General features: G+C 38.7%; 2 protein-coding genes across 5 annotated transcripts; both read left to right on the forward strand.

The window, feature by feature from the left end:
• The first annotated feature begins 11,475 nt into the window (after positions 1 to 11,475).
• Positions 11,476 to 45,854, forward strand: ASB15 (ankyrin repeat and SOCS box containing 15). Of its 4 annotated transcripts, XM_054564408.1 has the most exons (12): positions 11,476 to 11,563; positions 17,485 to 17,557; positions 20,331 to 20,407; positions 21,787 to 21,895; positions 23,478 to 23,530; positions 23,621 to 23,752; positions 24,842 to 25,000; positions 34,370 to 34,615; positions 36,324 to 36,495; positions 38,592 to 39,162; positions 39,696 to 39,849; positions 45,675 to 45,854. In XM_054564408.1, the coding sequence occupies exons 2-12, from the start codon at positions 17,496 to 17,498 to the stop codon at positions 45,845 to 45,847; spliced, it is 1,908 nt and encodes a 635-aa protein (XP_054420383.1). In that variant the 5' UTR covers positions 11,476 to 11,563; positions 17,485 to 17,495; the 3' UTR covers positions 45,848 to 45,854. The 4 variants fall into 4 exon arrangements, with proteins under 4 accessions (XP_054420383.1, XP_054420384.1, XP_054420385.1 ...); XM_054564409.1 differs by lacking the exons at positions 11,476 to 11,563; positions 20,331 to 20,407 and having other exon boundaries at positions 17,492 to 17,557; XM_054564411.1 differs by lacking the exons at positions 11,476 to 11,563; positions 23,478 to 23,530 and having other exon boundaries at positions 17,504 to 17,557; positions 20,372 to 20,407.
• A 14,858-nt stretch (positions 45,855 to 60,712) lies between these two features.
• LMOD2 (leiomodin 2) lies at positions 60,713 to 68,213 on the forward strand. The gene is made up of 3 exons (XM_054564052.1): positions 60,713 to 61,137; positions 66,142 to 67,491; positions 67,983 to 68,213. The coding sequence occupies exons 1-3, from the start codon at positions 60,865 to 60,867 to the stop codon at positions 68,007 to 68,009; spliced, it is 1,650 nt and encodes a 549-aa protein (XP_054420027.1). The 5' UTR covers positions 60,713 to 60,864; the 3' UTR covers positions 68,010 to 68,213.
• Positions 68,214 to 72,089: the final 3,876 nt, after the last annotated feature.

Below are 72,089 nucleotides of genomic sequence, written 5' to 3' on the forward strand. Positions count from 1 at the left end.
ATTGCTTTAGGTAGTATGGTCACTGTAAAGATGTTAGTTCTTCCTATCCATGAACACAGTATGTGCTTCCACATATATGTATCTTCTTTTATTTCTTTCTTCAGTGTCTTATAATTTTTCAAGAACAGGTCTTTTACATCCTTGATTTTATTTATTCCTAGGTAATTTATTCTTTTTGTAGCAATTGTGAATGGGATCATTTTCTTAATTTTCCTTTCTGTTAGTTCGTTATTGGCATATAAAAATGCAACTGATTTCTGGATATTAATTTTGTGTCCTGCTACTTAGCTGAATTCATTTTTCAGTTCCAGTAGTTTCTAATGGAATCTTTGGGATCCTCTATGTACAGTATCATGTCATCTACAAATAAAGACAGTTTTACTTCTTCCTTTCTGCTTTGGATGCCTTTTATTTCTTCTTTTTGTCTGATTGCTGTGAAAACAGACATCTGTGTCTTGTCCCTGATCTTAAGGGGGATGCTATGGTTTTTGCCCATTGAGCATGATGCTGGCCATGGGTTTGTTATACGTGGCCTTTGGGTATGTTCCCTCTTCCCACTTCGCTGAGAGTTTTTATCATAAATGCATGCTGGATTTTATCAAATGCTTTTTTGCATCTATTCATATGATCATGTGGTTTTTATTTTTCTTATTGTTTATATGGTGAATCACATTTATTGACTGGCAAATGTTGCACCAACCTTACATTCCTGGCATAAATTCCACTTGATCATGGTGTGTGATCTTTTTGATGCATTGCTGTATTTGGTTTGCTAATATTTTGTTGAGGACTTCAGCATCTATGTTCCTTAGGGATATTGGCCTATAATTTCCTTTTTTGTAGTGTCTTTGTCTTGTTTTGAAATTAGGATAATGCTGACCTCACAGAATGAGCTTAGGAGTCTTCCCTCCTCCTGAATTTTTTGAAATAGTTTCAGAAGGAGAGGTTTTAGTTCTTCTCAGAATCTTTGGTAAAATTCACCTGTGAAGTCATCTGGTCCAGGGTGTATTGGGAGTGTTTTGTGTGTTGGGAGTTGTTTGATTACTGCTTCAGTTTCACTAGGCATAATCCGTCTATTCAGATTATCTGATTCTTCCTGATTTAGTTTTGGAAGACTGTTTCTAGGAATTTTCCTATTTCATCCAGGTTGTTCAGTTGTTGGCATATAGTTGTTCATAATATTTTCTTACAATCCTTTGTATTTCTTTGGTGTCAGTTGTTATTTCTCCTCTTTATTTCTGATTTTATTTATTTGGGTTCTCTCTCTTTTTTTCTTGATGAGTTTGGTTAAAGGTTTGTCCATTTTATCTTTTCAAAGAACCAGTTAATTAATCTTTTATATTATCCTTTTAGACTCTATTTCATTTATCTGCTCTGATCTTTATTATTTCCTCTCTTCTACTCACATTGGACTTTGTTTCTTGTTCTTTTTTAAATTCCTTTAAGTGTGAAGTTAGAGTGTTTATTTGAACTTTTTCTTGTTTTGACATATAGGTCTGTAATGCTATAAATTTCCTTCTTAGGATTTTTCCCAGCCAGTTCTCTCATGCCTGTTCCACACTCTCTACCAGTCACATTGTGGTAAAGGGGCACCTTCCTTCTGTCCGTGCTAATAAGGCTTCTAGTGTTCAGTTGGTTGTTCAGGAAGATTTTTCTATAAATCAGTTGTAATTCCAACTTGGTCCTGGGAGGAGGTTAGTGTAGTTTCTACTTACTCCTCCACCATCCTGGGGCTCCCTTAGAATAAGAACTGCCTTGTTTAGTATTATCATTATACCTGGCACATAGTATCTAATCAATTCATTCCTGGCCAATAAATGAATAGAGTTCTATTCAAAGGGGAATACATCTCATTTGTGTTGGTCAGAAATGACTGAGGACTGTAAAGAATACTGTTGTGAATCTTATTTTAAAATTAATGTATTAGCCCTGACCATATGACTCCATTTGTTGTAGACCAAAAGGTCATGGGTTCTATTCCCAGTCAGGACACATAACCAAGTTGTGAGTTTGATCCCCAGTCAGGGCACATAAGAGAAGCTAACTGATCCATGTTTCTCTCTCATATCAATGTTTCTCTCTCTTTCTCTTGTGAAGATTAAAAAAAAAATTAATCTATTAGCCTCTTCTAAACATTAAGATATAAGGCAAAGAGATGGCAAGCATCAACAACAGAAATAGTTTAGCAGAATCTGAAACTTTAAAAGCCAGGGATTTTTAAACCATAACACATAAAATGCTAGCACTATAGATTCTTAAAATTGAAAGAGAAATCAGAGCTCATCTAATCCAGGCCTCATTTTGATATTTTATCTGAGAAACGAAGGATCCAAAGACCTTAGAGACTGTTTCTTGGTACTTTCTGTTGATCTTATGTCATATGAGGAGATAGCATGGGAAAGCGATCCTCCCCTAAGGAGAGGCTGGGATTGAGGACCATGGGGTGCAGGACAATTCTAAGCTGCTCCCTCAGTCCTTTCTGACAGTGATCATCATGCCACGGTCCTGCCCTCCACCTACGCCACTTGCTGTGGTTGTGTGTAATGATATCCTAAGAAATTATAGAACAAATTTAAATTCTACTTAAGGTTTTGTTATATGATATTCTTTTAATTCTAGAACAATTGTTAATATAAACTTGAAAATAACTGATTTTTACAAATCATTGACTGTTATTCATACAATGAGACAAAACAAATGAGCTAAGAGAGACTTCAAAGAGAAAAGGCATAGGAAAAGGAAGTAACATTTCAAGACTTAGGGAAGTTGTGTGTGGGTGGGTTTTACTATCCCCTAAACCAGCAGTCCCCAACCTTTTTAGCAACAGGACCAGTTTTGTGGAAGACAATTTTCTCAGGGCCTGATTTGGGGGGCGGGGGTGGGGACGGTGAGACAGGAGGTGGAGCTCAGACAGTAATTGGAAAGATGCTTTGCTCACTCGCCAGCTGCTCAGCTCCTGCTGTGTGGCGGGGTTCCTAACTGGCCACTGACTGATAGCTGACCTCGGCCTGGGGGTTTGGGACCCCGCCCCTAAACCCAGGAACGTTGTATCTCTCTCTTCCTCATATTGAGAAGCAGGACAGAGTGGAAAAAGAGACCAGAAACCACTAAAAGGAAACCTGGCATTTAGCAAGATGATTCTGGAATAGAAAACAAACCTACATGTTGCTAAATCCAATGGTTAGTTCTTAGTCCTTGTCTTCCTTGAGCTAGCAGCAGAATTTGACACAGTTGATCACTCCTTCCTGGTGCAAGCACTTTTCTTCCCTTTATTTCTTTGCTTTGGTTAACCCTACCTAGGGCCCATCCCTTGAATGTCGTTATTTTTGTATCTCCACAGCCTCCTTTGAGCAGGTCTGCCTCAGGCCAGCCCAGAGTGTGTGCAATCTTGACTTCATGTAGGAAGATTTCACAATTCACGTCCAGGTAATTTTGAGGGTACCTTTATCAAAGCTGGGACTATGAAATAAAGGAAGGACTTAGGGTAGAAGAAGCTACAGCAGAGAGCCTAGGCAGTGATCTGCTTTGACTCACAAGGAACATTCCAGGAAAAAAGTGAGCCAAAGCAGGGCTGCTGTCAGCTCACTGGGAAGCGAAGGCCACTGTGACAGAAGTGAGCCAAGACTCACTGGGTAGTCAGAGGAAAAGCGGGCCTTGGAGACAGGTGTGGGGGGAAGCCTGGGTCAAGTGGCCGCTGCCTGCTGCTGCCCTGGCTGCAAGTCTCCTTAGGATGCTTAGGGTTTAGGGGGAAGTAAAACTCCATGCCTGAGCAGGGGCATGGGCTTGCTCTAGAGCGAGCCCACATTGGGTGTTTGTTTGGAGGGTTTTTGTTTGTTTGTTTGTTTGTTTGTTTGTTTTGCACATGAGAATCTTAGGGAAGGGTTTCAGCAGAATATTCATCAGCTTTCTAGGTGAATTTTTAATATGTTGATGCATCAGAACGAGCATTTAAGGGAGTTTGAGATTATTCTTTGGTCTGCGTCATTGTTTTACTTTCATCTTGGGTTGTCTGGCTCTAATGAGGTTTTTGTTATTTGTTCCCCTGACTTCATCTGTCCTTGAGTTTAGTGGCACAAATAACATTAATTGGTTCTCTGTTCTTTGTTTTCCCCACTAGGGTGATTTAAGTGATATCTCTGGTTAGGGAAGAGAAGTATAAACCATTTGCTCTCAAGGGTCCTTGTTTAGAGAGGATAAGTTCTTGTGATTCTCTAGCTGGCTGTAAGTTGTTTAAACTGTTTGGCTTTGTTTAATTTTCTTGTCTCAGTTTTCCTATTCCACTTGCCCAAGACTTCTCCTAACTATCCTGTCACCATCTGGCCTCATGGCCTTAACATCACTAATTTATTTCTTCAGGTCAGATGTCCCTTCTAAACTTGGAATCACATTCATCTGCCTATTTAACCTTTTCTTTTGGAGTTTAACAGGTTTGTTAAGTTTTACCTTTTGCTATCTCTGGGCCACAGTGGAAGAAGAATTGTCTTGGGCCACACATTAAATAGACAAACACTAATGAAAACCGATGAGTGAAAGAAAGGTTTTAAGTAAATTTCCGATTTTGTGTTGGGACGCATTCGTAGCCATCCCGGGTCACATGTGGCCCATGGGCTGCAGGTTGGACACCCCTGCTTTACATGACCCAAGTTAAGCTCCTAGCCCTCCTCTCAAATTGCTCCTCTAGAACCTTTTTCATCTTAGTTAATGCAGCTCCACCAGTGCGTGTGCTTAGGCTCCATTCTTCCCCTCTCATAGACACAATGTCCACCCCAAGACCAGTGCTGTAAGCTTTACCATCAAACAGAGAAACTCCTTACAGATTAGGTGGTAATATGTTGTATTCTTTGCTGCATCCTGAGTAGCCAGAACAGCACGTCTGGCATATAACACTGTTTAGAAAATACTTGTTGAGTAAGTAAAGGACTGATTTCTGACATTAAGAAAGAATGCATACGTGCTTAAAAATATTTTTTCTTTAAAAATCAAGAGTTAAAAAAAGTCAAAGAGCAAAGTTAACGATTGAGAATGAAAGGAACGGATTTTTCTATGATAGCAAAATTTTTATTTTAGGTCGCTCTATACACAAATGCGGTTTCCCAGCTTGGCAACACATTAGGATCACCTGCAGGACTTTCAATGCCCAGAGGCCCAAGAATTAGAGTGTCTGGGGAGGGGCACCAGGCATCTGCGTTTGCTACAGCTCTCCAGGTGCTTCCAATGAGAGCCAAACTTGAGAGCCATTTCTCTCTAGAAATTATACCTAGTGTTAGTGTTTACAGCATAATTATTTGTTCTAAATGTTTCATAGTACAATCTCTGTTTCCTCCCTCATAAGCTAGTATAGTATTTCTCATACGGTTTCCAACCACTCGGTATGCCAGCAGTGTGCACAGAAAGAGCGCAAAAAAACAAAAAACAAAAAAACAAAAACCCTCTAAAATCATTAGTACAATAAGAGTTCTGAAAAAGCAGCTGACTCAAAATAAATATACAAAGAGAGTTAGCTTTCAACGTGCCAGAAACAACCAACTGAAATATACTGAGGAAAAACAATTCTATTCACAAAAAATAAAAATCACAAAATACTGAAGAATAAAAAAGAAATCTTCAAGACAAATTAAAAAAATTATGATACTTTAAGCTCAAAATAAAAGTTTTGAATGAATTGAGATGTACCACATCCCTGGGTGGGGAAGTTAAATATTTTAGATATGTCAATTCTTCCCAATGGAATCTAGCCTTGATGTATTCCCAGTCACAACTTCATTTTGACTAGTTCAGTTTAAAAGTCATCTGAAAGAGATAATGTGTGAAATAAAAATATTTTTTAAAAAAAATTGTAAGGCAGGACTTGGCCTCCCAAATACTCCATCATTCTATGAAGCTGTAATAATTGAAAGAGTATGGTACTAGTGAAAGAAATAGATGGATATGTGAATGTGCTGACTGCATTTTTTAGTTATGGGATTTAATTCTCTGAACAAAACCCTCAAATAAATTTAAATTGTGTACCAATTCCCCTTCTTAGAGGTTCACTTTTACAGGATAAATAGTCTGAAAAATAAATTGTTTAATTTTGTTAAATGGTTACAGAAACAAATTTATTCAAATAGGAATGGGAACTTCTCACTATTCCCTCCTAAATCTTATTTTAAGAAACACTGGGATAGAGTCCCTAAACTGACGCATCGCTCATGGAGATTCACACCTACGCAATACCGCTATTACCGACTATCGTCCTGCGTATTTTCTTCATAGAGTTTCCTCCAGTTTATTTTGTTATTTGCATTTATTTTACTAGTTTAAGTGTAAATTCCTCCAGGTGCTTGGTGCCTAGAGCAGCACTTGACACGGTACATGCTCAATAAATACTGTATGTGTCAAATATTGCCTTAGAAAGAATCCCATGTTCACCTACTTCTGTGGGTCCTATCATTCTTGACTTTGTAAGATGCTCTACAGCCAGTGATGGGGTTGACTATTATATCCCACCCAGAGCCCCCTTAAAAGTACTCACATTAAGAGCTGCAATATTGGATGATTACCCAGACATACCAAAGTGCATAAAAACACCTTCACAAAACCTCAAAACTCAGCTTGCTTTTGATATTTTTGATATTATAGTAAACATGAAGGGAATGTGAAAATCTGCCTTATTTTTATGGTGATTACATAATAGAACCAAACCAAGAAACAGCTAAGCCAAATATTCAATAGAAATACCATTCTGGGAAATCCAGGGTATTTTCTCCTAATATTGACACTATTTTTCAGAGGCAAATCTGAGTCCAGCAGGAGGAGAAACTAGAAGAAATCACATTTTTCTAGTTTACTGAAAAAATAACTAACCTTACTTTTTATACTGAAATTGTTTCAACATACACAAAATGGCAGATCAAATTAGAAATGTTAAAAATAATGATCTGAATGCAAGAGGGGCAGTAGCAGGACCTTTTAATGGTAGAAAAGTAGGATTTATACTGAAAATTTTCCTTTTTAACATGGTAAGTTTTCTTCATCAAATTTGTATAATTTTTTTCTATAACATTTAATGTTAAAATGCTATTTCAAAATCAAATATTAATTGACAGAATGTCATGCGTTAGCAAATTCTAAAAATTAAAACATAGCAGGTGTACATGAAAAGATCAATTCTTTTAAGAAAAAAATACTGAATTTTAAATAATTCAAATTTTACTTTGCTTGCTAATTCTAACACACAATCATGATTATGATTATGTTTAATTTATATTAAATAAGATATTAAAAATGTTAAAGTCTCCTTGCCTTCGCACTATCAGTTTGGGACATACAGCAGACCAGAATTACAAAAGACTAGAAGAAAAAGTTCTCAAAGTACTATAATGATCCATTAATGTAAAACCATTTTCTCTTTTTAAAACTCATGTATATGTGTATGTGTTTGTGTATTCTGTGACTCTTCTCCATAGCCTACTTATGTTTTTATCTGTCTTACCAAATTCTTGCCTCTTTTCTACTTACTTGTTCTGTACACAATGATAAACTTCTTAAGGACTAGAACTGCATGTCCACCCATCTTGGCACGTACTCCCTGAAATGGTCTAACATCACGTTCTGTATATACTAACATGTCTGCATGCATAAAATGGACAACGAAATAGGATAGTTTAGTATTCATTTTCTGTCTAAGAAGTATATTGTTATTAAGTCCTGTGTCTGTATAGTGATTAATTTTTCAAGGAACTTCCATAATTATGCTTCTTTTACTCTCACAGCAATATGAAATAAAGAGAGCAGCATCGTTACACAGGAGAAGCTGAGGCACAGATAAGTAAATGATTTGCTTTAATTCACAAAGACATGGACAGATCTGAGACTAAAATACAGATTCACTGCTTTCTTCTTTTGATTCGGGGTCTTTTTTCTTAGAGGCACTTGAATATCACTCACAGTAATGAAAATTAAAAGCTTTGTTCCAAAAAAAGGAATAAAGATTAACCTTTCTTAAGATTCACTATGACTCAGATTTAACTGAGTTCCCCTCTAATTAAATTAGATAGGAAACAACTGCTAACCAATAAGAACCAATGTTTAACAAAATATTTAGCACATATTTGATGTGTGCTTCCTATATGACAAGCACATTGTCAGACCCTGGGGGTAAAACCATTAATGTAAATGCCAGTATAGAATCCTCCTAGCCTCATGCTCAGGGCTGGTTTAGCGCGCTATCTAGGGTGCTATCTTACTAAAAACTACCCTCTCGTCACCTGCCTTTGTGCTGCTGCATGGAAACAAATGGCCAGAGTGATGTCAACAATGCAGGTTCTTCCAGGGGCCTGTGACTTCTGTGATCCTGATACGTTTGTGATCACAGTTCCAGTTGCTTGGTTTTCAGTTTAGAGAAAAAAAACAACTGAGTAGCACATCAAAAGTAAACAATTACCAAAGTACTGGGGAAGCGTACTAGAAATGAAGGATTTCTTTTCTTTACTCACATTTTTCTACTCTGTTTTATATACAACTGAAATAAAAGTGTGCAATTTTTATCATAATCCCAAACACCAACATAACAAACAAGTGCAAGAAAGGAAGAGTAGAAAACATGAGATATATTAAAGATAAAGCCAAGTGCGATGTACCTAGGTATTGCTTACTAAACAACAAATCACAGGACAGAAGTAGGATTCTTCAAGGTAAGAGAACAACAGCATTTTACCCAGAAGGCAAAGATAAGGCTTTGATAAAGAATGGCCTGGATCAGAGAGGAATGTGATAAATCATTTTGTGTGGGGGTGGATGTGATTGTATGACTAACCATGGCAAGAGCTGTATTTTTAATTTAGAGCCAAAGGCCTGCAAGCCCCACACACTTTCAGGAACAGAGTACCTGTGGGCAGGTCACATGTGCAGTAGCAGCACAGGCCTTAAAACACGCAGGCCAGGATGCCTCATTGCTCCTTGGAAGTTCATGTACAATGCTACCCAAATCGCTTGTTCGCAAAATCAAAATGAGTGGTTCCAGGACAGTGCTTCTAACACTGCCCTCCAACCATTTCAACCCAAGATTTCTCCTATCAGTTGCTATAATTATCACCTTGAAACAGGACATGCGTTTCTTGCTATATATAGACAGAAGCGACACCTATTTGGATGTCAGTGTCATTATATGTGCCTTCCTCAGAGCAAAAGTCACATTCAATAGTCCTTACTGCTTGGTCACACATCTCCCTGAAACTTACGCTCACAGAGGGCACCAAGCAAACCAGAGGCACAGGGTTAAAAAATCTGGTATACTTTGTTTTCATTTTGAGAAAACCAGCAGGAAAAGCCAACCTCCAAAATAAGCAAATATGGAAGTGATTATTAACATTATGAACTGATATTCTTTTATATTTTTGAATTACTCAAAGCATGCTTTATCATGTGTCTAGATGAGTAAACTACTTGAGGAATAGACTTCATAAAAATGGTGGGTGCCACGGTCATTGTATTACTGTTATTTTCTTTATTATGGTTATTATTATTACTGTTAATATCACTCAGAAAATTTCAATAACAAATCTCAAGTGACAGAGATAGTAAGTGGTAAGACAGTCTTGTTTATATGTCTATTCATCAGTAACATATTTTCATTTATTTACCACACAGCCTTTTTTGTCTTATTATTTTAAATATTTTATGATATAAGGATATGTATAAGAATTATTTTATAAGTGGACAAAACAGGTATAAATTGATTAATATAAGAGCACAAATGTCCCAAACCACATTTCAAAACATTGGGTATAGATTTTTCTCATAAATAGCATTATACTCAAAACCTTCATATGAATATTTAATATTGTAAATTTTAAAAAGTATAGTGTAAAAATTAAAGAATTTCACAATGCTGGTTGCTTTTGTATGAATTCTTTATTGAAAAATCCCAAATTAGATTAAAAATTATAAAATGTGCGCAATCTTCTAACCTTCGATCCTGACTTAATAGAGGTATAAATACAAAATATTTTAGTATGCTCCAAGGAGAACTGGAATACAACCTCTTTTATTACAAAGAAGAGTTAGGTCCTCTGATTAAGGATCTCTAATTTTTGAAATAAAACTGGTAAATTTACTGCAATCCATATATTTATTCATTAACACCAACTAAAAAGGGTGAGTCAGAAGGACAAGAAGAACAATAGTGTGGTGAGTGCTGAGGGGAGGAGGCATAAGGGGACTAAAAGGTAATGTTAAAAAAATACAATAAAGATAAAAACATGATTTAGCCCTGGCCGGTGTGGCTCAGTGGACTGAGTGCCAGCCTGGAAACCAAAAGGTCCCCGGTTCGATTCCCAGTCAGGGCACAGGCCTGGGTTGCGGGCCAGGTTCCCAGTAGGGAGCAATCAAGAGGCAACTGCACATTGATGTTTTTCTTCCTTTCTCTTTCTCTCTAAAAATAATTTTAAAAATAATCTTTAAAACAATATGATTTAACTTATATGTGGAAACTAAAGATAAAAAATTAATTAATTAATTAATTAATTATGTATCTCCCCCACCCCCAAAGGAAAAGAACAAGAAAAACAAAGCGTACAGTGCTCTTCTAAGCCTAGGGAGTAGAGAATTTCAAGAAAAAGAAAGGGCTCAATGGCGGCAAATCCAAGACAGGGCCTGATAAATAAGAAACGAAAAAGTGTTGGTCCACCTTAGACACTAGGAGGTCACTGAGACCCTTAAGAAGAGTTGTTTTAGTGGAGTGGTGGGGAGAGAAGCCGGATGGCTCTGTGAATGCCTGAGTTAACCTGAGAATTACCGTGTCAAAACATTTTTAAGAGATTATTTTTATTAGAAAATCAGTTAAGACACTGAACTTTACTGTTTTTTTAAAATAGTAAACAAACTATTCCCCCCAATTTAAATCCTGATTTTCTGCTTGCCTCACATCTGCTGCTCTCTGTTTATAGCCTATGTATGTTCTATAATGTGACCTATAAGATTCTCCATCAGATTGTCACTAACTGTCTTATCTATTTATCGGATCAGCAGCTATTATGTGCACATCAAAGGCAAGGACAGTGAATTTGTACAACAATAAGATTGTACCTAATGAACTTTGACATGAGTCTAAAAGATAAAGACTGAGAAATAGTGTATGTTAAAATTGATGGAGAATGGATTTGGATCTGCACATACACAAACTCATGGAATTAATGTTTCTTGAACAACAAATTTAAAAATATGGTTTAATTCCATTTATGTGGTCTTGCTTTGTTCCTTCAACAGGAAGCCTCATTGCAGCTGGGTTGGCAGATCATTTGTTTTCATGAGAGCTCTTTGAACCAATCAGAACACAGCTAATCTTATTATACCTCTGTGGGTTTGTGTTTCTTTTGATGAGAGTTTGGAGAAGTCATGGGTAATACTTTACCATGTGCCAGGAACCACTTATGTTTCAGTTGTACAAGGTCAGATCTTAATTTAACTACCAACTGGGTACTTAATTTTAGATACACAGAGGAACACATTGGCTCCTACGCACTTCCTCTGGTTTAGGAAGGCAAGGCCCTGAATAAGAATGATAAGACGATCATTCCAAAAGGTGAGATTATGAAATATTTGATCTGTACCTCACCAACGAGCTTATTAAGTAGTTTAGTATTAAGAATATTTTAAACAGATGGAAATACGTATTGCGTTAGCTTCTTTCTCATTACTATCTTTCCAATTGATCATCTGTGGGTTTGCCTCTTTAGGGCCTTTTAAATTACAAAATAAAGTGGAGGGGTGTTGTTTGTTTTTGTTTATAGAGTATTAACTCAATTACATAATTATTAATCATAATAAAAAATAGTATCATGAGAAAAACAGATCAAGAATAAATAGGCTTATAGGAAGTGTCAGTATACACAGTATGGAATCCCAGAAGGGTCTTATCTAGTTCTGGTTTTGGAAAAAAAAGTTAATGATTTTTGTCAATAATTAAAATAAATTTCTGTCAAGGCTTTTTCATCACTTATAGCAAAAGATAGCTGCTTATATTCAGATAAAAAAATGCCTTTAAATTTTTTTAAGTTAATAGAAGAAAAGGAACTCAATAGAATGGGAAATTTGCTTTTGCAAATTAAATCACAAAGTCTTGAGGCTGGAAAGTCCTTAGAATTTTTCTGATAACCACCATCCATCTTGTTCTTAAATGAACAGATAACTTCTAAGAAAAATTCAATATCTAAAATGAAATGATTTCTATGAAACAGCAATGATATGGACAGGGAAGTTCTAACCCTGCTTTGTGCTGAGAACATCATTATCATAAAGTATAATTTTTAACTTCTGTTGTTTTTATAGAAATACCTCAAATGAAAACTTACCTAAAATATTTATATTTCCACTGGGGTTGTTTGATAGGTTTGCTGGGTGTTTGCTCAAACCCTTTTAGAAAACTTTTTCTGAGGCTTATGAATATTAAGATTATAAAATGAGACCCTCTTTTCATTCATTCCATGAGAGCAGCTGAGTCATCAGAGTATACCGTAGCACTTAAACCTGCGTGGCTCTCATGTCAAATGACTGGGTTTACACAAATTACCTAACCACTCTGTGCTCACTCAGTTTTCTCATCTGTAAATTGGGGGGAAGTGGTTTTATAGAAATTAAATAACAATCTGTTTAATGTATTTAGCATTATGCATGTCACAGGTGAGCTCTCAATAGATGTTAGTTATAATAATTATTAAGGACCTGCTGTGTGCTTGATTCTGCAAAAACTTGGAGTGAAGGAGAAGAGAGAAATTAATGTTGTTTCTGGGAAAAGTCTAGGATGCATTATTTAAAGGCAAAAAACTCCCTGAGGACACAGATCCCATCGTCTTTTATGTAGCACGGTTACTGGAATGTAGCAGATACAGAATACCTATTTTTGCATGAGCAGGTACGATGTTCTGAAATCCTTAGGAAAAAAAATAATAGTAGAGAAAGGGAATATATATATACTGTGCATCTTTATATCAACAAGGTATTTGACTATCTCTTGATCATGGTCTTGTTATTGAAAAGGAGACAATACTAGATGCTCATGTTTTGGGGAGGATTTGAAGCTGGGTAAACTTTTTCTTGAAGGGTGTTAAATAATAGATTAATACCAATCTGAAGACCTCTGTCTTGTGCCAATTTCTGTTTTACATTTATCATTATTATTTTTTAAAGATTTTATTTATTTAGTTTTAGAGAGGGGGATGAGAGGGAGAAAGAGAGGAAGAGAAATATCAATGTGTGAGAGAATCATCAATTGGTTGTGAAGTGATTGGTTGCCTAGGCATGTGCCCTGATCAGGAATTGAACCTGCAACCTTTCTCTTTGTGTGACGACACCCAAACAACTGAGCCACACCGGTCAGGGCACAACATTTAGCATTATTAATTGACCAGATAGACACAGAGTAAACACCCAAATATATTTGCAGATAGAACTATACTTAGAGGGATACAAACATATTAGATCTTAGAAGACTGTAATAAAGGCCAAACCTACAAATAAATAAATAAATAGAGTAGAATTAAATAAAAAGTCCTGCACAGAATTGCATAGTTACAATGTGGGGGAAATATGACTTTTAGAATTTGGGGCAACAGGGAACTGAATGAAGTGTGTACCATGAGAGCCCCCCAATTCATCTGAGCTTGGGCTACATTAATATGAGGGGAGATCCTCCAAAATGGAATTATCTTCTGGAGGGGAGGCTCCTTGTAGTACAGGCTTCCCCCACTGGGTGAGTGTTCTAGGAACCCATCTGTATCAGTGTACCAGCTGGCATTGTTGTGAGAGGCTGCGCTTGATTTCAGTGAATTTTTTGGGAAGACTCTTTCAAAAGGTTGCCCATTTTTTGATAGATGATTTACGAGCACAACTGCCCACACTGCACTGAGTGTTCAGCTGTTTTGGGGCCAAATACGGCATCCCCCATGCTCCACGCTACATATTCACTCAGTCTCGCCAAGTGACCTTTTTTTGTGTCCCTGGATGAAAAATGTCCTCAAAGGGAAACGTTTTGCCAACGTGGAAGAGGTAAAACAAAAAACTGCAGAAGCCAAAAAGCATCAAAATCAACAAGTTCAAAAACGGTTTTGAGCAGTGGAGAAAATTTCTTGAAATGTGTATTGCACCAAATGGAAAGTACTTGGACGATGACTGAACTTGTGTAAGAATATATACCAAATTTTTAATAAATAAATTCCACTTTGTTTGTTTTAGTCCCCTCTTGTAGATCTATAGTGCCTGGGGAAAAGGAGATGGTCACACCAGCTTACTGTTGTGTTTACTGGGCTGCAGCGGCCCCCAGAGCCATGGTCCAGAGCCTCTCTTAGAAAGACATGGGTACTGAACAAGTGTGTTTACAGAAAAGCAGTCAGGATGGTGGAGGGAGGCAAACCATGTCATAGGAAGGGCAGTTGTCGCTCCTTGGGAGGAGAAGCCTCAGTGGAGACCTGACAGCCTTCTTGGGAGATATTTAAAGGGCACTCATGAAGCAGAGGAACATTTTTCTCAGGATGGCTCTGAGGAATACAACTAGAATCATAGAAAAGTGATGTGAGGAGATGAATTCAACTCAAATGTTTCTCCTGACTGTCAAAGTTGGCCCAAGAGAAAGGGCAGCGTGGAAGTCTAGAATCCTTCTTGTCACTTTGTGGTGTTCAGCCGGAGACTGGAAAATTACTTCTTGGGCATGTGTTTAGTGGAATTTGCTGGTGGGGCTACCTAATGGTCTTTAACTCTGGAGTCTGGTGATTCTAGATAACAGGAAAGAGAGGGAGATAGTGAGTGTGTCAGAGCAATTGCTCAAGGACGAGGACTGGAGCTAAAACTGCCCGATAATGTTTAAAATTCTACTTCTACATCCCATAGGAGTTCAGTCACAGAATATTAACTGGTAATGTTTGTTGACTAGTTGCAACACATGAGACACAGCTAATGAGGCAGCTAATCTAGGTTGCCAGGATTTGAATGAAGAATCTACTACCACAGACAGCTGTCTCCAGCAGAAAGAAATCAATGGCCTGTACATGAATTCAAAATAAATAAGAAGAAATGAAAAGGCTCATTATATTTTTAGTGAGTTTAAAACAGAAAAAGATTTGACTTGAGCTCCAGTCAGGACCTTCTGCCATGTCAAATAAAATATACCATGCCACGGAACAAATATTTAGAGAGAAAGAATATATATATGTAGATGAACATATGTATGTACATATACAAACACATATACATATATACATATAAAATACTTTTTATTAAAGTCTGGAGATAATTAATTTTTATTGTTATTATAGCTAATAAATGTAGTCAAAACATTTTTATTTACCCTACAACTACAACTCAGCTGTGCAAGCCAAATTTAGCTATTTCATTGTCTGTGCCTGGCCTCACCTTCCTCTGCAGCTGCCACTCGCTAATTAGTCGAAAATAAACTTTGGGCTTCATGCAGACACAATAACTTAGATAATGAAGCCATGGCTTGGATGGCTCAGGTAAATGGATTCGTCTTTCAGATTTCTGCTTTTCCCCAACCCAAGAAACTCCCTCCCCTGGGTTTCATCTGCTTGACTATAAATGTGGGAAATTTTTACTCTTCTCAAAGTCACCAAGGTCCCTGGCTTGTCCTGAAGTGACCTATCTTACCGCCTATGAGGCTCAGCCTGTGAGCCAGATGCCAGGCCAGTTTTCGGGAAGGTTTTTTAAGCTTCGGCTCCATGAAGTCAATCTTAGTTCCTTCAAAGTGGCTGGTCATGTCTGATACAGTGAACATCATTCTCATACCATGGTGTTAACTATTCTTCAAAGATATGAATTTTAGTAACTATTAGAGTTTTCCATTGTTTTGGTATACAATAATGTCTTATACAAATCCTCTCTTGTTGGACATTTTATATTGTTACTAATATGTTATCAGTTTAAATATGGCTGAGATGAATATTTTCACAAACAAATTTTTCCATATCTCTGATTATTTTATAAGATTCCTAGATTTAGAATTACAGACAAAAGATAAGGGTTTTTAAAAATCACATTATCATACTAGCTTGTGATAAGGGCACATTTATTAATACTTTGTCTCTTCATGGGCCATTCTGGCTTTATTCTTTTCTATTCTACATTTACATTACTTGAGAAATCCACATACTTATGAACCTAAAACTGATTTCCTTTCCATGTGTCATTTTCAAAAGATAGTATGCATCTTCCTACATCTCTGTCATAATTGAATTTGACTTGGAAATCAACAGCAGATACTATAGACATCTAATGTGGTAATATGAAACTAGATATAAGCAAAACTAGTAAGACAGTTTTTATCAGTGGCATATTTATATGAAAATTAATGCAGTCCCAAAATTGGAAGTGAGCTTGGCCAAAACATATATGTAATGTAGAAAGAAAACACGAGGTTAATCTGTTCTTTTGATTATTTTCACAGTAATATATATTTGATCATCCAATTATTCATTCATTCAGCAAATACTTAGTGAATGCCTATCATATACCAGGTATCATAGTTAGTGTCTGGAGACCAATATGTCCATTTTGCCTTTTTATCTTTTGTAAAATGTTGAGTTGTATTACTTTGAGGCAATATAAAAGGAACATTAATTTTCCAGACTAAGATTGTGTGTGTGTGTGTGTGTGTGTTAGCAGAGCAAGCGGTTCTGTTACAAATGCTGTTTGAACAGGTCTAGTTATCTGTTATCTACAGAACTTCTCTCTAATAGAAAAGGCAAATACAGTCAGTGTGTTCTCTGTGTCTACGAGTCTGTTTCAATTTTACATATTGGTTCATTTTGTTCTTTAGACTGATGTTTGCTAGAGGAGTGGCTGAAGGGCTGGGTGAAAAATGTGAAGGGATTAAGAAGTCTAGATTGGTAGCTACAAAACAGTCATGAGGATGTAAAGTACAGCATAGGGAATATAATCAATAATATTGCAATAACTATATATAATGCTAGGTGAGTACTTAAAATATCAGGCAGAGCACTTTGTAAAGTATGTGATTATCTAACCACTGTGCTGTGTACCTGAAACTAAGACAAAGTAGTATTGAATGTAAACTGTAATTGAAAAATACAAAAAAAATTTTTCACCTGGGAGAAAAAAAGAAAAAAAAAAGAGAAGGCAAATACCATGAAGAGGGAATTTCTATAACTTATGACTTGTAAATAAAAGCGACCTGTGCCTGTGGGCCCAGCCCAGCTCTGACAGAGCTTTGCTTCTCTCCCAAATCTCTTGGGGACTAGTTGACTCTGTTGCTGAAATCAGCCTAATGAAGTCATTTATCTGTTTCGCAACTTTTTGCTATACGATTTTGAGAAAATGAAAGTATGTAGCCACCAAACAAAAACCAAAGTTGTAAGGCCACACATAGGAAAGGTCAAAATGCAGAAAATGAGAACACATATTGTTTTGTATATAGCTGTTTCCTTAACAAAACCAAAAAATGAAAATGCCCTTTAATTGTTGCTGCTGCTTCGATAGGACAGATCCTGATGATTCTCTCTGGGGCCTCCAGCAAAGGAACGCATCATTCAAGAACCATAGCAGCTTCAAGGTAAAAGAAAATTTCCTCAGGGTTTGAATATGGGCTGGCCCTGTATAAAATCGAGAATAGAACCAAATGTTACTGTATTGCTCTTTCCTTATCCTTTCTTATCACCGCCTAAGAGACTCTGCCTTAGACCCTCTGCCACCATCCCAACTGCATGTAGCTATTCCAACAGATGCTGATTCTACACTGGGGGTCAGCCTGGTGCTATTGGCTTTTAAAAGGGACACGGGAAGATGGAACAATATGCGCTGAAGGACCAAATCTCTCACTGATGTAACAGGATTGCACTGATGGGACAGGTGCTGGGTGCAGGGTAATATTTATGGAACAAAGCCCTTCCTTGCAACATGGAAGCAACTGTCCCCTGCAGGACCTCTGAGGGCCAGTCCTGTTAAGGACCCACGGAGGTAGTTTCAGTTCTGTTTTTCCCAAGACAGAGTGTGAGGCTGAGTGGGCTGAACAGATTTGGATGTCACTGGAAGTCAGCCACCAATTCATAGTGAACAAAGTCATATTTGCCCTGGTCAAGGGACAAGGAGGACCTTGGTCCGTCCCATGCTGTGGGAGCTCCCATGTTTCAAGGGCAGCTCTGAGGGGCCTCGCAACAGTTTGGTTTTATCACGGGTCACGGATTGGAGGTAGTTTTTAGAGAGTCAATGCAGAGAAGTGACATGTACCCAGGTTCACTCCTGTATCATACTTTGCCACATCATCCCAACCTCCTGATCACTTTAATCAGGCACCAACTGGCATGTTGATCCTATTTTTTAGACAGTAATGTGAAGACTCCAAAACAAAAGTACAGAATGAAGGAAAGTTTAGGACACCTTAGAGCATCCTAAGCAACACAAAGCCTTATGTCCCTGGAAGCTATTTTTTATTTTTGGAAGTCATTGTCATCAAGAGCTGGCTGTTACGAGCAAGATCAGAGTGTTTTCTTTTAAAGGCAACAGACTGTGGGTTGTTTTTCTGCAGCTTAGGAAAGACTGTAGAAACAAAGGTACGCGTGTTCTCTCCAGACTCTAGTTATTAGCTCTGTGACACTGGGTGAGTTTTTTAACCTCCTGAACCCCAAGTTCTCACACACAATGAATCTATTATGCATTGTCAATATAAGAAACATCCAAACCTGTAAAAATTTTTATGAGTTTATTGAGCTAAGCTGATGACAATTGATGGGAAGTAAAATATCAATGGATTGAGAAAATGCACCGGAAAATGGTAGCATTACCGCTTATTTTATACATCAGAGTCAAGGAAGACTTAAGGGTATTATAAGAAGTCCATCGGTGATAGATTAGGGAGGCAGGAGAAACAAAGTGGAGAAATCTCTGGGATTGGATAAAAGTAAAAGGAATAGATACATACTTCTTTTACATAGGTGGGTACAGGATAGTTAGTAGTCAACAGTTCACATGATAACAGCAACAGTTAACAGTGTGGGGATTTATGGTCTCTGCTTTGGTACAGTGTTTGTGCCCTGAGGGGTCTGGAAGAGGAAATAACCTTGACATTCCAAAGGTATGTTATAATAGACGCAAAAAAGACAATAGGCAGGGTCAGTTAAGGTAAAGATTGACCTTTGTTAGGGAAGAATACCAGCCTAGTACAGGACTACGTGCCATGACTCGTTTTTAGTTAAGACGTTTTTAATTTCAGACCATCTTATGTGGTTACCTCAGGTCTCTGAGTTTGTAAGGCCACCACGAAGACCTCCCCTGAGCTTGACAGGTTTAATATGTGACCGCCTTTTCATCCACGACCTAAAAGTAGAATGGAGGGTTTAAAAAGCAAGGCAGTGATTGCAAAGTGCTTTGAATGGTGCTATAAACAGCACAATCACTCAATAATTTATGACTATTACTATAATCGCCATTTTTATTATTACCAAAGATAATCTAAAACTTAAGTGATTACCAAACTTTCTTTTTTCCCATTATCTAAACCTGGAATTTTAACTCATCCATCTGTAAACATAATTATTGATATTGGAATAATAATATTTAGCATTTGAAAATTCTTAATTGAATGGTTCTTTATCTGGGATATGTGAGGCCTTAGAGGATACATGAATTATTTAAAATTTTGTGCAAAATTTTGCATGAGCATGCATTCCTCTGGAGAGAGAATTCATTGCTTTCATCGAATGTGTTCCTGACCCTAAGCAAGGTGAACCACCACTTTTTTTTTTTAGTTTATTTATTGATTTTTTTTTTTTTTTTTTTTAGAAAGAGAGGAGGGAGCAGGGAGAAAGAGACAGAGAGACTTTGATTTGTTGTTCCACTTATTCATGCACTCATTGGTTGCTTCTTGTATGTGTCCTGACCGGAGACTGGACCCACAGCCTTGGCGTATTGGGACGACACTCCAACAAACTGAGCAACCTGGCCGGGGTGACGGTTAATCAGTACTTTAAGTGAAATGGCTAACTGTCTAATATAATTGTCCCCATTATTTTGTAATTCAGTAATTTATGAAGAATAAATTAATGTCTCTCGTGGGATTCTCCAGAACAAGGTTGGCAAATTACTATTTAGAAATGGTCACCTAATTTTTCTAGACTGAGAAGTGGGGCACCTGTAAGTAGGTCTTCAGTGATGTCAAAATATTATTTGGCTTTTCTTCAGATACCTGGTTGGTATCCTAAGATGATTTTAAATAAAGGCTGGCAATAGACTGTTGCCAACCTTCGACTGGGACTGAGTCTACTCATTTTAAGTTTGAGGTACAGATAAGTAATTCTCTTCTTGCCTTTATTGTATCTTGATGTCTGTAGATCTGTTCTAATGATGTGCCTTTCATTGTCTGACACCTTAGTGCACCTGCACACAGATCTTCACTTCATCCCAAGCTGTGAGTAAAAGGTTGGAGACAGCTTATGTTAGGTGGGGGTTGTTTCGTGCAGTAGGAGTTCCCTCACCTTTTCTACCTTGCTGTCGTTAGGCATACAGCACAGTTAAGAGTCTTAGATAACTTCGTTCTGATGGCAGTTAAAAGGACATAAAAAAAGTTTCCACAGATCAACTCAATTCTCTAAGGAGTCTGTGGTATCTCATGTCCTGGAAGCCCAAATTTCAAACCAGTTCAGAGTTAAGCCAGCCATTTAAATAGGTGAAAGGCTCTGTATCCCATTACTAATCCCAGGGCCATGCAATCCCCTATCACCACAGTGATATTAGAGTGAGAGGCAACAGGCAATGCCACAGGTTTAGCTTCATCATCTAATTCTGCTGTCTGAAGGTCTCAGTGCTTTTCTGCTACTAATGAGTCAACAAATTTTTTCCAGTGACCACTAAGAGCAGCTATTTGCTGTGGTTGACTAGGAGTCGAGTAGAGAGAGAAGACATAAATGATAAAGAAAGTTTGTTTTTATTCATAAAACTAACAGTCCAACTGCGAATACAAAATACAAATATATGAAGAACTTGCAAAGAAAATACAAAAAGCATAGGGTCTGTTAGAAGAAGTTGAACACAAATACAAAAATTAAAATTCAAGACAGACATTTCAAACCATTGCTGGTGTGAGCAAAGGAATTAACCAGCAAATACACAAGCACAGCAGGCACAAAATAAAAGGTAAAGAATGTGAAGGTTTTGCTGTTTTCTATCCCTGTCACTGTCTTATTTCTCAATTAAAGTTTTAAACGTCCAATATGCTGTGGAGAATGGCGGAGGCCAAAATTTTTAAGTCAGAAATGTGGAAAAAGTGAATTCCTTTTTTTAAAAAAGAGATTTTATTTATTTTTACTTTTAGAGGGAGGGGAAAAGAAGGAGAAAGAGAGAGAGAGAAACATCAATGTGTGAGAGATACATCTATCAGTTTCCTCTCACACACCCCCAACTGGGGACCTGGCTTACAACCCAGGCATGTGCCCTCACTAGGAATCAAACCTGCAACCTTTGGCTCACAGGCCAGTGCTCAGTCCACTGAGCCACACCAGTCAGGGAAGAAAAAGTGAATTCTTATAAGCCCAACTGTAGTCATTACTGAAAAGAAAGTCAAAATTAGAAAATATAGACAATAAAAAGGCAGGTAATTAAAAGCTTCAAAAATTAGAATGGGCTTCATATATAACATGAATTAAAATCTTAATTGCATTTGTGTTTGTTAAATGGAGAAAGGTGAATGCATTTTAGTTTTTCATTTTGCATCTTTCTTGTTCACTTTATCTAGTGTTCTGTGTCATTTGCCGATAATAAGAAATTTCTTTTTTTCAAAATTATATGTAGTTATGGACACTAATGATGACCCTGATGAAGATCATCTTACAAGTTACGACATTCAGCTCAGTATTCAAGAATCCATTGAAGCCAGCAAGACTGAATTTTATCACGAAAGGTAACAAATTGACTATGCTCAACAAAATGTCTTTTTAAAAGTCATTTTATAATTGTTGTAAGATGAGATAAATGGTGTTTCCTGACTCCTCTTCCATGAAAATGCTCACTCTTCTGACAGAGAACCGAACAGCTAGCCAGGGCTATGGGATGGATTGAGCTGCCTGATCTCCCACAAATGCCCAACTCAGGTAGACGATGGAAATAAAGCAGAAAGGAAATGTCTAGTTGAATTAAGTCGTGCGCAATTGCCTACTTTCTAAATTAATGGAATGAAAGGGACAATAAAATTAAACTAATTTACAAGTCCAGTTATACAACTAATGCATCGGTATGTGTACTGAGGTCTGTTCTATGTATTCTAGATGCCAGCCTGCTACTGACTCAAGCAACCTCTTTAAGTAATGCAGTTTATTTTTGCATTTTTAAAATACAAAGAATAATGCTAACCCACTTAGCCCATAAGTTCAATTAATGGGAAAAGGGCTGAGGTCTTCTATAATATATGGCAAAGTAATATATAAACCAGAGCCTATTTCATTATCTACTTTTCAAGTGACAGAAGTTAACAAATTATACATAAAATTGATGTTTTGTGTTAGCAGGGGTTATAGAACCTAAAGCTGAAAAAGTAAATTTCTGTCTTGAGCAACACACATTATTCTTCTGACTAAAATAAACTTTAGTTTACCTTTACATTGTATTAGAAAATTTACAATCCTAGATTCTGAATTTTAGTAGTGCTTTTGAATACATTTAGTGCTACAAAATTATTGCTTTTGTAAAATGGACATATTACATTTAAATTTCTGGTCTCCTTAATTTTCCCCTTATCTTCAGCAGATTTTAGTACTTTAGAGTTCCCAGGAAGGCAATCACAGCCCTAGAATGCTAGCAAATGTTTCTGCTTGATTGAGTTCAATCAATTTGTTATGAAATGCTTTGTTTCCTTTGAATAAGCACACACACACACCAGAGAACTACCATGCAGCTTAAAATCATAACTTCTTGGGCCGGTGACTGGGAGTTTGCTCTATAAATGCTCACCCTGTATTCACTTGTGGATGAGCTGATCAAGACTAACATGCAGGGTGGATCATAAGCTCTCAAATGAGCTATGATTAATTATCAATTATTAAGTTTAAAGCAACAAACATTTATTGAGCACAGAATTTTTTATATGGAAAGAAGCCTTCCTACTTACTCCCAACCCTTTACAGATGAAGAAACCGCCACTCAGAAAGGCTAACTGGCCTCCGCAGGATAACAAAGCACGAAACCTGAGCCCAGCCCTTCTGACTTCAGTTACTTACTCCTTCTTCTGCTTGGAACTAATTCCAGAGACAGTGTTATAATCTTATAATGTGTCATCTTCACTAATGTTCCTAGGTCTAACATACCATAAATATACTCTATATCTGACTCACAGACATTACATTTTTAAAGTGGGTGAAATCAGTTGTGTGCATGTCCTCTAAATCTTGATTATTAAAATTACATGCAGAACTCAGTACAAATTAAAATTTTGGTTCCTTGAAGTATATCACTCTTATAATTATGGCTTCTGTTTCTTTCTCTGGAAGATTTGTAGCACTAAGTGATCAAAACAGAAAACTAGTAGAGGCCATAAAACAAGGTAAGTGAGTGTATTGCATACCCTGGGATGACTTAGACATTTCATCAGGCCAAGGCAGAGATTTGTCATCAGTCCCTGTGTTTAATTTAGGTCACATTCTTGAGCTCCAGGAGTATGTGAAATATAAACATGCGTTAGATGAAGCTGATGAAAAAGGATGGTTTCCATTGCATGAAGCTGTTGTTCAACCCATTCAACAAATACTTGAAATTGTTCTGGATGGTAAGAGGACATAAAATCCCTTTGACCAAACTTAAGCAAGAATGTACAAGTTAGGAGTGTCCTCAATGAACATAACAAGCAAAAATAGAAGCAGAACACAAGATTATTTGAAATTGGAAAAATGCAATACCCATGTTTTAAACATAGGGTACAAAAATCAGCACATTATAAGTTTCAGGGTTTTCACCCTTTGCATCCTTCTAAGAATGTGGCACAGGTTGTTAGGAAGAGGTGGTTATCACCTAAAAATGATGAAAGTTTGTATATATCATGAATCAATTGATTTGAACATAAATATTTTTGCTTTTGGAGTCAGTTTTTAATTTTTCATCTTGAACCATGAACTGTCTCCTAAGTTAATAGTGTCCAAAAGATTATTATATGAGTAGTACTTACCATATTTGTCCTTATAGTACATTAATTTTTAATAATAATAGATATCAGGTAATTGGCTCAAGCTTAAATATTAATAATAATTTTCATGTTCTAACACAGTATTTTTCATAAGCACTCTGAGGGTGTTCTATCTTTCAACCCTCAGTGTTGCTACCTAGTTCTATGTTCTAGAAGATATATATATATATACATATATATATGTATATATATATATCTCATGATTAACTATCCAACCCCAGCCAGCTGGCCAGCTAAAGAAAATAGAGATCTAGACAGACAGGCAAATATAGAAGATGATATTAAGCATAGTATAACTAATATATTCTCACAGGATACATTCATTCATATGTATGCTCATTCCCACATTCATAAACTTCATTTGACAAAAAACAATTTCAGATGCAACTTAAATAACAAATACTAAGGATTGGGAAGTTGATTTACAATTTATCAAGAAATGAGAATTTACAAACCTTTTATATATATATAGATAAAAAAGCACGGATGTTGGTTTTTAGCTGTCAAATTGATTATCAAGCCCATGTTAATCTATTTACACTCATCTCCTTTTAGTCTTCGCTTTTTCATCAATTGACTTTGTTCAATATAATATATATAATAATGTATTATCCTGATCTGTGTGATATCCTTTAAATAAGATTTTTAACTTTACACAATGCTTTTACATGTCAGCATCCTATAAGACACTCTGGGAGTTCAAGACCTCTGATGGGGAAACACCCTTGACTTTGGCAGTCAAAGCTGGTCTGGTGGAAAATATAAGAACTTTACTAGAAAAGGGAATATGGCCAAACACCAAGAATGACAAAGGAGAGACACCTCTTCTGATTGGTAAATGACCTTTTTTCTACAACTTTTAAAGTTTGAAACAAATAATAAATATTTACTAAATGTTTATTGGAAACCACTATGTATTAGTTAAAATTATGTGACTTCATCTTCTTCCATTCCCTGTGTTCTTCCCTTATCTCCCATTTCACCTGTCCTAAGATATTGTTTTTCTATCCCACAAAGAGGTCAAATGTGAAAGATCCTTCAACACCAGGTAACCAGGAAGCATCCAAACTAGTTTTATGAAACCAGAACTTCTAAAGAAATATTCTCTAGGTAGGGTCCAGCTGTAAGGAGGATTGCATGTTTGGTGTACTGTAGGAGGAGAGAGGCAGAAAGGGGATTCCAAAGAGAGACTCCAGGTCTGCATCAGAACAATGAAGTCAAACTGGAAGGAAGAGGAGCCCACAGATCCGGAGAACTCAGTCAGATGCAGCTCTGGGCACCTATAAGGGGTTCATTGCTATGACACATCAAAGGAATAATAATAAATCTAAAGGTGTCATTTATCACTTCTTCCCCCTTTTGTGTATTCTGCTGTTCATTGACCAATTAAATTAGCAGGTCTGTTCTGCAGAAACCAAGAGACATGATATTCACTATGAACAACCAGAAATAACAATTCCCTTCTCTTATGGACATGAGGTTGTTGCGTAAGAATTTGGGTTTTCGTAGAATTTGAGATTTGTGGATTTATTTTCTGCCAGGTTTATTGAAGTATAATTGACTTATAACATTATATTTGTTTAAGGCATATGACATGATTTATATATGTATATATTACAAAATGATTACTGTAAGTTTAGTTAACATATCACTCACATAGCTATGATTTTTTTCTTATGATGAGAGCTTTTAAAATCTACTTTTTTTTTAGCAACTTTCAAATATACAGCATAGTATTATGTAGATTTAAATCCTAGCTAGGAGATTGCAATTATGGGCCTCAGTTTCCTCTGTGTTAAATGAAATTATGCTACTTGTCATGAAGAATTACCATAAAAAATAGAGAAAATATAAATATACTAAACCCCTGCCCCATAATAGCTGCTCAGGAGAGGAGAGCCACTGCAAAACATGTGTGTGTGTGTGTGTGTGCACGCGCGCGAGTGCACACGCATGTGGCAAGAGTAAAAGAACAGAGCACCATGAGCTGTGGTCATAGCTAGTTAACACTGCCACAGCTCCTGTTCACAGAGAAGTCACTCGAATTTTAAAAACAACCTAAATATAGATCACAGAAAACTTAGGAAAGTCATGAACATTAATAAAATATTTACAATCAACAACCTTAATTTAACAACATCAATTCAACCATCATTTATTGAGAAGTTACATTAAGTCAGCATGGATATAAAAATGAATGGAATAAACTTCTTTCTCTCAAAGAGTCTCGTAGGAGAGTTACATATGATTTAAATAGAAAATTAGTGTTACAAATACTATAGCAAAGATGTACATTCAAAGCAAATTAGGGAAATAAGAAAGCACTGGATCTGTGAAGCGTTCAAAGAGATAGTTGGTCTTGTAATTTGACTTGGGGGACTTAGAGGGGTCATCAGCAGACAGAGGAGGAAAATCTGGTCAGAAGTTCTGTCCCTGGACATAACTTGTTAAATAAATAAGGTCACCACTACCTGGTGTCATTCCTTTCTCACTCCTTGCTTACTCTTGCCCCATGTCAGAGCATTCAGCCTTCCTAAATTCAGATTCTTTGGACAATCTAATATTATAGTTAGGGTACAGGCAAAGCTTTTGTAGCAGCAACAAGAAAGAACACAGATACATAAAGTAAACAACGACTTAAACAGAAAAAAAGTTCATTTCTTTCTCTCACAACATTTCTGAGTGTGTGGCCCAGATATGGCAGTGTGGCTTTGCCACCTTGACACAGAACTTTCAGATGTCACTATTTCCCAGTCAGTGGGAAGGAGGCAAGAGGAAGCCTTGGGAAAACAGCTCACCTTTGAGGAGATGACCTGGACACTGCCCACAACCTTTCCATTCATATACCATTAGTTCAGATTTTGTCACGTAGCCATTCTTAGGTACAAGGCAGGCTTGGATATGTAGACTCTACCCGGGTAGGCTGCAACAGCTAAAACTTGAGGGCTTCTCCTGTTGCAGGGAGAAGGGGAAATATGAGTATAGGGGAAAGGTAGCTGCCTCTATATACATGTTAACCAGCCTCTATGTCAACATAACATGGTACTTCTCAGAAATAAACCAGAGCTCTTTTCCTGAATTGGCACTACAGGCACTAAATAAGATATTCACCTATGGGTTGCTGTACCACTATTAATGTGACCTATATTATTTTTGTAAAGGCATATACCATGGAGTATCTGCAAGGACATCCTTGTATTTGTTGTTTTTTCTATAGTCTTCTATTTCTTCTTCTTCAAAAAAGACACCCTTTCCAAAGTTTGTATACCATGTCACTTTATAAATACAGAATTAGCCTCTACTTGATGTTCTTGGCCCACTTATTTCAAAGGAACAAATAAGTCATAATTGTCATTCAGTTGTTTTCTTTTTGCTTCATTTAAATTTTTTAATGTCTAATGCCCGCAATAGAACATTACGCATTCATATGCATTTCAGAGTTTTATTTGTTGGTTTCTGTACACTAGCAGTATCAGAAGTGTGGGAAAGAAATTTAATCATTGGATTATCAGAGTCAAAATAAAATTAACATTTGGAAATAATATATTTTAAAAACCAAATGGTAATATAAAAGAGAAGACAAAAGTCTCATGAGGGAAATATTCTGGATATGTTTACTTATGTCTCACCACATCTCTGGAGAATAAGAATTTTGCGGGGGGGGGGGGGTTACCTTCCTCAGGACCTTCATTGTGGAAATCATGTCATCTTTTGAGGTTCGTAGGAAAATGGATCATTCATGGCACTATCTCAGTTTTTTCTCATGAGTTTACTTCAAAATATGCTACTCACGGTCCATTACTCGTGAAGAGAAATAAGAGAAAAAGATGCTGTTCTTTTTATTTTTCTGTGCAATGCCAATTTTATTTTTTAACCCAATCCCATCATCCTTGTATTTATTTATGGATATCCTTAGATGGCCAAAAAAAGTCATTTCTGACCTACTACGGTACTTTGATGTTGCACAGTTACCTGCTGAATTATAGATATCTGGTTTTTGATGATTTGACACTTACTAAGGTTTTTTTGCACTCATTCCCTCTCTGCCCCCCTCTAATCAGATAGCCACAAGACTCTTCTACCAGTGGGGCCCAGAGTACAGAAAAAGCCAAGAAATTTTGCTTTAGACATTTTCTTTCTTACAAATCAAAATATATCCTCTTCACTCCATTGCCACTTTCAATCTTCCAATCCCTGTCAAGATACCTCAGAAAAATCTTCTCAATTTGTATGTCATAAAAGTCAGGAAATAGTTCATTGCTGACAAGTAAATTACACAAGCAAAACATATATACTCACAAAGAAAGTGACAGAAATTTAAAATAAAAAGGAAAAGTGCCAGGCAACTATAAAGTGTTTGAAAGTATTTATAAACTATGCAAAATTCTCTAATTCTTAACACCTTAACTGAAACTTGGTTTTCTTAAAGCATTATTACTGAAGATATGTATGTGTATTTTTGGTTTCATAAATTATTTATTCTTTTTACAAATTTATTGAGGTGATATTTGTTAATACGATCACATAACCTTCAAGTGCACATTTCTATGATACATGTGCCTACCACCCAAAGTCAAACCATCTTCCCTCACCATATATTTCCTCTGTGGAATTGATCCCCCTTGACTGTGATGTATTATTCTTTAATGCATTGTTGTATTCACTTTGTTAGTATTTTGTTTAAGATTTTTGTGTCTGTATTAATCAGAGATATTGGTCTGTAGTTTTCTACTGTTATCCTTGCCAGGTTTTGATATCAAGATTACTTTGGTCTCATAAAATGTGTTAGAAAGTATTTTCTATTCTCCAATTTTTTAGTAGAGTTTGAGAAGGACAGGTATCAAATCTTTTAATGTTTGGTAGAATTCACTAGTGAAGCCACCTGGTCCTGGATTCTTATTTTGGGGGGATCTTTTTGATGGTCATTTCAATTTCTTCATTGTTTATCAGTCTACTTAGATTTCCCATTTCTTCCTGATTCAGTCTAGGAAGGCTATATGTTTAGGAACTTATGTATCTTTTCCAGGTTATTGAATTTGAGGGCATATAGTCTTTCATAGTACTCTAGTGTGACCGTTTTATATCTCTGATATCTGTGATAACTTCTCTTTCATTTCTGATTTTGTTTACATGAGTCTTTTCCGTTTTTTCCCTGGTGCATCCAGCCAGTGGTTTGTCAATTTTGTTAGTGTTTTCAAAGAACCAGGTCTTTGTTGTATTGTTTGTATAGTCTTATTGTTCTCTGTTTCATTCCATTCTTCTCTTATTTTTATTATTTCTTTTCTTCTCATTTTGGGTTGCTTTTGTTTTTCTTTTTCAGTTCTTTAAGATATGTTGGTTGTTTACTTGGAATTTCTCTTGTTCCTTGAGATAAGCTTGTAGTGATATAAACTTCCTCTTATTACTGCTTTCACTGCATCCCAGTTTTGATATGCTGTATTGTCATTCCCATTTGCCTCTACATATCTTTTGAACACACATTTTATTTCTTCTTTGACCCAGTCATTTTTTAGTAGTATGTTGCTTAATCTCCACATATTTGTTGGTTTCTGTACTTCCTTTTGACAGTGGATTTATAATTTCAAAGCATTGTGGTCAGAGAATATGCTTGGTATAATTTCAATCTTCTTGAATTTATTGAAGCTAGTTTTGTAACCCAAAATATAGTCTATCCTTGAGAGTGTCCCATGGGCATTAGAGAAGAACATAGAATCTGATGGTCTGGGATGAAAGGCTCTGTAAATATCAATTATGTCCATTTGACCTCATGTCATTTAAGGCTGATATTTCTTTGTTGATTTTCTGTTTGGATGAACTGTCTAGAGCTATCAATGGAGTATTAAGTTCTCCAACTATGATTGTGTTTGTCTCTGTTTCTCTCTTTAGTTCTGTTAGTAGTTGCTTTATATATTTAGGTGCTTTCTGCTTGGGTGCATACATATTAAGAAGCATTATGTTTTCTTGATGTAGTGTCCCCTTTATCACTATAAAATGTCCACCTTTGTCTCGTGATCTTTGTTATCTCAAGACCTATTTTGTCAGATATAAGTATGGCTACTCCTGCTTTTCTGTGGATATTATTTGTTTGGAGACTCATTTTCCACCCTTTCACTTTGAATCTACCTTTGTCTTTGCAGCTTAGATGTATCTCCTGACAGCAGCATATGCTTGGTTGTGTTTTTTTTAAGTCTAATTTGCTACTTTGTGTCTCTTTATTGATGAATTCAGTCCATTTATATTTAGGGTAATTATTGATGTATGCGGATTTCCTATAGCCATTTTATCTTTTGTTTACTGGTCACTCTGAGCCTCCATGGATTCTTTTTCTTTGTGCTTCTGTCTGTTTTTGTTTGGTGGTATTCCATACTTCTTTCCTCTTTTTCCTCTATTTTTGTGTGTCTCAGTTTTGTGTGTGTGTGGTTACCACTAAATATAGGGGAAAAAAGTTTCATATATATAGCAGTCTTTTTTTTTTTTAATGCATGTAAACTGCATCCTCCTTTGCTAATTCAGGTCTTTTTTCCCTTCCCTTTTATGTTTTGTTGTCACAAATTATTCCTGTTTGTGCTCTAAGTTTGTTGGTGATCTTACTCATAGTGCTGTGACCTTTCTTTTTTATTTCAGGTAGAATAAAACCCTTGAGTATTTCCCACAATGGAGGTCTTCTGGTAATGAATTGCCTCAGCTTCTGTATGTCTGGAAAAGTCTTTACCTCTCCTTCATATTTGAAGGATAACTTTATTGGATATATTATTCTTGGCTAGTAATTTCTTTCTTCCAGTAGTTTGAATATTTGGTTCCACTCCATTTTGGCTTGTAGAGTTTCTGCTAGAAAGGTCAATGATAACCTAATGAGCTTTCCTTTACAGGTTACTTTCTTTTTTTCCCTGGCTCCCTTGAGAATTCTTTCTTTTTTTTCTAAAGGTTTGTTTGTTTGTTTGTTTGTTTATAGAGAGGGGAAAGGAGGGAGGGGGGGAAGAGAGGGAGAAAAACATCAATGTGTGGTTGCCTCTCATGCACCCCCAACTGGGGACTTGGCCCACAACCCAAGCATGTGCCCTGACTGGGAGTTGAACTGGTGACCCTTTGGTTTGCAGGCCAGCACTCAGTCCACTGAACCACACCAGCCAGGGTAAGAATTTTTCCTTTGTCATTAATTTTTGACAGTTTTAATACCATGTGATTTGGAAGCGGCCTCCTTAGACTTAGGTAAGTAGGTGTTACAATTGCTTCTTAGATTTGAGAAGCTAGTTCTTTCCATAGATTTGGGAAGTTCTCATCAACTATTTGTGAAGGCTCTTTGTTTCCTTCTCCCTCTCTTCTTCTTCTCGTATGTCTGGTATTCTTGTATTGCTTTTTCTAATGGAGTCAGATAGTTCTCATAGAGCTCTTTCATTTTTTTTTTTTTTTTTAATGCTCAGGTCTCTTTCTTCTTCCCTCTGCATTATTTCCAGATTTCTATCTTTGTTATCACTGATCCTTTCTTCTATTTGGTTTGCTCTATTTCCTATGTGTGCTAGTTCCTTTTTGATCTCTGTCATTGAAATCTTCTCATCCAGAATTTCTGTTTGGTTCTTTCTTAAAGTTTCAATCTCTTTGTTGAAGTAATTATTTTGTTTGTTGTTTTCTGAGCTCACTAAATTGCCTGTCTGTATTTTCTTGCATCTCTCTGAGTATTTTATGAATTTTAGTCTTGAACTCTCTGTCATTTATGTCATGTATTTCCATTTGTTTAAGTTTGTTTTCTGGAGATTTTTCATTTCCTTTCTGATCTGCCTCTCTACCATGATTAGTTATGGTATTGGATAGATTCCTTCTGTCTAGGCATCAATGTGTGATTGGCTCTTCTCTAGTAGATTAATGTAAAAAGGTCTTTCTATTCTTTTCTAGTAGATGACCCTGAACTAAAAGTTTTTTTTAGCTTTTGAGAGCCCAGTGTCAACTTGCCATCTTTGGCTGCTGTTAGTGTAGCTGTGATGCATTGGGGTTGGGTGGGGCTGGGGGAACCTGCCAATTTCTTTGTTGTTTTGCCCTCTCAGTAAAACATCCCTACACCCTGACCCCAGGACTGGTCTCAGAATACACCCTTTGTTTAGGCAGTAATATGATTCTGTAGTACTAGTTCGTGGGCTCTTAGAAAGTGTGCTCCGCAGCCTGATACCAAGAGGAAAGAAAGCCATGCTCTAGGAGGCAAAGGGGAGGTTAAAGGGAGGTGGCCAGGCTTCATGGCTTTGTTTCTTGGTCTGAAATGCTGACCATCTAACTAACCATGGCCACACTCCTGTGTTGTGTGTTCTTGCCCCGTTCTCTTGGCTCAGCTGCAGCTTCTTGCACTGCTCACTTCTGCAGGGGTGCCCACTGAGTCTCTTTGCTCCTCTTGGCTAAAGGGAGTGTCAGCCACCATCAGGTTCCTCCCCTCCCTAGCAGAGCCTCGCTGTGAGCTCCTTGCTGCCCAACTGTGTCCGTGGCTCATGTCAGCCCCTCTCCATTTTCATCTACCTCTTCTTTTCCACCTTGAACTGTTTCAATGTGCAGATTTCTCAGGCATATTTGTTCATTGAGCAGGGAATCCTTTGTTGAGTTATAGCTGTTTCAAACTGTTGAACTTCAAGGGGGAGAGACCAAGTGGATCTCTCATGCTGCCATTCCTCTGATGTCACTTTAAATGTTAATCTTATCTGTTACTATGATTCTTCTTTCTTAATAGTCTTACTAAAGAAATACAGTTGATTCTTGAATAGTACGGGTTTGAACTGCATGGGACCACTCAGATGCATATTCTTCTCAACAAATACAATTGGCCATTTCTGTCCTCTGGTTTCACATCTGCAGATTCAACGAAGCAAGAATCAAAAATTATTTAGTTTGTATTTTACCTAGTTTTATACAAATGTCGTGTCTAATTAGTTTTTATTTCAGGCATTTAATGGTTAGGAATGTCTTTGTGGGTTAGCTTGGGAGGGGCTGCCTACTATTTGCATTATTTTTATGGGAAATTAAATATATTCTTCCCAAAAAACTAAACTGTAAGGAAAGTTTTATTTTAAAAAGTATTTTAAGTTGAATAAGGCCTATATATGCTGTTGTTTTCTGGAAGAAAGATTAATATCTTTAATCACTATGTTCTCTGAGTCAGGCAAAAGGAAAAATGCAATAAGAGAAAGAAGATAAATGAGGACACACCTCTTAGTTCATTTAACTTGTTGATGTTTGCTCTGCAATAACACCAGCTAGGATGAGGTAATTCACTGTAATTAGAGCTGCCAGTGGCAGGTGGGTGATTCAGAGAAAGACATTTGTCAACAGACTCTAGTTTAGACAGTGGATAGAAGTTAAACTAAAATCCCACAGCACTGATGGCTTGCTTGCCTCCAAAGGTAGTAGAAAAAGTTGGTCTTCATCCTCCCTGAATGCCTTTTGGAGTCCTCTCCCTTGCCTTGGCCTTACATTCTTTCTTCATTCTGCCTCCTTGTTGCCCAGGATGTTCTATGTGGCCCATAGAACAGTGTAGTTTCAGCTACGAGCGACAAGCAGATGGGGAGAGAGGCAGCTGATTTTGTAATCCTCTGCAATTGAAATACATTAACTGTCATATGCTCCATCTGTTTAGAACAATCATCCTACCTAGATTCTAAAGATTCCTATTGTTAAATTCCCATTAAGAGCATGGGAGAAAGTAGCTTATTCATAATGCTGTCTTTGGCGGGGGGGGGGGGCAGACTATTTTTAGGTGGGGAAAAACTTGATAAATCTTATATACACATGTGTTCCCAGGGGCTTATAAGTGATGAAATGATATTATTAATAATAAATTTATCATTTACTGGGATCCTAGTATATACTAGACATTTTACATATGCCATTTATTTTATGCAACCCAGCAGTGGTGTTATTTTGTTTATGAAGAAGTTAAAATTTATAAAAATTAAATACAGCATATTAGCAATGTGCTCTATTTTTCATGAAACCCTTGGACAACCTCAGTCAGGGTCTTAAAGAAAAGGCAGCATTATTTTGCATGCATATGCTCCACAGAAGAAATTTGGATATAAGAAATGAGAGGAACATGAAAAATACCATTTTCTCTCATAGAAGGGAGTAGCGAATATCTCTTTTGATATTAAATTTGGTAATTTAATACCATCTAAGATATTCCTGTTAACATGCCTACTGTCAATTGTTCTTTTGGAAATCATCCCCAAGCTGTAAAAAAGGGCTCCTATGACATGGTGTCTGCTCTGCTCAAATACAACACCAGCCTCGACCAGCCCTGTGTCAAGCGGTGGTCGGCAATGCATGAAGCAGCCAAGCAAGGCCGCAAAGATCTCATCGCTCTGCTGCTGAAGCACGGAGGCAATGTCCACCTGAGAGACGGGTTTGGAGTCACACCATTAGGTGTGGCTGCTGAGTACGGTCACTGTGATGTGTTGGAACACCTAATCCACAAAGGTACGTGGAAAGCAGTTGCATGTTCCTGACTTTTCTCCTGCCCCTCTGATTTCCTTTTCTCTGTTACTCGCTGGCTTTTCTTCTTCTCCTGAATGTAACTGGGCATGAGGCTCGGCTACCCAGCTTTCAATAGCCCCCGCAAAACCCTCTATTCCACAACTCAGTTAAGCCCTACTCACGGGTACCTGCAAACTTGCATGTGCAGCCCTGATTGCTCTCTCTAGAAACAGCCCATTTTCACACAGAAGACTCACCAGGGTTTCATACTCATCTTCTCCTAAACTGAATTCCTCTTCTTTTACACTATTGATTTAATAATTTCTCTCATCCAAGACTGAAAGCTTAGATTTATCTCTAATTCTTTCATCACCTTCTTTTTCAAGTCCAGCCAGTGGCTGAGCGCTCCAGTGTCTCACTCGCCTGCTCTCCTTGGCTGTCCCTCTGGTTTGCATCGTGGTCAGGCCCCTCACATCTTCTCTGGAAATGCACTCGTTTCTTAACTTTTCTCCAGGTTTCCAGTCACCCCACTGGAGAATGCTCACTGCATACTGAACCCAGCTCCTCTGCCTAAAGGACAGCTGCCATAGCGTAAATAAGTCAAAGAATCCTCAGGGGCTCCCACGGCCCAGTGAATCGTGCAGAGGTCCCCACTACGTCATCCTGCATTGTTTTACTGGGTGTATCCTTCCCAACTTCCATCTTATGCCCTGCACTCCCGCCAAATTAGATGACAGTACTCCCAAGCGCACCTCACATTTTGCCGTCTGAGTTGAGGTCAACTCTTTGCCTTCGTCTGGAATTTCGTCCAACATAATTCCAAATCAGTTTCTTGAGACACCTCCTCCCTTAAAGCCTTCTCTAACTCTGCTCAACAGTTGGTGATGTTGCCCCTCTTTGAAACCACCAAATGTTTTTTGCAACTACAGAACCAGGAATTAGGAAACCCAATTCAGAAACTGGTTTCTGCCACTTACTCATTGCCTGCTGGTCCTCACTTTTCTCATCTATAAATAAAGGCTAGGAACACATGACTCCTGAGGATTATCAGTGAGGAAAAGACCAACATTTTTGAGGCCCCCAAAGCACAACTTCATTTAATTATTAAATAAGTACTATGACATTAGCTGTGTTGCCCCAGTTTAGATGAGGAGATGGAGGTTCATAGAAGTCAATAGCTAGCCCCCAACTCCCAAGGTCGGCAGCAGAGCCGTAGTGCAGACACAGGCCTCTTTCCCCCACGTTGAGCCTGCTGGTCTTGATGTCGCGTCAGTGTTGCAGTTTGTGTTCTTTGATGACTTTTTGTTTCATGTCCCCTCTCATTTTCTTAAAGTGGAGTCATTCATGTTAGGATCTCCTCTTGAGTCACACACAGTGTTTATTCATAGAGTGCAGTTGATAAATATTTGTTCAAAATGAAACAGAGTGTTAACTGTTGTCTTATGACTTAAAAGTCTAACTATCCCTTTTCCTGGGGTATTTGTCTGCTGTAGAAATTGACTCACTTCTCAGATGTTCTCATGATACAAAGATTTTCTGATAAAATGAAATATGCTGCATAATTGTTTATTAAAAATGTTGAGAACATAGATGTTCTTAACTTTATAGTTTTAATATTAAGTCCTTACCAGAAAAGAAAACAGACTATCTTTAAGGAGCCTATCTTGACAATCCATCCAGTTATCACCATGCCATGTGTTTACACTGCCAGGGGGTGATGTGTATGCTTTGGCGGATGATGGGGCGTCGGTGCTGTTTGACGCGGCAGGAGGAGGTAATCCTGACTGCATTTCTCTCCTGCTGGAATATGGAGGAAGTGGAAATGTGCCTAACAGAGCAGGGCATCTTCCCATACACCGAGCTGCCTACGAGGGACATTATCTGTGAGTGATAAATCATATGATGATCATCTTAAATTAAAACATACAAAATTGCATATACGATATAATCACAAGTCTCTCTATATAATAACCCCCATCATCAAAAAGAAATAGTCAAAATGTTCAAAAGTTTTGTTCCTCTAAGCATTTGTTTGATTCTCCCCTTCTTTTTATATTTTTTACTTTTAAAAATTAAAAAAATTAATTATAGTTGACATATAACATCATATTAGTTTGAGATGTACATCATAGTGTTTAGACATTTACATACCTTATGAAGTGCTCAGCCTGATAAGTCTAGTACTGATCTGACACCATGTATGTTATGACAATATTATTGACTATATTCCCTATGCTGTATTTTACATCCCTGTGACATTTTTTATAACTGGCAATTTGTATTTCTTTTTTTTTTCTTTGCCTTCATTTTTTTCACCCATCCTCTAAGAGGCCCACACCAAGACACATCATATATGTTTTTGTGCTTTATATATAAACTGAATTTATACTACTTTTATAGTGGAGAGTTTCTCTTTTAGAAGTAATTTACACATGAGAATTCTTCACAAGCCACCCAAATATGCCTTTCTGTTTTTTTAAAGTATGCTACAGAGTTTCTAAAACTTTTGCTCTTTGCAAAGAATCAAAATTTGTGAAAATAGTATCAATATTACTCTATTTAGCAGCATGTATGGATGTTATAATGTCCGATATATCATTGAGTAAAGATATTTCACTGTAAGTATAGATTTCTTTATTAAAAAAAATTATTGGATAGATTCTTAAATCACAAAATGTGACACAATTGACATATCAATAGAAGTCTATAATCATGATAGTAAACTACTGCCATGAGAGATTCATTTTAGTCAATTAAGTATATTTAATACATTAAAAAACTTTGAAATACTTAGGTTTTATCACCTTCAGTGGCTACATTAGCTAGGTAGCCAATGACATAATTGACTCTAAGTGACATGTTGTTAAAGTTTACCTGGATTTGTTCCCAGGGTGTTCATAAATTCACACATGGTAGCTCTGAATTAGGCACAAGAGATCAAGTTATCCTTACTGGTGGCTCTTATGCATGTCTAGTTGGTCAGTGAAGTGTGAAATTTACAAGTATCGCTAGTCCTTAGAAACATAAGCTCTGGTTAATTATCTCATTTGGACAGATATAAGGTTGATGAAATAATAAAAACTCTTCTTATGGCTAATAATTCAATCTCAAGTTATATTGAAGCAGACAGGATATACACGGCCTGTCTGTATGGATATTAAAGTATGGATAGCTCAAAAAGCAGTGGAAGAGTATTAACAATAATGAGAATTCAAGAGTTTTAAATTCTAATCCTTGCTCCATGTGTGTGTAACCTTGGACAAGTCATTTCACTTTCCAGACTTCATATGACTTTTCTGTTAAATGAAGGAGTTGCACTTAAGTGACGTTCAAGGTTACTTCAGCTTTAACTTCCTGTGACTCCATGATTCTAATAATGATCAAGATTGTGAAACATTTCTCTATGACATCAGATGGATTTACTTTTCTTTTATATTCTTCATTAAATAGCATTTGTTGCTGATAAATTTTATGTTGTTCAGAGAAGAAAATATGGGGAGGGTTCCTGAAGAACCAAAATTCTAGGACCAAACATAAGATCCAGCATGATCCCAGGAATATTTGGAATGGGAAGCTAAATAAAACCTAAATTAACCACCACCACCACCAAACCTATAGCTGACGTCATTCGTAACAGTGGAAGATGAATGCGTTTTCCTCTAAAACAAGGACAAGGGAAGTTAATGTCATAGCCTCTGAATCTTCCTCTGGCTCTTCAATTGCAACCCATTTTCCTCTTCTGTATCAATAAAATTATGTTTATAACTTCTAACACAACTATGCTAAAGTGCACTAAACTAAGTAGCAGGAAGTCTATGATCAAAAGTTAAGTGTGTTTATACAAGATTATCTAGCAAAAGTAAAGGAAACTAAACAAACTGCATTCATTCCTCTAGTGAGGAAGCTGGTTTAATTAATTTTTTTGATTGTCTTCATGCCATGTGGATATTTGATTAAAAATTTTTTTTTTTATTTTTAGTGCACTGAAATATCTTATCCCAGTAACGTCCAAAAACGCAATCCGGAAAAGTGGGCTAACACCAATTCATTCAGCAGCAGATGGGCAAAATGTACAGTGCCTGGAACTGCTCATTGAAAATGGTTTTGATGTCAATGCCCTGCTTGCTGACCACATTTCTGAGAGCTATGACGACGAGAGGAAGACTGCGCTCTATTTTGCTGTTTCTAACAATGATATCCGTTGCACAGAAGTCCTTCTGAATGCAGGTGCAGACCCAAACTTAGATCCCCTCAACTGTCTACTTGTGGCTGTGAGGGCCAATAATCATGAAATTGTCCGGCTGCTTCTCACCCATGGAGCTAATGTCAACTGTTATTTTATGCATGTGAATGACACTCGTTTCCCCAGTGCCATTCAGTATGCCCTAAATGATGAGGTAATGTTGAGGCTGTTGCTGAATAATGGCTATCAAGTGGAGCTCTGCTTTGAGTGCATGCACGGGGACATCTTTGGGAATTCATTTGTGTGGTCAGAGATAGAGGAAGAGGTACTGCCGGGATGGACCTCTTGTGTAATAAAGGATAACCCGGTGAGTTACATTCTTTCATTCTGCATATTGGGTTATCATCATAACTTCGACTCATTTAGAGATGTAACAAGAAAAGAAAAATCAACTCTAACTTTTATATTTTTCTTGTTCTTGAATTTTTGCTGGCATAATGTGGGGATATAAGCATAAAACTAGGCACCAAAGTTGGTGTTTACTTTTATTGAATTGGAAACTGAATGTCGAAGAGTGTAAAAATGTATATAGTTAATGACTTATGCTTATTCAGTGGAATATTGGGGCTAGAAACATGGAAAGAATAATCATGGAAAGAAGCATGATTCTTCCATGTTATGTTGACCACAATCACATCAGAGCCATGCATGTAGTAACTTCAGGACCTATAGTTTCACAGAAATAAGCAAACAATTTACTTTTTGCTTTCGTTCATTATAAGGATGGACTTTTCATTCCCTGAAAAAGGACAAAGATAGTAATTTTCATAACAAAATTGAATGTTTATGTATATGGTATATTAAAAGTACTGCTATATTAAATTATATCAATTCTCTCAGTTCTGTGAGTTTATTACAGTTCCTTGGATGAAACACTTGGCAGGCAGCGTTATTCGTGTATTAATAGATTACATGGATTATATCCCCCTGTGTGCTAAACTCAAGTCTGCACTGGAAGTACAGAGAGAATGGCCAGAAATCCGTCAAATACTAGGTAAAAACAAGTTTTGTTTACAAAAGTTTTTATGAAAAATGTCTATAGGGGAAATTTCTTAATGTTATCTTTGATACTTTTTCAGTGTTACCTTATTTTCAAAATTATGTGTTTGAAAATCAACCTTAATATTTTGATTTAAGATACTAATTTTTTGCTTTTCTTGAAACTTTCCAACACCGTAATTTTATATTGGGTAATATTAAAACTATATTAACATTTAACTAGAACTCATTTTTTAAAGTTAACTCCTATAATATCATAAATGTAGACTGTAATCTCCATATGGGTAGGGATCTATTTTGTTTATTTTTATATTTTCAAGGCTTAGCATAATTCATAGTATGTGGTAAATATTAAATAATCACTAAGTAAATGAATGAATGGTATGAATTAGAATTATCCTTTTTGATATGCTCTCTCTCAGGTATTTATTGACAAATTCCTACCATCAAAACTTTGTATTATAGACAGGATACTTTGTATTATTCTCTAGGTTAAAGTTTAGTTATAATGATAAAAATAAATCTTATTACAAATATTTCAATATAATTGCATCTAAAATTACTTCAAATACATATAGAAACAGAGAGATTAGAGAGGTTTTCTCTTTCAAAATATTTGTCTGGAAAAATAAACTGTAAAACCTACTTAGACATCAATTTCATGAGCCTAAAGAAATATGATATAACTTTACATTTATATATTCTGGCACTCTTAATAAACCTACATCAGCCTTGAATGGAATAACAAAACCGCAATAACCGATTCTTTAGGATCAGGTAAGTTTTATGTAAATTAGGTAGATTATATTTTTCAGTCAACAAGATGAAACTTAAGTGTTGAGCTGAATTACATACCAAGTTTGTTAGGTATAAAGTTCTATAAAAAGAAATCTGAGTGATAAAGTGGTTTTCATTTAAACAGTTTCAACCATAGTCTCATACATTAAGTTAACTCATCTGAATTTTGTGAGAACGATGGAGACTTTGATTGGCTAGAAAAAGTGATAATTCAACCTAGTGCAGATTTGGGGATAAGCTTGGATCTTACTCAAATGACTTACCCTGGAGTGAGTTCTACAAAAGCAAAGTGAGTTCCACTTTGTGGAAATAAAACTGGAATCTTAAGAGAATCTGTTGAGTAATGCAGCATTGTGGGCCTAGAAATTGATATCAGGGCTCAGATGGAAGTTAAGATGGGATGAAATCCCGGCCTTGTCTAGGAGTAGGATTGCTGGGTTGTATATATCATTCAGGGCTGATATTTTCATGGAGACAAATGTCAATTTATTGTACCATTCGTGTCTTATTGAGGAGAAGGGGGATTTTTTTTATTTTCTAAAAATAACCAAATAGTCATACTAGCTGTGTGATTTTGACAAACTTATTTACCTTTTTTATCCAAGGTTTTCCCACTGCAAAATGGGGCTACAATAGTAGTTACCTCATAAGGTTGTCCTGGGAATTTAAAAAGATGACGCAAGGTGCTTAGCATACTATCTCAAATAATAAAAAACACAATAAATATAGCTATTTAAAAAACTACAATATTTTATTACATGGTAAGTTTATGTGAAGTACAAAATGTACATGTAAAGTATATCATGAAATCCTCACAACTTGAAGAGTTGGGTGTTATCATGCTAATTTTTATCATTGAAAAACTATGGCTAAGGGAACTATATAACAGTCTGGACCCTAGGAATTCATGAAAAACCGGGCTGTCGGGTTCCTTCTCCGAACTGAGGCCCACATTGGGAGTGACATCAAAATCAAGCAGTACAGGGGTGAGAGTCCACATGGGCGGGGGGGTGGCAAACACAATCAGGAGACCTCAGGGAGAAAGATACCGTACTTTGGACCATCGCAAGAAGACAACAGAATAGGAAACTCTGTTAGGTTAAAAGCGCTATCTTGGACCTAACTTCCTCCCAGAAATTCAGGAAAACTAAATTCACATGAAAATGAGCAACAGAAAATTATTGCAGTCAAATCTCATATAAATTTATTACAAGAAAAAGTAGAAATAGATATGTCAAAATTTTTGAAATCTTGTCAATACTCTTGTGTAGGGATAGCACACAGGTGACAAAGGCCTAAGAGAAGTGATTACTGTAAAAGCTAGAATAGCAGTTCCTTACAGGGGAGGAATAAATAAAGCTTGGGATGGATTGTGGAAGGAATTCTGGGGTGGCTGGGGCAGTCTATTTATGACCTGGGAGGTAATTAAAGATGTTGACCTAATAATCACTTACAATAGCTTAAGAAACTATGCATTTGTTCGGTTGCTCTATCTATATTTTATTTTACAACAAAAAGGCTAAACATTTTGGAGATTGTAAGGACAAAAGCCCCAGAGCTTAGACAAATTAGTTTTCCAAAGTTGTAGGCATAAATAATAACAAAGCAAGAATTTGAACCCTTGTCTGTCTCAATTCAAAACATTGGCTTTTTCTCTAGTACTACTCTGCTTCCAGTCATAGAACAGGTATTGCTTCTAGCTGGTAGTTATTTTTCAATGTGTTTATACTGAAAAGGAATGACCAATTCCTATGACTTCAGAAAGGCAATCCAAGTAAAAATAAGAGGAAGGTTTTTGGTTTTTTCAGTCATACATTATTGCAGTTAGTTGATTGCTATGAGTATGGTTAACCACTGGATGTCAGGATTCCTCCAGGTATACAAGAGGCAGTCTATTTGTTTTGTTTTTTAAATTATATTTTATTGATTATGCTATTACAGTTGTCCTGATTTTTCCCCCTTTGTTCCTCTCCCCCCAGCAACCCACACTCTCTCAGGCAACCCCCCGACGCTTGTTCATATTTATAGGTCATGCATGTAGATTCTTCAGCTACTCCCTTTCCTGTACTGTACTTTCATCCCCGGGGCTATTCTGTAACTACCTATTTGTACTTCTTTATCCCCTCACTTCTCAGCCATTCTCCCACAGCTACCCTCCCATCTTTTAATCTTTAACATTTGTCATGTTAATTATGATGTGGGCCTCCTTGCATCCACCTTGTTTGGGATTCTCTGTGCTTCCTGGACTTGCATGTCTATTTCCTTCACAAAATTAGGGAAGTTTTCTTTCATTATTTTTTCAACTAGATATCCAATTTCTTGCTCTTTCTCTTCTCCTTCTGGTACCCCTATGAAATGAATGGTGGATTGCTTAAAGTTGTCCCACAGGCTGCTTGCACTATCCTCGTTTTTTTGGATTCTCTTTTCTTGTTGTTCTGATTGGTTATTTTTTGCTTCCTTATGTTCCAAATAATTGATTTGACTCTCAGCTTCATCCACGTTACTGTTGTTTCCCTATGAATTATTCTTTATTTCAATTAGTGTATCCTTCGTTTCTGACTGGATCTTTTTTATGCTGTTTAGGCAGGTCCTTACTAAGTTCCTTGAGAACATTCTTATAACCACTGTTTGAACTCTGAATCTGATTGATTTTTTATCTCCATTTCTTTTAGCTCTTTTTCTGGAGTTCTGACCTGTCCTGTCATTTGGGCCATGTTTCTTTTTCTCCTTGTTTTGGAAAGCTCCATGTGTTTGTTTCTATGTATTAGGTAGAACTGCTTTGACTCCGTGTCTTGACAGTATGGCCTAATGTAGTAGGTGTCCTTTAGGGTCTAGAGGCACAGGTTTCCCTATCACCCAAGCTGAGTACTTGAGTTATACCCTCCATGTGGGCTGAGTACACCCTCCACTTGTAGTTGAGCCTTGGTTGCTGTTGGCAGATGAATGGGGAGATTTACTCAGGCCAGCCAGCTGCAAGGATTGGCTGTGAACACTTACCACCAACCTCTGCCCTCTAAGGAGGATCAGCTGTGCAGGGGCAGGGTGATGGTCGTCCAATGCGGTCTGTAGCTGTCCACTGGGTACGCTGGCCCTGGGGTTTCTCAGGTGGTGCATGCCAAGATCAGCTCCTACCTGTGTTTTGCCTGGGGTCACCCGGCCTGAGCTATAAAGGAGTCTGAGGTGTCTGCTACTTACTTGTGCTGGGCTTGGAGATTCCCAGGTGAAGCCAAGCTGTGAATATAAGCTGGTAGTTCCCAGGCCTGGAGCTCACTTAGGCCACTTGCTGCTCGTTGAGAGTATTTAGGAAGTTGTGAAGCATGAGCCATTCATATGGAAAAGCAGCTTGGATGGGCCGGTAAATTGGGTGGGAGGGAGTCTCTGGGGACCTCCAAGGTGGGTCAAACAGTGTTAGCCAGGTTGATGGAATCTTAGATGCAGCACCAGTCTGCCAGCTCTGTGGGGGGATGGTCCAGAAAGAGGACAATGGCCCCCACTAGCCTTGATGCTAGACACCTCAGCCTCCCCACTGTACACCACTGGTGCCCCTCAAGCTGCCGGCTTAGCGCTGGAGCCCAGAGGAAGTGAGTCTGAGTAGGTGAGTCTGTGTGTGAGTTCTTTAAGAGGAACTGCTTGGGGCTCCAGAAGTTTCTTCCACTGACTCAATCCCTGTTGTTTTTTGCATCCAGGAATTGTGGGGACTTACCTTTTTGGCACTGGAACTCTGGGCTGGGGGCCCTGGTGTGGGGCTAGGACTCCTCACTCCCAAGATATCCCTCCCAAATTTTTATCCACCACACATGGATGTGGGCATATCTGCACCCCTCCTACCAATCTGGCTGGATGGGGTTTCTTCATTTCTGTAGTTGTCAGACTTCCATTCAGCTCGATTTCTGTCAGCTCTGAGTAATTGTTGTTCTATAATTTAGTTGTAATTTTGCTATGGTTGTGCAAAGAGGCAAGCCATGTCTGCTTATGCTGCCATCTTGACCCGAAGTCTTGAGGCAGTATATTTGTTAGGGAAGAAAATTAAAGTGATAATTTTTTTTTAAAGATGGGTTTATTTTGCCTATTTTGGTAAAAATAATTTTGCTTAAATAGTTTTTGGAAAATATTATTTTCATTTAGAAAAGATAATTTAAATGTTTATAATCTCAAATTATAACACATAACAGAAATGTGATCTTTTATTTTTGAATTGAGTGATAGTTCACATTATTGAATGGTTGCAAGGTACCAAGTAATACTTTACATGAATTAATTTTTTTGGTCTTCAAACAACCATAGGAGGTAGGTCCCATTCTTATCCACATTTCACAGGTAAGAGTATCGAGTTCACAAGGGTTAAGTAACTCGTCCAAGGTCACACAGATACCAACCAGCAGAGCCAGGATTTTAATCCATGCTAACCATGTGCTATGCTGCCCTTTCATTAGCTCACATTGCTGGGATAATGTATCAGTATTCTAATTGCAATATAATTAGAATAAGAGTTGAAAGTAAAGACTAACTCTGATACTTGACCTTAGATTTTTTTGAACAAAATGTTTAGATGTCAGACACTGAAACAAACCTCAGAATCATAAACATATAGAATTATTTGCATCAGATGTTTCCTGGATAATTTTTCATGAGAAAGATTGGTAGAACAGAGAGAAAGTAAAGAAGCATATCTCTGTGATACTCAGTTTTAAAAACAAGTATGAGGATATGTGAGCACTTGTTCTCTTAAATCAAGTCAATTCATTCATTTATCATACTCTAGTTGGACACTCCCTATGAGTCAGGCTGTGTTCCTGACACAGAGACATACTAAATATCTCTATTCCTGGAGATTACATGCTAGAGGGATGGTCTGGAAGGCTTAATTACAAATGAATTTCACTTAAGGTCCCCAGTTGCTAACATGTGCATACTTGTTTTTCAGAAAGACTTCATCAATGTTATTTTAAAACGGTCTGTATCTTCTGGGTCAATCCACTAATATTGGTTTTTATTTTTGTTTGGTTTTCCCATTCATTTTAGAGAACCCTCGCTCATTAAAGCATTTGTGTCGGTTAAAAATCCGAAGACTTATGGGACTCCAGCGACTCTGCCAGCCAGCCTCAATGAAGAAACTTCCTCTCCCTCCAAGAATTCAAAGATACATATTATTTAAAGAGTATGATCTCTATGGACAGGACCTAAAATTGCCATAATTTAAAAATAATATTTTAAAATACAATTTAAGAAATATTTTAAAATGTGATTCTCTAAGAGCATTTCTTGGAATCATTTTATATCCTTAAGTGTATTTAAATCCACTGACAATTTTAAAGTGGGATCCTGTGTTCTTATGAGAACACTGCATTTTATAACTTTAAAAACCTTTACATTGTCATTTTTTAAAATTCAAGTATAATTGATACATAATATTATATTGGTTATATTAGTTTCAGATGTACAATACAGTGATTCTATATTTTTGTACCTTATAATGTGATCACCCTACTAATTCTAGTAATCATCTGTCACCATGCAAATATATCACAATAGTATTGACTATATTCTCCTTCCCCTTCACAGCCATCCCCTCACCCCACTCTTCTGATAACCATTCTTTGGATTACATTGTGAGTTTTTTAAGCTAGTCAACATTTTTTACCTGAATTTCTATTGATTTCCTTCACTTGCAACAAGTCTTCAAATTCTCCCTAGTGAGCAGCTCCTACAATATCCATCAGCAAGTCTCTCTGGTGTTTATAAAACCAAGGCCCACTTTTTCAGCCAGTCCTTGGCCCTTCCTTTCCTTTCTCTCATGGCTAAGCTGCATGAAAGAACTCCGTCCTGCCTGCAAATTCACGCCCTATATCTGGCTTCTGCTCCCTCCTCTGCCCTTCTCAAGGTCCTTAACAACTTCATGTTGCTAGTTCCAATGAGCATTCTTCAATCTTTTCAAATGATTCTTGCAGCATCTGACCCTTGCCTACTCCCTCCTTGAAAAAGTCTTCCTTGGTTTCCACACCTTGGCGTCTTGGCTCTCCTCCCAGACTGCTTTGTCTCTGGCTTCTTTCTGTGTTGCTCATTTTGTCTAACCTTTTTGTAATATGTATTAAGCCTTCTTCTTATGCTACATTATCTGGGAAATTTCACCCATGTTTGCAGTTTCAATTACTACCGGTATGCTGTTGACTACAAAACTTATGTCTGAAGTTCAGGTTTTGTCTTCTGTGCCTGAGACCTGTGTAGACAATTACCCTAATGGTCATGAACACAAAGATACTTCATGTTCAACATGTCCCAAATGAACTCATTATCCTCCTCCACCAAAAGCCTCCTTCTCTTACATTCTCTAGCCCAATGGTTAGTACAGTTATCGTTTCAGTTTCCCAAGTCAAAAGACTGGACATTGGCCCTGACTATCCAAATTTCATTATCCAGTCTAACAGATCACCAAATCTGTAAGTTTGTCTCTTCGAATTATCTTCTATTCTGTCTCATTGATTCGGCCCTAATTCCAGCTCTTATCTCCATTTACTGAGATACTCTTGTGCTGTCTAACTGGCCTTCCTTCCTGCTCTCCTGCCCCATTCAACACGCATACTACATACAATATCCCAGAATGACTTTTTACAAACATAAGTGGAGTTTCACTCCCCTGCTTAAAATTATTCCCATTGCTCATAGGATAAAGTCAAAAGTCCTTCCATGGTCTTTTATGATCTAACTCCCTGCCTTCCTCCTTAGCCTTATCTCCTGATATCTTCCTCAACCCTCCCCTTCGACCATATTAAACACGTTTTAGAAGTATAATCTTTGAACAGTGATTCCAAGACTTGTGTAAAATCTATGTGTCAGTAGTTTTTATTTCGCTAATTTTAAAAATTGGGTCATTTATTTAAATATATACAGAGAATCCCAGACAGGAGGAGAAAAAAATGCATACACTCATATATGCAACTATCACTGTCATTTCATAAAAGAAAAGCCATTTTAGTGGTAGAAAATAAGGCAGCCTTAAACTCAGTTATTAAAATTGAATAACTTTAGCTTTGGAAAGACTTACCACATTATCTTCATTTTCCAATTGACAGATGAAAATTCCACTCTGGCCCAACAAGTATCTTAGGATCTTTTTTTGGGAATCACTGTTGTAGAATAGATCACTCTCTCTTGCGCCTCGGGGGCCTTTGCACTTTCTTTTCTTTCTGTCTGGAATCCTCATTCCATCTCCCTCCTCCCCTCTCCACTTCTCATCCTACAGTCTCAGCATGGACGCTGCTTCCCCTAGGAGGGGAGGCTCCCACATAGCAATTTTCGTGCTATGGTATAGGTACCTCTGTTTGTTCTCAGCTGTCTGCCCCAGTAGACTGTAAGCTCTGTGAGGGCAGAGTCTATGTCTGCTTTGTTTTCCAGTGTTTTCTCAGGGCCAGATACATTCCCTAGAGCACAGAGAGTTCAAAAATTAGTTGTTGAATGTCTTGAATGAGTGAATGTTATATAAGACCCAGGCAAAAACCACCAGTGTAACCCTAACCCGAACACCTTGTGATAAATGAAAGTTTTTAATCTCTGAATTGGTTATATAATCTTAATAATGTAATTTCTTAGATTTATTCTTCTTAGACTTTAATGTTTTTCTTACATTTATTTTTATCTTAAGCATTACTTCATTGTTTCAATTGTAACACCTCACTGGTTGTGAATTTTTCAAATTGTATTTAGCTTTCATGTTCTTTGGGACATAAGTATAAAAATTACTTTTACAATTACAGCTATAGTTTCAACCCCTTGCATTCCCTAGAATTATATATTTATGTAAATTAAACTGCAATGTATTGCATTAGATCCGTAATGTTTTATGTATAGGATTTCATGATTCCTCTGTTGCTCTCCCATTTGTGGCTAAAATGCATTGTTACCTGTAAATGGTGCACTAAATAAATAAAAAATAACACCAAGAATATAAGTTTGCCATGTGACTTCAAATATTAAATAAACCAAGGCTTGGACATTTCCTTTAATGGAGTTTATATAAATATATTCAAGAAATACATGAATATAAATACATGAATTCACTGCACATGCTACAGGATTTGAAAATGGTTCTTTTGGTATTTGTAAAGCAGGAGAACAATGTATTCTGTGAAACTGAGGCAATCACTGTATACAAAATGGATTTTATCTTTTTCTTACCACATTTTGAAGTTTGCTAGCAGTGTTTTTGTTTTTGAGTAGGCAGGATGGTAAGGGGAACTAATTTCTATCTAATTAATTTCTCCTAGAACATGCCACATTACCTGGGAGAGGGCAACAGCTGCTCATCCCTATGAGCCTTTGGAGAAGCCAAACTTTCTACAGTGGCGCCTGTTTGACCACTGTGAAATTGATGTGGTAGTTTCGGTGACATCTTTCCATGCAGCCAAAATGGCACAGCTGTTTTGGTCACTGTGGATTCTATTTTGTATCACACAGAAAGCCTGGGTAGAAATAAGCAGATCTGACCTCTCATTAGAGTATGTCTTGTTTAGTTTTTCAGTAGGTGACCTTTAAATAGTATTTCCATTTCCAACTTAAAATAATTTCATAAGTACATTGAAATCAAGTGCCTCCTGAAGAGTATGGGGCATTCATTTTCATTAGTCACAGGACATGTTTCCAGTCAATAGTAGACAGTGCAGAGAAAGTGAAAACGATTGTATAAGTGTTGCATAACAAGTATTCACAGGCAACAGCCCCTTCGATGCATGCTTTTGACAAATCAGTGCATGTGGGTCAGTCGGCATGGAAACCACAAAAAACAGTGCTTTATGGCACAGAGAACCACACGTAAGCTTTGTCATTGATCTTTCACTAGACATTTCTACCCCAAGTTTGTTTTCAAGACACATCACTCATGGGTATTGTCATCTTCCAAATCAGAAATCATTTAGGAAACACAAAAACAATAAACTACTTTAAGTTACTTACGGAGCAAAATGAAACACTACCTGCATATATTCATACTTTCATACACAGTACATATGTGTGACATATACACACATACATTATATACACATACATATATACATGCATCATAGTATGGCATATTAGCAGTGCAGGAGGTAAGAACATATTTGTAGTTAAATGGATATGAGTTTGAACCAGCCTCCATCAATTATTGGCTGCTTAAATTTGAACAAGACATGAGATAAACGTATGAACACATTATCTAACATAGAGTAAGTATATATGAAATGAACTCTCATCATTATAACTTAGTGACAGTGATTAGTGCCAGAGTCACAAAAGTTAAGAATCTTGGTCTTATGGTTCAGGTCTGCAGATTGTCATGCTTAGATGTGAAAATATGAAAAATAATATTGGAGATGTATATGGCCTGTTACTGTCATCTATAAATACTTTGAGAAAATTCACAGGATAAAAACAGCAGGGAGTTGTCCCTAGCATGTAGCTCCTCACATTTGCTTTTACTTAGTAAAGACCTGATCGTCAATTGCTGAAAAGAGAAGAAAGGGCTTCTAAGGGAAAAGGTGTGTAGAAGGAATAGATTTATTTGACCTCAGTGGCCTATGTTTTGTAACCTCAGGGAATGCTAGGGATGTCTGGGGATTTGCTGTTTTTGGAAAGAGACAGCCTAGTAATTTGAATCTGGTCACTGGGAGCACCTGACTTCTAATGTTGGATTAGCCAGTGATTCCACCAGGGCACTTGACAGGCACTAACATTCTGTGCTTCAGATTCCAGTAAACTGGGAACAGCCATTTCTCTTGCTTTGGAATTCTTCCATCCTGGATCTCCCTGAGAGATTTAAGATAAAACTTCTTGGAAGCAGCCATAGTGCTGGATAAGGTAGAAGGTGTGGAGGGCGCTAAATGTGATACTTACTCTGGGATTGAGTGGGTGTGAGATACCAGTATCAGGTTCTCTGTGTGTGAAGCAAAGTCTGTCCTTGGCTTCTCAAGGAAGCTATTTTTTGTGCTTTGTGGAAGTCAAATAACTAGACAAGGTACTCAGCAGTCAATGATCTATGTTTTTGAATGTCTGAATATCGCTAAAGATCTTGTTATCCCAATTGGTTTAATATTGTTTCAGTGAAGGGGCAACTTTAATCATCTTTCCCTGGATGAGAGCAAAATTTGCTTAGGCTGGACGCATTGGAAGCCCCTCGACCTGGTCTCAGCTCTGACTCCAGACTCGTCACCGGGGCGTGCTCTTCGCAATCACCTGGGGAACCCAAGAGACTAAATTGAATCTGAACTTTACTGAGTCTGCCTTCCTATAGTGATTCTAGGATATTTGAAGACCCGCTCTTCAAACAAAGTCTTTTATTTGACATATAAATGTAAGGTTTAGAAAGCAAGTAAGTTTAAGAGAGTTAAAGTCGTATGAAAGCTTTTCTAAATAACAAGTTTTAGTAAGGGAATGATGGTGAGAACCTCAAGTCTATAGAAGCAAATGGCTGATACTTCCTATACATCAAAAACTTAAGTATTCGTTTTATGAATGTGGAAAGAATCTTAAGAAACATCTAGTTCACTTGAGTACATTCTGGAAAGACTACTTCAATAACATTGCCTTTCATTTGTTCTGTGTTTTACAGCTCACAAGGCCTTCCACATACATCATCTCACTTGATTCTTACAACTCCTGTAGGAGCAGGGAAGGGAAGGGGTTAATAACTGCCACTCCGTAGATAAGGAAATCAATTTTAGAGTTCACTAAGCTAGGACTCAACCTGGGTGACCCGACTCCAAATCCCGACCCCTTTCCACCCCAACATTTTTAGTTCTGATTAGGAGGACATTGTTTATAAAAGCCAAAGTGGAAACAATCCAAATGTCTATCAACTGGCATATAAATATACCTAATATGGCATAACTACACAACAAAATAATAGTCAGCAACACGCTACAACACGGATGAACCTCAAAAACATTAGGTTAAGTGAAAGAAACCAGACACAAATAACTATTATTATATATTTAATTTATATAAAATGTCTAGACAAAGCAAATATAGTGATAGGAATGAAATTAGTGGTCCTCCGGGAATTCACTACGAAGGCTGTTCGCACGTGGGGGTTCAGAATGAAGACTGACGGCACGTGGGCGTGGGGGTGTTCTGTGGGCACTGAAAATGTTTTAAAATTGGATTGTAGTGATGGTTGCACAACTTGGTAAATTCACTGGGAAAAAAACAAACTTTACACTTAAGGTGGATGAATTTTATGGGATGTAAATTGCATCTGAATACATCACTTAAAAAAACAAACAGGAGTATGTTTCTCATTGACAGGTGATGCCATGTTTATACCTTCGCTGAGGTAGCCTAACCAAACAATGAACTCATCTGTCTCAGAGGGAAGTGCTTGGTTCTGGAACTGGCAGCACGTGATTCATTAGTTTTGCTCGCCTGATAAGACCATTAAAAGCAGCCGATGAGACAGTGTTCAAGGGCAGAGCAGTGCTTGCTGCTTTCACCAGCCAGACAAATGCAGCCTGCTCTGCCAAACTCTGACATTTCCATGCTGGATGTAATATGACTTTCCCACATCATCATTATTATTATTTACAGACACACAAAAACATACAGACTGAGAGCTAAAAAAGCGAAGGTTTCCTGTCCTATTAAGGGCATGAATTGACAAGGAATCACGTTACCAATGGAATGGGTCTTTAGTAACACCCTTGACAACTAGCTATGATTCCCTGGGGTGCAATAGAAAGGACAACAAGGAAAAGGCGGGGACATCATTCGGAAATGGGTGCCAAGGGAAAGTCAGAGCAGGCAAACATTCAAAAGGCTGCGGATCTCTAGAGCACAGGCGACTGTGGAAGGAAAGGTCAGTGAGGAACTGCGAGTCTCTGTGAAAAGACAGTGCCTTAGATTTTTCAGGATAAAATGGCAAACAATAAAAGCTCAGTAACAAGATACCAGTTCTCAACACTCACTGTCCCACTATCAGACACACCAAGTCCCCATATTCCTGTACTTTGATACTGAAGTTACCTTCGCAGCCCCTCTTCACAGCAGGATCTCGGCTTTCTGGCCCTTTAGGCTTCCACTTCCCTACAGGACTTAAAGTTTTCTAAAGTGACAGTTGTCCTGAGCCTGAGGGAGAGCCCTCCCAGGAAGCAGATCCATCTGGGGTGCTGGCCCTCCACATCCTTCTTCCTAATACCATGGGGAACAAATCATACAAAGCCGTAATGTCAGCACTCAGGGTTACAGGAAACTCGTGGCGGAAATGAATGACGGCCTCAGACCTTCTGTAAAACCCAACTGAAATTTCCTTTGTTAGAACTCAATGTGATACATACCAAATCTTTTCCCTGTTTCATGAATGGAATTCCATACTGATGCTCTGCTGCGTAAGATTAATGAAATTCAGCTTTTCTTTGCTCATTTCTGATGTTTTTCCTGGAAATCACTTCTTTTTGAGGGTCTTTACAGTTCTAGTATCATCAGTTTCTCTTTCCATTTGCTTGCATGGAACTCATTTTTACATGTTTGAATTAGTCCAACAAAGGATAATTGAATCTACTATACATAAGGTAAAGCATTAGATGCTCAATTAAAAATGCTTGATTTCCCTATCTGTCTTTCATTTTGGCACATTTTGAAATGACGAACTAGCAAATCTCAATATGACAAGTGGCTTGGGCTTATGAAACATGACTCTAATTGCCAGTTACAAGTTGGGTATACAGACTTAAACAGACTTTTTAACCTCTCAGAACCTCAAAACCCATTTTCGTCCTTTGTAAAAATGGAAGTAATCATATCAATTACATCAAGCGTTGCCTAGCACACATTAAGTGGTATCTATACACAATTATTAAATGGAGGTCATATTACTACGTTAGACTGCTTGGCACATTGTATGTAAGAGCATTTTGTACACTATAAATATTACACAATTGCAAGATATTGTTATAAATAGCTCCAATAATTTTAAATTTGACTCATGCTCACTACCACAAGCTGGCATAGCTGGGAGGTTTGCTGGGCTGCCAAGCCTGAGAGTGAAGACTTGATAAGGGTATTGCCAGTTCTCATCTGATCCCCGTGGCCTGTTTGGTTGTTGTCGGTCCAGAGCCTGACCTTAGCCTGACATTCCCCCTGGGAGCCTCTCTCTGGGTAGCTGAAAAGCTCCCTCCAACAGACTGAGTGAAGTCGGAAGCTTAACTTCCTTAGGGGCCATTACTTTAGCAGCCTTCTGACAAATCATCGTAGGAAATGTTGAAAACCCAAATCCTTCTGTGTAAATGGGAAACATGTTAGATCTAGTCCAGGAAGCAATCTTGCTCCTGTACAGTGAGAGAGATTATAAAGACCTTAAAAAAGAAGGCAGGGGTAGAGGGAGAGTGAAAATTAAGCACAGCTTGTTAACAGTAGATGCCGCCTAGATACTTGGGAGAATAAGAGAATTTCCAGTTTCCCCTCTTTGCAAATGAAAATATAGCATATGGTTTTCACGTTTCTTCATCAGCAAATTGGAGACAACTTAAATGAGAAAGGCATACATGAAATTTTTTTAAAAAATGCCATATGAGATAAAACATGACTGAGTTGGGCTCGGTCATTAGTTTGGGGGCCACATGCAGAGGAAGGTTGATTGTGAAGCAGAAGCTTTCAGGTCTCTATGAGGGTCGGGGTTCCCAGGAAGAGTGAGTAGAGTGTGTGGGGCGTAGATAGGGAGAGCAAAGAAGTCAGATTGCAATTAGGTGGCATTTCTCTATGAGCATTTCTGGAAACTGCTTAAGGAGGTCCTAGAAGAAAGAAGCTCAAAATCACTTTAGACTTCGTCATTTGTCATGATTCTATTATGTTTTACCAGTCTCACTTTCTTAACTAATTTTTTATTTATAATTTATATTGTTCTTAAAGAGGCCCTCCCTGAACACCATATAAACCACAGGCTGTATCAGAGCTGGATCAACCTCTGTCTGCACTGCAATTGATCTTGTTTTGATATTTTTTAAAAACGTGAGTTCTGGACACCTAATAACTACTCTAGGTCCTGGGCACATTGAATGGGTAAACAGGGCCCTCTCCCTTGGAGAAAACTTTTTTCCTGTTAAGACCAATTCAAAACAAGTGATCCCAGTGGGGAGCTGCCATGGAATACAGTTTTGTGGGATCTGGAGAACTAAGCTGATCCCAGAATCAGGAAAGGTCTCCCCGTGAGAGTGTTAACTAAAGACCCAAGAGAGTGCGGGAGGCACCGGCAGTCCAGGCAAAAGGGGAGCATGCACAATGGCTTGGGATATGGAGTTCAGACACAGATATGGAGTTCAGGGACCCAGTGTGGCTCCAGGGTGAGAGTTGGAGGAAGCGGCCCAAGTTGAAGCTGGAGAGCTGAGCAGGTCCTGATCTGGAAGGGGCTAGAGGACAGGGTTAAAGATTCTGACTGAAGCACACTGGGAGCCATTTATGGGTTTTAGGCAGAGAATGACCTGTTGATCTGTATTTGCCAAGAGTTGTACTGTAGAAAAGGGGAAAATATCCAGTCAGCATACATCGGGGAGTCAGTGTTGCAGTCATTGAAAAAAGAAGAGATGACAGTCTGGCCTCGAGTTGACAAAAGAGAGAATAGTAGACATGAAATATGATTCAAGAGCTTGTGAGGGAGCATGACAATGTTGGTGAGAGGAGGAGCCAGAGGTCGCACCTGTGCTCTAGCACCTGGGTGGACGAGGATGCCATTTTCAGAAACGTGGCAGCCAGGGTTGAAGGTGGGAAGGCAGAAAGAAGGAAATGAAGCAGGTTGAGTTTTAGGTGCCAGTGAGACACCCAGGAGGAGATTTTTTAAGTATTTTCATAAACATTCTTAAGCTTGAGGATACAAATTTTAGCTCTGTAAAATGACATGTATTTGAAAACCTTGGATTTTGGGGATCCTTCCGATCATTGAAATTACACATATTAAATCTGTGAGTGACAAGGATGTAATGTAGAATAAAGCAGAGGATCAGGAGAGATGAGACTTTTATAAATGTATTCATATAATGCATTGATTTAAGTCTGTTTTGTGGTTATAAACAGGAATGCTTATACAAACATTTTGCAAGTCCAGAAATTACCAAATTCTTCTTGAAATTTGGAGGTTATTAAAGAAAATGAAGAAACAGTTGGTAGGGCCTCTCATCACTTCTAACAGAATCAAAAGGACATCAGCAACAAGCTAAGTAACTCGCCTTTAGGCTGTGGGAGTCGCCTGCTATTTAGAGTGTTAGGCTGAAGTCAGTACAAGTGGAGTTAGAAGGTCTCCAATCACTGCCTATAAATACTACTTTTTGAAATACCAGATCTGCTGTCAGGGCTGGTGCTGCTGATTTGGGGAGACACTGATGAGTTTTACTCTTGTTGAGTCTTCGTTATTACCCTGACATTTGCTAGGATTAACAGTGGCCTACATTTAAGAAGGCAAACTATGGCTATGAATGGTGGCTCCGGGGTAATGATAGAGATTTCTACTTAACAGTAGATAATAAAAAGGTCCAAAACTCCTTGACATGACCCTTCAAATAAAAAATGCTCAACATCTATATGCATCTACTAGGTGCCAGGCATGATGCTAGTGTCTGTTCGGAGAAACAGAGAGAAAATGTGAGAAAGAGAGATGGGAGGGGGAGGAGGGGTCAAGATACCAAAGCATTCTTTTTGATGTAGTACAATAACCAGCCGTGCTACTTGGGCTGTCTCTGCTTATTCCCCGCCCTACGCCAAATACCTGGTTTGGGTTTCGGTTTTGATACTCCTGTGGTTTGCTCAGAGCCCACTCTCTGCCTGGAAAGCTCTTTACCAACTTCTGTGCCTTCTGCAACTCCTCCCACTCGGACCACCTTGCTGCTTCATCTGCAGTCCACCGTTCTCCTCTTGCCGGCACCTTGGCGAGCCGACACTGCGCTCTGTTGCTGTCAGCTGTCTGACTTTGTCCCCAGAGTATGAACTCCTGAGGGCAGGGGCCAGATCATTTTTATTTTTCTGTATGTAATCCTAGCAGCACAGAACCTGTCCACACAGCAGGTACTTGGTAAATGTGTGCTGAATAAACAAATAATAGCATTTTTGAGAGGAAACCAAAGAAAATACAGGTTGAAAGAAGAAACTATGTTTTCACTAAAAAGGGCATTTGTCAACATACAGGGAAGTAGAGTGCATATTTGATCGTCAGTCAGGAACCATTAAGATGATTCTTCCCACAATAGAGATTTTCTTAAAAAAAAAAAAGATGCTTACCTTGAAAAAGATCTAAAAGCAACTCTACTCAAAATCACAATGTGCTCAAATAAAAATCCCAGAACAGAAAATGCCGATGCCAAGAATATGATTTCATTTTTTCCTATCACCGTAGACCAGGCTGCACAGAAATCTAAATTATTCATCATACTTAGTCTAGCCTGGGGTCAGGTGGTGGTGTTTGGTCACTCAGCAGAATTATATTCAATAAACTTAAAGTTTGTAGAGAATATTTAAAGGGAGATCCAGTGAACCAAGATCACCCATGAACTGTGATTATTATAATCAGAGTGATTTGTAACATATGCACTAGGATATCTAAATGACAATTTAGATATATTCTAAATAAATTCTAAATGTTTTCAGGTAGTGTTTTTAAGAGATTTTTTTTTCAATGACACTGCCACAGACAAGCACTTTAATATTTCCTCTTTTGGAGTCATTTTCATAGTCATTCATGGACCACCCAAGATTTGTAAGAAGAAACTCACATGAGACTATGTCTATGCTGTGTTATCCTAGTGAGAAAACTAAAATATATGGGCTGGCTTTTCAAGAGATCTGTTTCAATACAATAGAAATAAGAATTTTGTAATAATTTGAGCCATCCAACAAGGGAATGAATTTTTTGTGATGTAAAATTTTCACTGAAAGTGTTCAGATAGTCACTAGGTGACCACTTAACAGAAGTGATAAAGAGGGGATTCATGTACTTCAAAGGGCCTTTGAAATCTGATAATCTGTGATTCCAAGAATATCTAAGTAATTATTTTATAATCACATTAAATGTGTAGTATTATAATCTGCACACACCAAACCCTTACTTTTCTAGGTATTTGCTCAAATGTCACCTTATTACAGTGATCTTCCCTACATGAAATACTATCTCCACATTCTCCTTTCTGCTCTCTCACCCTACTTTGTTTCTCTCCATAGAGCTCCTGTCTGATACAGTCTATATATACTTGGTCATTTATATACTCGTATTGTCTTGTCTCCTCCAACAATTGATAGAATATAAACTCCATGAAGGAAGGGGCTTTGTTGGTTTTCTTCACTGCTTCAATCCCAGCATTTAAAATAGAACCTGACACGTAGTGTGTGCTTAATAAATTGTCAAATAAAAATAATATTAAAATGTTACAGAAAAATTAAAAATAGGAAAGAAAGAAAGAGAGTAAAACACAGTTCCACTATTTTTGTACAAAATTACATTTTCCCAAATTTGCACATATCATATGGGTCAATGCATAATTATTAAAGGATTAAACTTGTGCTATCATTTTCATATATTTTGTTCTCATCTTTTTTTTTTAAAAGCACATACGTTTTCATATCGTTGTGATTATCATTCATTTTCTTTTACCTAAAATGTCATTATACAGCTGAATAACTCATCTTAATCACCAGGCATGGCTATAAGAATTCGATGGCATTTCCAAAAATCAAACCATTTTCATATAAAAAAGATGTGTTACCATTAAGGCTACATAAAAGTAGATGCTCAGGCCATAAAAAAAATCCAATGAACTGATTTCTAATTTCATAATTATCTCTCTCATTAGTAGCACTGGGAAGAGTCATAGTTATTTTTGGAGGCAGTATATCATAAGGAGTTAAGATAGTAATAATTAGCCAATTTTTGCAAAAGAAAAATGTTGAAGGACTTAATTTTGTGATTTCAATATGTACTACAGAGCTATAGTAATTAAGACCATGTGGTGTTGGCATAAGAAAATAGACACAGATCCATAGAACAGATCTGAAAGTCCATAAAGAAGCCCTTACATTTATGGACAATTAGTTTTCTACAAAGGCACCAATGCAATTTAATAGGGAAAAACATAGTCTTTAAAAAGAAGTGCTAAGACAATTGGATATTTGCCTGCAAAAAGATGAATTTAGACTCTTACCTTACATATATACAAATATTAAGTCAAAATGGGTAACAGACCTATATATAAAAACCTAAAATTATAAAACACTTAGAAAAAATATAGTTGTAGTTCTCTCTGACCCTGAGCTAGGAAAGGATATCTTACAAAAGCTCAAGCAGCAGGATAAAAAAATTGATAAATTGGATTTCATCATAATTAAAAACATTTGCTCTTCAAAAAACACCAATAGGCAAACCACGGAATGAGAGAAAATACCTGCAAATCATACATCTCATACAGTCCAGAATATATGAAAAATATATGTCCCAATAAGCAGCAAATTATTTTTAAAATGAGCATAAGATCTGAATAACTATTTTACCAAAGTAGATATAAGATAGCCAAAATTTTGAAAAAATAAAATAAAATTTTAAAAAAAAGATAGCCAATAAACACATGAAATGATGCTCAACATCATTAATTATTAGAGGAATGAAAATTAAAACTGCAATGAGATACCATTTTATACCCACTAAAATGGCTATAATCAGAAAACAAAAGCAATAGCAAATTAGGATATGACTAGAACTCTCTTCATTGCTCATGGGAATGTAAATTGGTGCAGCCATTTTGGAAAATAGTTTGTCAGTTTCTGGAAAAAGTAAATGTAAATTCACCATATAATTCAGCAATTCTGCTACTACATAGACATCAAGTTAAGATAAGAATAGTTAGATAAAACATTTTTGCGAAAGAAAAACCCAAGAGAAATGAAAACACATGGCCACACTAAGACTTGCATGTAAATGTTCATAGCAGCATTATTTATAATAATCCAAACCTGGAAACTACCCAAGTATTTTTATTCATTCACCAGCTGCTGAACCTATAAACAAAATATTATATCTTATACATGCATTGATAAATGTATATTTTAACACATAATTTTAACAGATTTTTATCCATGTGCTAAAATGATACACTTCGTTTTATGAACTATATATTTTATCACATTCATAATAATATAGGCAAATATATAATTTCAAATTAGCTTCTCTTCAGTTTTCAGCACAGACACAAATATGAGTTTGAAGTCCAGCTCCACCATATCTTAGCTCCGTGGCCCTGAGCTAGTTACTTGACTTCTCTGAGTCCATATTAGTAAAACACGGGTTGTAATATATACCTTACAGAACTGTAGGATTAAATGAGATGAAATATATAAAGTGCTTAACACTAGGCTGGCACAGTGTCAGTCCTTAATAAATCATACCCAGTATTATTGTTTGTCCTTTTGGAGTTTTATTTGCAAATCTAATTGTTTGCCGGCAGTCGTGGTGAGGAGGAGGAAGCCATCTTGTGGCCCAGAGCAGGGCACTCCTGCAGCTCTGGCTGGCCTGACTTCAAATTTTTCACTTACTCTCTTGGAGCCTTGTTTGCCAAAATCTGTAAAGCAGGACAAAGTTAGTCGTCTCACAGGACTTGCTATGATTGGGAAAATTATATTCAAGTGCTTTGTAAACTACAAAATACAATAAAAAAGCTGAAGTGCTCTGCTATTATAGCTATCTATTCCCATTAACACCACCCATGATATGTTTTTAGGAGAACCCGAATAAACTACTCATAGATTGATGATGCGTAGTCATTCCTCGACCTCTAAGACTATAATAAATGTTTTCATGGCCACGGTGGTAGGAACAAGTCACTTTCAAAATAAACTGTATTCCCCTGTTGTTTGAATACAAAGTAAAAACTGTGTTACTCTCTATCTGAAACACTCTCTGCCTGTCCTCATGAGCTATCAAGCTCAGCTAAATCTGTCCCTGGCCAGTGTGTGAATAATCCCTACTGGTTCTGAGACCTCCATCCACCACCGATGTGACATTCTTTGTGTTCAAATGTCTAGCTGACGTCTGATGCTTAAAACAGCCTATGCTTTCACCTCTCTCTGCATTGTCACAGCGCTGTATCACCACTCTTAAAAGGCTATCGCAGCCACTCCTAGCACCAGTTGCTGACCCGTCTGCCGCCTTGCCTCTCTGCCTGCTCCTGGCTGCCTTGAATGCCTGGTTCTTCAAGCTCCCTTTGGGTCTGACAAAGCAGGGACCATGTCTACCTTCGGCTACAGGAGAGGACTTAGCAAATACGAATCCATCGATGAGGATGAACTCCTTGCGTCCCTATCAGCTGAGGAGCTGAAGGAGCTCGAGAGGGAATTGGAAGACATTGAACCTGATCGCAACCTTCCTGTGGGGCTAAGACAAAAGAGTCTGACTGAGAAAACCCCCACGGGGACATTCAGCAGAGAGGCACTGATGGCCTATTGGGAGAAGGAGTCCCAAAAACTCCTGGAGAAGGAGAGGCTGGGGGAGTGTGGACAGGTAGGATTTGGGGACTTTTCCTCGGCTGCTCCCAGCCCTACCACCTTATCCCAAACCTAGGACCCTGTTTTCTCTAACTTTGCAGTCCTCAGCACTTTTCTTATAACCTGTTGCTGAAAAATGTCTCAGGCTGAAATAGTCACGTAACATCTATGGTCATCCAATAGACCATAATATGTAAAATGATTGGTGGGGGTTCTATAATTGACTAAAGATGAAATCTTCAAGAGGAAAGTAATTCACAAGCAAGGCATAAGTTTAGATATTTTGCCAAACGTAAGTCTAATTTTGAATTAAATGTTGGGGATGTGGCATAGTATATCAGTTATATATAATATAAGTAAATTTATTTTCTTTTATAAAGAAAATGGTTGGTGCTCTGGTTGCTTTGACTGTGATGGTGGCTACAGTAAAAAGACTTCTTTTTTTCCAACACCAAGAAGTGTGGGGTGGTAGGAAAGTTCACGGGACTGAGAGTCAAGGGACTTTACTTCTCGTCCCTTCTCTGTACCTAAGTTCTTAGACTTTGAAAAGATAGTCACTTCTGCAGGGTTATCTTTCCCATCTGTCTGTCAAGGGTTGGGGAGCCAGTGGTTTTCTTGTGTGTGTGAATCAAAACCCCTTTGAGATTTTGGTAAGTTATGGACCCTCTCCATAAGAAAATGCACGTGTGTTTGTGCATATATACACAAACTTCTACATGGAATTCCAAAACGATGACATGTATCCAACCCCCCCCCGCCAAGGGCCCAGGTTAGGCATGCCTGTGCAGATGGCCTCTAAGATTTTTCTCCTTTACAATAGTGATTCTGAGGCCAGGAAATGCATACTTATATTAGAGCATAGGTCTATTAAGCTCTTGTTCTCTGCCTGATAAACAGTTTCTTTAAATTTGCCAAATGAATCACTAACAGAAGGAGTTCAAAAAGCTATGTTCTGGGAAATAGCAATGGCGATAAGAACATTAATATAACCAATTTCTGAATTTCTGGAAGAACACAGATCAGGAGCAACAGATTAAAACCTCTGAGCTCCATGGGAATCATCTAAAACCAAAATGGCCTGAAGCCAGTGGCAAGGCTTCCACAGGACTAATCCAGGCTCTGTTAGATGATCTTGATGACAGGGTGTGTGGGCCGTGCAGCAAGATACGTGTGAGCTTTGTCTGCGTCAATCATCGCAGGAAGGGTCACCGGGATCAGGCCCAGGTCTGCCAAGGCCACAGTGGCCGCCTGCAGGGAAGAGCTGGAGGGGGAGGTGATAAGGGAGGACACACATTACAGGCCAGGATTTAAGGTCAATTCCTCCACAGCCACGATTTTTAGAGGTCTTTTTTTCCCCCTTTAGTAAGAATGTGTCAAAATATATAAAATATATAAACTGTCAAAATACATAAAATAAGACGCTTGTAATACATCATTAAATAATTTCCTTAAAAGAAAGATTGAAATTGTTCCAGAAGATCGAGGACAGACAACCTTTATAGCAATAACCCAACAAAGGCATTTTAATGTCATAATGTCTTAAGATCAGTGGGAAACAAAGGGCAAAGCCCGTTGTCCACTGTTGATGGAACTCACCTGACCCTGCCAAAGGTCTGGCTGATCCCTGCCAGTGGCTTATCAGCTCAATTAGAGAGGCTACCGTGCTGATGAACTTTGATTCCTTTCTCGGCTAATTTTTCTCCCACTGCAGTTCCCCCACTGGCCAGCTGTCTCTGTAGTCCCGAGGAGTGCTGAGCAGAGGCTTGCTGGTGGAGGGTGTAAATCCATTCCCACCACCGGAAACAGCTCCAAGCAGTTGATGGGTGGGTGGCGGGTGGGGGAGGGGACGGCAGCCTAAGGAGCAGCACAATAGGGATGGTGAGAAGGAGAGAGGGTCTTTTTTATTAGGCTCCTGGCTCTGGAAAACCTTCTGAGAATCCTGTTCAACTCCTGTTGAATGACGGCCTCTGCCCCCTGGGCTCACATGAAGTTATGCTACACTAAATAACTCCAGGGGGCCGTGGCGACCAAGGCTCTACTTCCCAGGATTGAGTATCTGCTGAGTCTCAGGCGTAGGTGCCCACGAGCTCACTCACATTACGTCATTGCATTCCCACCTTTTGCACATGAGAGCTCAGGCTAAGGGAGGTTAAGAAATGCATTTGAGATCAAGAATTTAAAAGTGACTTGAAATTCAAACCAAGCTCTGTTGGCACAAAGACCACGATTCTCGAAGTGTGGGTGTCTGACCAGCAGCATCATCTGGGAACTTCTCGGAACTGCTAATTCTATGCTCCCTCAGCCCCGCTACATGAGGGACCCCGGGAGGGGGCCTGGCGTTCCGTGGTCTCACAGGCCCTACGGGTGATTATGACACACACTACAGTTTGAGACCCACTCAACAATATTGGTGTTTCATTGAGACCCTTCCACCTTCCGCAGAGGTGACTTGTCTAAAGTCAGGTCTTTATGGGTAGACCCAGAACTAGAACCTGAAACCAAGCCTCTTGCCTCCTTGTTCAGGTAATGATGCCAGGGGAGCGATGGAGAGAAGGAGCCGGCCACCCCCTTCTCGTTGAGTTATTAACTCTCACAGCGCACACATCACTGCCTCGCCACACTCCCCACTGCCCACCCCATCCTCACAAGGGTCCGGGGTAACTACAGAGCAGTGGCAGATGGGAGACCTGGAATAATTTAGTGGGCCAAGATTGTATTTTTTGTATCTTCCTACCTCCCCTCTCTAGACAGCTTTCTCCCTTTTGGTGTTCTTTTCCTAGATGTCCCCCTACTGAGGGTGACCAACCATCACAGGTTGTCTGGGTCTATCTAGATTTTAAAATTAAAAATCCTACTTCCTGGAATAGTTTTCAGTCCCAGGCAAATGGGAACAGCCGGCCACCCTACCCCTACCCTGACCTGTTAGTAACTTTCTCCTAGACTTAGTCCTGATTCAAAGGCTGTTAGCCAATGTCATTTTACATCCATTCAGTAAACAAATATTTATTGTCTTGCCCCCCCCCCACCCCTGCTACATGCTGAGTACTGTCTTTAGCCCACTAACAGTCTTTTGGGAAAATGACAACTTACTACAATAGGCACTATTTAAGGGAAGTACAATGCCATGGGAATGAATCTCAAGGATGATTTCAGGGGGTGTCAAGGAAGACTTTCTAGAATAAAGTATATTTTGAGTGGAAAATATCTCTTGCAGAGAAAGCCTAAAGTTCTTTAAAAACCTAAGTGGATAGCCCTAGCTGGGTGACTCAGTTGGTTGGAGCATCCTCCCAAACACCAAAAAGCGGCAGGTTCTATCCCCAGTTGGGCACATATTTAGCTTGCAGATTCGATCCCCAGTCGGGCGTGCATAAGGGAGGCAACTAACTGATGTATCTCTGTCACACCCATGTTTCTCTCTCTCTCTCTAAAATCAATAAAAACCAAAGTGGATATAATTTAAAAGTGGCATCAAGGGCAGTATACCTTGAATTTTGAGACAGGCCTTCCTACAAATATGGAAACAGCTAAACACACACACACAGTGTGTGTTCTCTGCCTGATCTTGAAGAAGGGTGTAAGTTAAGACTGGACAGGCCATCCCAGGAGCGGCTGACCCCTTCCCCAGGCCATCACTTGGTGCCTGCCACTCCAAACAAGTGGATAACTGGAGGCTATTTTGTGATAGCAACTGGGCAAACAAACCTGGAGACAAGCAGTGTTATTCAAAGCTCATTCCACATGCCTCAGGCAGCAGGAGCCCTCAGGGTAAAAAAAAAGTTGCCGATGTAGAGGGAAGAATCTAGGTTTTGGGGACAGGGGAGAGACAACGGAAAATTTAGCTTGGTCAGCAATTTCCAATTTCTTTTCTTTTTTTTTTTAATCAGAAAAGTTAGCAAGAAAAACAGAGAAGGGGTCAGTTGGACTTCTTAGTGCGGAGTCTTATAAATAGGAAAGACAAAGATAGAATGAAATGGAGTTTGCCTGAAAGTCTTTCATAATTGATGCATGGTAAATAATTGAAGACCATCAGGCTGAGGCAATGGCTTACTTCAAGATTTTCTACTGTCCTCTGCTGTTCCTCATTACGGTTAGAGGCTAGTGAGAGCCAAGGGTGATTACCTTTCTCACCGCCTGTCTTCTGTAGTCCGTCTCATTTAACCCTGAGCTAGCGTGAGATTTCAAGTTGATTTGCTGAAAAGGGCGACCTAAATGTTCCTCTGCTGCTGCCCTGATGGCCACCCTGCCTGCGTGGCTTCCTCTCCCAGGGCAGGACAGGGACAGCAGCAGCTCACAGGCGGCGTGGGGCTCCCAGAACCTGTGCCAGGCCCTGCCTCCGAGTTAGATAAATGTTGGAGAAGCAAATGAAACCCCTGCCTCTGCCCCTGCTGCGGTGGGGGGTGGGGCAGAGACCACCTCGCTCCTGACGCCTCTGCTATAAGAGATGTTTGGGGGAAAGTTTTGAACATTAAGAAAGGGAACCCATTAACCTGTTGTGTGGTTTTCGTTGCCATTCGTTTGTTTGGGATGGAGAAATAAGCAAGGACGGAGGGGTGAGAGGTGATTCCGGAAGGGAGGTTTGAATTGGACAAATTGTAAATAGACTAGGGGTCAAGTAGGTCAGAGTAGGTAATTAAAAGAATGAAAAATATATCCCAATAAGTTCCAAATTATTTGTTCAAAGTGGCAAAATGATAGCAAATTTTAATTCAATAAATTGAATTCTGACTATTCCACAGAAACAAAAGAAATGCTAGAAAAAGCTGTTGAAAGTTATGCAATGAAATGTTAAGCTTGGTCACCCAGGAAATTAACTTTTCTCGTTACATATTTTTGTACTATTTGCCATGTGTTTGTTACTTTTTTATTTATTGGGTATAACTGACATATAACAATGTCTTAGTTTTTGTGTGTACAGCATAATGATGTGACGTGTGTATATCTTGTGGAACCATGTTACTTCTGTAAATTTACAACATGTGCTTAGGAATGAGAACCTTAATGACGATGCCATGCTCTTTAGGCTGCAGAAGACGACAAAGAGGAGAGTGAGGAGGAGCTTGTCTTCACCGAAAGCAACAGCGAGGTTTCTGAGGAGGTGTACACTGAAGAGGAGCAGGAGGAGCAGGAGGACGAGGACGAGGACGACGAGGACGAGGAGGACGAGGAGGGCAGCCACGAAGAGGAAAGCGCGACTGAAGATGAGAAAGAGATTAATGGAAATGTAAATTACGATAGTGTCGATTCTGACAACTCAAGGTCAAAGACTTTTAAAAGTCAAATAGAAAACGTACACTTGACCAACGGCCACCGTGGGAGGAACGCAGAGCCGCCGGCGGCCGTCCACCGCTCCGGGAACCCGACGGTGATAGAGGACGCCCTGGAGAGGGTCAAGAACAACGACCCCGACACGACGGAGGTCAACCTGAACAACATCGAGAACCTCACCTCGCAGACGCTCGCCCGCTTCGCCGAGGCCCTCAAGGGCAACACGGCGGTGAAGACCTTCAGCCTGGCCAACACGCACGCGGACGACAGCGCCGCCCTGGCCATCGCCGACATGCTCCGCGTCAACCAGCACATCACCAGCGTCAACATCGAGTCCAACTTCATCACGGGCAAGGGCGTCCTGGCCCTCGTGCGAGCCCTGCAGTGCAACACGGTGCTCACGGAGCTGCGCTTCCACAACCAGAGGCACATCATGGGCAGCCAGGTGGAGATGGAGATCGTCAAGCTGCTGAAAGAGAACACGACGCTGCTGCGGCTGGGCTACCACTTCGAGCTCCCGGGGCCCAGGATGAGCATGACCAGCCTCCTGACCCGAAACATGGATAAACAGAGGCAGAAGCGGATGCAGGAGCAAAGGCAGCACGAGGGCCCCGACGGGGGAGCCGGCCTCAGGACCGCCGCCTGGCAGAGAGGGACGCCGGGCTCTTCCCCGTACGCGTCCCCCCGGCAGTCTCCCTGGTCATCCCCGAGACTCCCCAAGAAAGTCCAGGCCGCGAGGAGCCGCCCCGCGTCTCCGCCGCCGCCGCCCCCGCCGCCGCCGCCGCCTCCGCAGAGGCTGCCGCCGCCCCCGCCGCCGCCGCCGCCGCCGCCGCCCCCCCCACAGAAGAAGCTCATCACCCGGAACATCGCCGAGGTCATCAAACAGCAGGAGAGCGCCCAGCTGGCGTTACAAAATGGACAGAAAAAGAAAAAAGGGAAAAAGGTTAAGAAACAGCCAAACATCCTAAAGGAAATAAAAAATTCCCTGAGGTCCGTGCAGGAGAAGAAAACGGAAGACAGCTCCCGCCCGCCCACCCCGCAGAGGTCGGCGCACGACAGCCTCATGGAAGCCATTCGGGGGAGCAGCCTGAGGCAGCTCCGGCGGGTGAGTACCGGCGGCGGGCCCTGGGCCCCGGGTGGCTGCGGGGGCCGGGCCCCCATTGCACGAGGTACCGAAGCTGCCTCCCCGAACACTTCTGCTATTTTAATATCCTAATAGGCAAGCAGCGGCTCAGCGCGTCCGTGCTCCCGGAGCGGGCGCTCGGGAGCCCGTTCCGCTGCGGCGGCGGAGCCTGGGCACCGCCCTTCGGGCCCGCGAGGCCCGGGCGCGCTGAGAGACGCTCCGGACTCCCCGAGTTAAAGAACCAGGGGGCATGGCCTGCGTTCCGAAAAGCGTTGGTCCCTGGTGAAAGTTTTTACCACAGAGTTGCCCGTGGTTTCGAGCCCAGTGTGTAACCGCATTTGAATACTACGCAGCAATAGTCAACCTATATCTGAGTTCCTTTTAGAGAATACTGCTCGAGGCCTGCTTTACACGTGCGTTTCACTTCATTATTTGTACTGTTCTTATTGAAAGAAAATCCCCTGTTTTTGTAGGTGGAACTTCCAGATGCTCTGCGATAAAAACACAGTCTTTAGAAGAGGATGCAGAATTATTCACCGGTATTAAATAAAATGCATTGTGAGATGTTTCTAAAATACCTTCTTCAATTTGCAACGTTCTCTGTCTTTAAAAATAGCCTCGCCCATTAATTCCAAAGAGAATTTTAAGAAACAATCAGCATGTTTCTTCTGTAAATATGAAAATAAACTTCTTTTTTATGTCATGAGATTTGTATTGGCTGGAAGCAGTTTATTTGAAGATAGTCTTCATATCTTTGGATGTGTTGATGCTCTGGGTTGTAATGAGTTAATGAAATGTGCTGTTATTTTTGTAATCCCAATAAATTTGGATTGAAGTTTTTTGTCTTCTTTATTTTGTTTAGTTGATAACATTTTCAGGTGTGCATGTAATGTTGCTAAATCTTAAAAATATTACATTCTCACCCAAAAAGGGTTCGGGTCCTTACCATTTGCCTTTCTTTGTTTTGTTTTGTTTTGTTTTGTTTTCCATGAATATTTGATCAGCGCTCTTCCTAAAGTCTGGAATCAAAAATTTTCTTTAAAGTCTTCTCGACAGTGCCGTAAAAACTCAAGAAAGACTAGGGAAAGATCATTCACATCCTGGAGGCACAGATATTAGACCCAGGATATCAGCTGACACCCCCATGTTCCCATAAGGCTGATAGGTCAATGCAGTCATTTATAATCAAAATCAACTATTTCTGGAAGAAGAAAAATTGAAAGTTAGAAAGTTCTTTGGTAAACAGGAAGTAAGTGCTAGGAACATTCCTGAATTCGGAGCTTTCTTGTGGCTGACGCTCAAGATTCTCCTTCTGAGCTCTCCTTGGACACGCTCTAGTCCAGTGAGTCTCAGCCTTCGGTGCCCTACGCACATAGTGGTGATGTCAATATTTACGATACACATCCAGGGACAAGGACACGTGTGTCTGTAATTTCAGAGTATCATTCAACCCTCGCCCCCTTTCACTCAAGAAAGATCTGAATTCAAATGAGAAAAACCTCTCAGAGATTACATTCTTTTTGGTTTAATGCTCCCCTCCAGTTTATAAAAGCTACAGATCTATTTTAAAGTCCCTTGTAATAACCACAATTAGCAGTGTTTCTCTTCACTTTGTGGTCCTGGGAAGCCCTCTGGGCCACCCATTCAGTAATTGTTTGCTTCACATACTTTCACTAGAAAATTCTCCAATAGTTCTTGGGTCTGCATCTTTTTGCCTGTTTCTTTTGTTCCGCCATTTTCTTAATAAGAACAACTGAAAATTTTTCTTAAAGAGGGTTCTAGAGGTCTGTGAGCTAGGTTGTGTCCTGATTTTGTGTGGAGAACGACTGGCATTTTCTGAACTGTCTGAGTTGTCTCAGAAACTTTTCACAACTGCACGAAAAGCTACTATCCCACTTTACAGATGAGGAAACACAGGCTCAGAGAGGGTGAGGCTGCTTGTGAAACTGGCTGTCTCTGACTCTACAGCCCGTGCCCCTCTGTGCCTCTCTGATCTAGCCTCCCCAAGTTGACCCTTTCTTAGAACAATGGTGGGGATTTCAGTTTCCTTTGGTAGTGACTGCACTATTTTCACTGTTTTCATTAGTATTCACAATCATGCCCATTATTGTCGTTCAAAGAAATAAAAACGAAAACGTAGGTCTTTTAAAGGTGCATGTGCGTGTGTGCATGTGCACGCATGCATGCGTGCCTGTGTATGTGTGTGTGCAAATGTAGAACAGAGAACCAAGTCAGACCTCCCCTTCCCCTGACCCTTGTGTGTATAGGAGGATAAGGCTCTTCTAAATGGGAGTAGCTTCCAATTCCATCACGATGAGGCCGAGGAGCAAGTGGTTGTTCGTACACTGGCTTGTTGAAAAAAACACGCATGAATCCTAGAAAGGGAGTGTGCGGCTACCCCGCCCAAAGAGGGGGAAAGAGGAGCTGGCGGGTTGGGGAGCCTGGCCAGGCCTTCTCACCAGGAGTGATTGGGAGATAAATATTGTTTCCTTTGCATTTTAAAAGGCTGCCTTGCTGGAGCTTTTTTGGCTCAGGGAAGAGCAGTATACACTCACTAGGTGCATCGCAAAATGAAATAAAGTCCTCACACTCAATCTACAAAGTGAAATATTATAAAGCCTATAGCAAGACAAGTATGATATGATCAGATACTAAGTGAATACCCTGGTCATTCAGGAAAACATTTCTAGAATGTTATTTCGGAAGGCAATTCCGTAAACATGGAAGGCGTTATTCAGCATAAGGCAGAGATCCTTAGTTCATCACCCTGTGAACTCGTAGAGTTAGTATGAATACTGATTAGTTCATCCTCTATAAAGAACTTTTGGCTCACTAGAAGTGACGCTGTCCAAGCCCAGATGAAGTGTTTAGGCTATGATTTGCATCTGCACATTAATCTCTTAAAGAATACCTCATCCCGATTTGCAGTGGGGCCAGGATGCTGAGTCTTGCTGGCTCCGAGGGCCCTGCTGCCACAGGTATTTAATAACTCAGTGTCAGCAGGATCTTGATTTAATACCTGCCCAGTTGTAGTTGCTGTGAATGAGCTAAAGAAGGATGTAGCAACACGCTGCTATGCTATGAAGTTTGGGGTAAATTGATATATTCTTAAAAATACTCCTTAACTATATCCTTTTGTGACAAAGTTAACATTGTCTTTTTCTTTGTTGTTCTGAGGTTTAGGAAGTAGTTTCATTTCCATCAAAAAGCATGATATAAAGACTAAGAATTATAAATCTCAGAAATGTAACACCAACAGTGATGCACTAAACAACTTCCACAGATATTTTCTGAGTACCCACCCTGTTCCAGATACTCTTGGATACCAAGGACACACAGCCAATGAAGGAGGTAGAACCTCTGACCTCGTGTACCTTACATTCCAGTGGAGGGAGCTTACACCATTACTTCACACTTATGCATTTATTTATCAAGAGCCTCCTGTGTCTGAGGCACTTTGCTCAGTGGTGGGACGATCAAGCAAGTTGAATTAGAAAGTGTTCTGCACCTAAAACTAGTGGGAATCCTAAGAAAATCACCCCTTGTGGGATATGTGGCAAGATCTGAGTGAGAGGCAGGTAGAGGGTCCTGTGTGGTCACTGAAGAAGCCTCATCATCAAAACCAGTGTTGGCAAAATTTTTCTGCAAGGAGCTACAGAGCAAATGACTGAAACATTGTGGGCTGTTTGGTTTCTGTCTCAACTATTCAACTCTGCTCTGCAGGGTGAAAGTAGCCATACATGATACACAATGAATGAGCATGTCTTTATAGACACTAAGAGTTTAATTTTGTACACTTTTCATGTGTTGTTAATTTTATTTTTCGATTTTTTCCCTACCATTTCTCTACCATTTCTCTACCATTTTTTGTACCATTTTTCTACCATTTCTTAGTCTGCAGGCTATTCTTAAATAGGTGTTGGATGGATTTTACTTGTGAGCCAGTCAAACTTGTCACCAGTTTACCGTAAACCTTTGGTCAAAGCAGATAAGAGGTCAAGAAAAGCTTCTCAGGGAAGGTGATTTGGATTTTTAAAGAACAGAGAAAATACATGGCTAAAAAAAGTCGAGACATAGGGGTGAGGGATGAGGAAGGACATTTCAGTTTGAGGAAATTGCGTGTTGGAGAAAAGAGTCAAAAATTATAGGATTAAGGTGTTCCTGTAAAAACATCTTGGTAAGGGGATTATATTTGTTTTTTATTTTCTAATATTGATCATTTTGATGGATCAACTATTGGTCTTTTCTTTTTACAAAATAGTACATGATTATTTTAAAAAATCAGAGTATACAGATAAGCAAAAGAACATAATGAATGTCTAAAATCCCACCCACACAGAACTACTGACAACCTTTTAGCATATATTCTTTTAGATCCTTCCTAATGAAGATTTAAACACACATGTAACTATGTTTTCTACTAAAAGGGGAGGATAGCATACACACCATTATGTAACCCACCATGTCTTATTTAAGAAATTTCAATAACTGTTGGATATTTAGATTATTTTGATTAGTCCTATGATGTTGGATATTTAGTTTGTTCCAACTCATGCTTTTGAGTTATTCTAACTTTCAAC

Source organism: Pteronotus mesoamericanus, unplaced genomic scaffold, assembly GCF_021234165.1.
Source record: "Pteronotus mesoamericanus isolate MK-2021 breed Mesoamerican mustached bat unplaced genomic scaffold, CSHL_Meso_final scaffold_85, whole genome shotgun sequence".
Classification (NCBI taxonomy): Eukaryota; Metazoa; Chordata; class Mammalia; order Chiroptera; family Mormoopidae; genus Pteronotus; species Pteronotus mesoamericanus.

What these genes read in the sequence shown, in the direction of transcription:
- LMOD2 (XM_054564052.1), top strand. Translation starts at nt 60,865, where the DNA reads ATGTCTACCTTCGGCTACAGGAGAGGACTTAGCAAATACGAATCCATC. An exon ending in GGCTGGGGGAGTGTGGACAG is followed by an intron (nt 61,138 to 66,141) that starts GTAGGATTTGGG and finishes CATGCTCTTTAG; the next exon opens with GCTGCAGAAGACGACAAAGA. An exon ending in GCCTGAGGCAGCTCCGGCGG is followed by an intron (nt 67,492 to 67,982) that starts GTGAGTACCGGC and finishes CTGTTTTTGTAG; the next exon opens with GTGGAACTTCCAGATGCTCT.
- ASB15 (XM_054564408.1), top strand. Translation starts at nt 17,496, where the DNA reads ATGATTCTCTCTGGGGCCTCCAGCAAAGGAACGCATCATTCAAGAACC. An exon ending in GGAACACCTAATCCACAAAG is followed by an intron (nt 34,616 to 36,323) that starts GTACGTGGAAAG and finishes TTACACTGCCAG; the next exon opens with GGGGTGATGTGTATGCTTTG. An exon ending in GTGTAATAAAGGATAACCCG is followed by an intron (nt 39,163 to 39,695) that starts GTGAGTTACATT and finishes CAATTCTCTCAG; the next exon opens with TTCTGTGAGTTTATTACAGT.